A 72,089-nucleotide genomic window follows, 5' to 3' on the forward strand; every position below is an offset into this window, starting at 1 on the left:
AAAAAAAAAAGTAAAAAAACACAGCATCCAAAAAAATAAAAAATCAGCCCACATAGCATCTGAAAAAAAAAAAAAAAAAAAAAAAAAAAAAAAAAAAAAAAAAAAAAACACCACAGGAACCCATTTCAATGGCAATATTTAGTATAATGCAACTCTCACCAACCATCACAAACAATTATCTGAAAAGCACACAACATTATCAAACACTGTATACAGAACCACGAAACTCAAAAAATGGTAAAATGCCAAAAATTTGAAGTAACTAGCATCCCACGGATCTAAGTAATAGCAAGGAAATAATGTTGTTAAACATGTAGAAATCATGTTGTTAAGCATGTGAAAAGTATTTTGTTAAACATGAATCAAATAATTTTGTTAAATAGTCTACCATCCCACAGACTATATTTTAACATTTTTATACAACAAATGAGGGGGTTGTAAACCCCATTCCAGCAATACCCACGAATCTGACCAAACTTCACAGCAGACAACATTCAAATCCCAAAACAAAATTCACAAAAGGTAAAGGAAACCGAGAAGAGGGAATTCTAAACAACCCCCCCCCCCCCCAAAAAAAAAAAAAGCAATACCCACGGATCTGGCCAAACATTCACATCAAAGATCATTCAAAATGGAGAAGAAAATAAACAAAACATTAAGGAAATGGAGAAGAGAAGCTGAAGGGGGAAGGATTGTGGGTACCTTTTGACAGAAACGGGTTGGTCTTGAGGCTCTAGATGAGAAAAGGGTCATGCTTGAGGTCTTGGCGCGGCAGAGCTTGGAGCAGCGGAGCTGGTCAAGTTCAGAGGCCAACGCTGGAGCTTCAAAGGTCAGGAAGACGTCAGAGCTTGGTCAGCCATGAGGATGCGCCATGGGTTTGGGAGAGGAGAAAAGAGTATGTTCTTTGAGAGGTGAGCTGATGAGAGTGATGAGAGAGGGAAGAGGGTTGAGAGTGATGAGAGAGTAAAGGTTTGTGACTGTTGGAGAGCATGTGAGAATGGTTAATCTGATGGGACAAAACTCTGCCGTGGGCCCCACAGGTTTGTGAGTATTTACGAGCTTGCAACTGAAATTCAGTTTTGGTGTTTTGAAAACAACATTTTCACTTAACTCAGGGCCCGTTTGGTACATGTGTTTAAAAACTGAAAATTGTTGTTTAAAAACATTTGTAGAAATACGTGTGGGTGAAAAAGTACGTTGAAATGCGTGAAATATTGTTTAAAAACTGAAAATGGTTGTTTAAAAACATAAACCAAACACCCCCTCAGTTTCTAGATTATGAACTCAAAAAATTAAGAATTGAGTTAAGGAATTGAGTGAAAGAAATTGAGCCAAACATAGTTGTGATGCGTAGGGCACACTAGTTTTGAGATATGAGTTAAGAAAACTGAGATTGAGTGATGGAAAATGGGGTGTCCAATCCAAACACCACCTTACTCCTTTTTTCTTTTTCTTTTTCTTTTTTTTTTTTTTTTTTTTTTTTTTTTTTTTTTTGAGATAAGAGGTAGAACTTTATTGAAAATAACCAAACAATTTACAAGTATACCCTGTTCAGCCACAACCAAAACAAGGGAAAGACTACCAACATCAGAAAACAGAAAAACCCAGTCAAGTAGAATTTATTTATTTATTTAAAAAAACTTGGAATTGGCTGAATTCAGGTGTATTGTTGTGCCTTCAATAGCTTCTAATATTCTTGCAGGTAACCGATAGCCCCATTCAAAATATCTTTTGAATGAGATTGGGCCTTTTTAAAGTAGAACTTATTCCATGCATTTCAAATTGCCCACGATGTCACTGCCCACCTTTCCAAGTCAGTTTTTGATAATTTGTCAAGCAAGGTCCGAAATAGGAGGAATAAATCACAGAGGTTGTTTTGGCATTTTTGGAGTCCACCACGACAGAGTGCCCACACATTTTGTGCCAGTGGACACTCCCATAGTAAATGTCCAACTGAATCGGGTTGTTGGCAACAGATTTCATAGTGAGGATCCACCTGCACTCTTCGCCTATTTAAATTTTCCTTGGTTGGCAGAATGTTTAAGCAAGCACTCCAAAGAAACATCTGGACTTTTGGAGGCACATTCAATTTCTAGAGCTTCCTCCATATAGGCCTCTCAGTGGTTGCTGTGGAATGCTCAATTTGTGTCGGCTTCTTCATCCTAATAGCAACTTGATAGGCTGATTTCACTGAGAATGACTGAGATTGATTTTTCTTCCAGATCAATACATCCCGATCTGCTGTATTTTACAACAAAAGGCTCTAAAACTCTCTCTTTCTCTCTCTAAAACACACATACACACATAGAGAGAATATATATATATACCTACACTTCACTCTCTCAAGGAAGCAACAAGTGTATCCCTACATCCTCCAACTCAAGGAAACCTAATCACCATTCCCAGTATTGATGGAGATGGAAATAGAAGGATTATCCCAAGAACTATCCTTTATTTCCTAGAATCTGAGCTTCGGGTAGAATAAATATAAGTTAATCAATCCAGAATTAATTTTTCATTGTTGTTATTATAAGCTCAATGGAAAGTTCAACACGTTAAATGAAATTAAATATCTCACTAGAACATCAATGAAACACAAGTTATTGTCCCAACATGTTAAATTAAATAGCTCAATGAATGTTTCTCAATTAAAACTAAATATTTCACTGGAACAAAGATTAATTAAAAGAGTGAACCAAAGATCAATTAAATGAGTGCGATCAATTAAATGAGTGCAACTAGAATAACAAATATAAATTCCTATTCTCATCGAAGTTTTACATGCATGCATCCATTCAAAGGTTTTCTGAAACACCATAAAATATTAATGGACTATCACTTCAACCCATACTTCTTACAGATCTAGATTTGATGCTAGTAAATCAATAGATGAGATTGAAAATTAAAAATAACTTTTAATTTTAGTCTTTAGATCAAAATATTTATCTTAACCTTTCAACCTTTTACCTCTCTACTTTTCAAACTTCTACATCAGATCTCACAATTCCATTATAATTGCATTTGAAATTAATTATTGATCGAGATATAAATCCAAATCCTACTAATATAATTATACCATACCACCACCTAAAAAAAAATTATACCAAGTGCGAAATTAAATTGAAAGCTCGAAAATGTGTTAAAAGCACAAGAGCTGTTTAGATCCCAATTAAAAATTACGGCTATATTGCTTTTATTCTAACTTATTTAAGTGCGGAAATAAGAGTAAATGAAGCGCAAACAATCGATACTACTCTAGTGCATAAACATGAACAACAAACAATAAAAGTAAAGCACAAGAGTGAGGGAAGAGAGATGTAAACACAAGATAACATGCTGATGTGTTATCGATGGGGAAACCAAAGAACTCGGCGAAAAACCTCTCCGCTGCCCTCCAAGCGGTAAATTGATCCACTAGACAATAAGTTGGGATACATGAATGGCAAGAGACCCTCCAAGCCTAATCTATCTAATATACCTAAGCCCTCTAAGCTCCTACTCCAACAAGGCTTCTCGGAACAGTGTCTTGTCTAGCTTTCCGGATCCCGCAATACGCCCGATTGCATCCGCCAAGCCTCATCGGCTTCTTTTGGCAATTCCCCAAAACTTCTCAAGCTCCAAAACACTCTTTACACTCTGAATAGGTGTGAGTTGTGTTTGAATACAAATCTCCTCTCAAGGTATGACAATGGAAGAGGGAAGGAGAAAAGGCTACAATGATTTCTCACTAAGGATGAGTAACTCTCTCTCTCTAAAAGATGAGTGTGTGTGTTGTAGAAAACCTATCTAGGGTTTTTTTCTTTAAATGGCCTCCTTTACATTTGTGAATAATAAGGGTATATATAATATAAGTGAAGGGTAAAAAAGTCAGACTTAAAAATCTTCTAGGCAGAAAGTCTCACGGGTATCTCGCAGGAAGGCCTTACACGTGAAATACTCACGAAATTGACAGTCTGACATGACTCTTCATCTTCTAGTCATGTGCTTTTCACATGCCCTTTTCGCGGGAACCCTTCTCACAAACTTTTTGCAAGCTAGTCGCAAAATGCACTGATCTTCATTTAGGCTTGAGTCTTCACTAACTTAATACTAAACCCAATACAATAAAATCCCACAAAATAAAAGGAACAAAATTAAAGTAATTATAACACTTTTTGTCATGGAATAAAGCCAATATAAGACATAGTTATAAATCACAACTTTACAATCTCCCACTTTGGCTATTCCGTGACAAAACACCCTACAACAGACTCTAGACTTAAATAGGAGTTTGGGAATAATGGCAAAACTCACTCACACCTAAATCTAGAAGCTGTGAAGCACTTGGAACATATATACCTATAACCTGAAATACTTGCACAAAACACATTAGACCCTCAAGGTAAATCATGTGATAAAAGGACAAGTAAAATATAACACGTAAATTGTGATCAAGTAAACATTATATGAAACATGTGAGTAACTTGATCATACACCAAAACAGTCATATGGAAATGACTACAATGATCATATAGTAAAGCAAAAGATCATCCGAACATGCAACCAATAAGGCACAATAGCATAAGGATGTATGCATGTCCAACACATAAGCACGATGCGATGAGAGCAACAAATCATAGATACTAAATGAAACTCAAAGCACCAAAAAGCAACGAGAAAACAAGCATAAGGTAAAACAAGACAAAATAAGGTTTTTTCATAAAAAATGTCTTCTCCCCCTTGGTATATGCATCTCCTCTATGGCTTTCTCCCCCTACGAGTATGCATAAGGTAGAGTTTCTCCTCCTAAGAGTGTGCACACGAGTCATATAGAAATGACGATACTCTCCCCCTTTTTGTCATGAATAGACAAATGAATCAAGGGGAATGAGGGAAAGAAAAGAAGATATGAACAAGGATAAAAGATGATGCATGAAGGATGCAAGATGAATGAGAAAATGAAGCTCAAGTGAAAGACAAAAACAGAGAATGCTATAAAGCATAAAGAACATGACATGCTAAGGATGAAAGAACAAGATATAGTCCTAGGCATGAAAAAGATACAAGAACATGTTATATGTGCTAAAAGGTATAAAAAGACTTAACTAGCATGAGTGAATGTAAAAACATGTCAAGTGATCAAGTGTGTGCAGCAAAGATGCATCTAGTGTGCATGTGATATGCATCAGCAAGCACTCAAGGAGAAAAGTGTATAAAACACATAACCAATGATCAAAACATGATAAACATGAATAATTATGGTGATCCCCAAAATTTGGTACTCATCGGAGTAATGTTGGTATTAGAGTTTGGTATATCATATGTATCAAACATATGCACTATATGTAACAAACGTGGTGTTGAAGGTGGAAATTTACCATAGAATTTATTCAGACTTATAGTCCAATAAACGTGGAAATTTACCATAGAATTCAGACTTATACAAATTTTATTAAGTTGGACAAATAGACCTCATGAGCTGCAATACATATAGGCCAGAATTAGCCTTACGAACAACTGACTAGTGAGTAGTGAGGGAAGACAGAGCACAACTTAATGGACCTTGAATAAAACAAATACTCGAATGAAACTTAATCTAATAGAATAGGTTTAATTGTAAATTTTTCACATGATTATTTCCTCTTTGATGGTTCAAGGTGCCCATAAAATCCAGTCAGCCTCCTAATTTTCTTTTGTCCCTTGTTTTTCGTCTACAGCATCTATATAGTGCTTTGAAAAGCTCTTAATTGTGAGGTGCAGCCAAATATTCCATAACCAAGAAAAACATGTTTTAACTCAACAGAAACTACTTCTGCTGCTCGTGCTGCAAGTTACATTATTGGCTATTTGCATGGTTCAGTGGATTATCTAATGGTTTAAACTTGTATGGCTTACCATGATAGCAACCCGAGGTTCATCTGTTGTTAGTATGACCAATATGAGAAAAATCCGTTTTAATTTTCACTAATAGAATTCCTGGTTATACCTATATATATATACACACAAACACACGTGTTTGAACCAATGAAAAATTAATATCTGAAACCAAGAAGAATCATTCATATGAAGTGTATGCATGATAAATGGAGCCTCACCATTTCATGGGCCAAGGTTTTTATGGCTCAGTTATTTATATATATATATATATATATATATATTTATATATATTTATATATATCTCTTTGGAATAACTTCTAACAAAGTATATTATATTCTCAAGCATGTTTGGAACTGACAACCCAAAAGAAGAGGATTTTGATACTTTCTTACCCTTTGAAACATATATTGTGGCCATAATTGCACGCGCAACATAGAAAGTAAGAAGGATTAATGATTGACCGAATAAATTACTAAAATTTTATGTAGTACGGGCTTTAAAATGTTATATATACGAAGGACGCAAGTTCATGAATTGAAATTCAATTTCGTTTTCCCATTCATAAATTAATTGTTGGAGAATGCTGATGAGTCTTCTCTAAATGTGGCATGCTTTTGTTGTTGTGCTATTACTCATACTTTGCTGCCTTGACAAGTAATGTGAATCATAAATATGCTCATACTGATGCTATTGTTTTCTGGTTTGACTTTTTCTCGTGCTATTTTTTCTATACTGTGCGCTGTTGCTCAGTCATTTCTTTAAATTCTGTAACTTTAGAAAAAGTAGTGTTTGGCTTAAGAACCAGTTAAATTGTTCGCAATATGCATATGCACATATTGATGCCTGTCTTTTTGTTTTTTTCTTAAGGTTTTGATGTCATTTTTGTTCCACTTGGTATTGTTTTTTTGTCACTGCAATATAAACAAGCTCTTTCACAGATGTGGTTTTTACTAATTTACACTAGTTTCACCTACCTAGAGTATATGCTATAACCCATGTACAATGGAGAGAAACAACCAGAATTTTACCTTTCGGATAGAGTAACTAAAATGATTAATGTTTAGTTAACTTATTGACTTTGCAGTCAGAAATCCACAAAATAGACCATTTCATCTTATTTTAAAGTGAAATTCGTAAGGCCTGAAAAACGTGATGAACTTCTCTCTCTTTTTTTTTTTTTACTTATATTTCCTCAGTGTAGCATAAGGCCTGAAGTTAATCAAATCATGATTAACTTCTTTTCTAATTGTTTACCATGTACTTGAGGTTACGTGCAACTATGATTCCAGTACCTTTGTTAAATTCTCTATAATTTCTTGTGAATAATTAATTGAGAAATGATATGTCTACAATATTTTTACAACAAATCCTAAGTGGCAGGTTGTTACTGGTTGTTATTGTTAGGGCAAAAATAATCTTAGTATTAGTTTCAAATTTGAACCAATAACAACTAACTACCTGTGATTTGTTATAAAAATGTTATAGACGTAGTATCTCTCTAATTAATTGGCATTCAACATGAAGAATCGCCTTGCAAGATCTCGTTGCCTGATTTGACCATGATTTAGCACTGATTTCTTGAGGGGCCGCCTTTTGCGAAATTAAAATTAACGTGTTTAACCATAATTTGATTTTTTTCTAATGCTTGAATGAGGTGCTTACATATCCTTTCCGTGAATTTAGCCAGCAACTTGAGAATAAAGATTATATACTACGCCAATTGAGAGGGATTAACTATGGGTATAGCAAACTCATCAAAACCATCAGTTAGGCCTAACTCGTCCCACGTTTGTCTGTGTTGTTTCACCTAATCAGTCATACCTACAATTCTTCTGGTCTCACCTACAATTCTAACAGTGTCCATGGCCAACTGATGGGAGACCAATTCTGTGCCAATCTCCAAGTTAGGTAACATTTGAATTTATATGAATTTTTTTTCCATTAATTGTTAACCTAGTTCACAACTAGGCTACCCGGCTATAGTAGTCCAACTTGTACGATCATATCCAAGATGGTACGATTGGGTCAACATTGAAGCGTGTTTATCCATTGACATTTTCTAGGGCGTGATGATCCATGACATGCATGGTGGAAACTTGAAATGAGTCTATAAATACGTCCCAAACTTATGTCAATTTGAAATCAAGATCACAGAACTCTAATTCAAAGGCTCTTAAAGGTTCAAAGTTTCTCCCAAAGGCTCTCAAAAAATCTCTCTTTAAGTATTCCTTGGTTAATTCTCCATGGAAGCAACAAGTTTAGCCATACAGGCCCCTACTTATGGAAACCTAATTACTGTTCTCAGCATTGATGGTGGTGGAATTAGAGGAGTTATTCCAGGAGTTATCCTTAGTTTTTTAGAATCTGAGCTTCAGGTAGAATATAATTTAGCCTCATATGTTTCCATGAGAAATCACAACTGTTAAAAGTGCACTTTGTAGGGCACATTACAGATTTATATTAATGAGAACTATAACAAGCTTGCTCTTCACTTTCATATTAAAAAAATTCACCATTTTCATTCATTTATATCATTGTAATCACTCAGCATATATTGAGTACTTACTCATAAATTGTTTGGATATGATGCAGAAGCTAGATGGTGAAGATGCAAGAATTGCAGATTATTTTGATGTGATTGCAGGAACAAGCACAGGTGGTCTTGTGACTGCCATGCTGGCTAGCCCAAATGAAAAGAACCGACCCTTGTATGCCGCCAAGGATATCAAGGACTTCTACCTAAACAACTGTCCAAAAATCTTTCCACAAAATAGGTAACACTTACTATATATATTGATTTCGATGAGATCAAAAGCTCGTTAATTAATAAGTGTCTATGGATGTAACATTTTAATAAAAGTTTGTGTTTATTTAGTGAAAGTACATTAAAGTATAGTTGTATCTAAAAAAAGTAACGTTTTAAAATTTTGTATATAAACAAATAAGTTAAAAGACAATAACAAACAAATAGTGTACAAGTATCTTATTTTCTTATTAACCAGGTACCATTGTTTTATTTATTAACATGATCTCACATTTTCAAATTACAGTTTCCCGTTGTTTCCTCAAACTACAAAGATAATAAAAGCTCTATCTGGGCCAAAATACAATGGCAAGTATCTACATAGCCTTGTCAAGGAAAAACTTGGAAACACAAGATTGCACCAGACATTGACGAATGTTGTCATCACAACATTTGACATCAAGCGACTCCAACCAACTATCTTCTCCAGCTTTGAGGTTTAACTTCTTCTCTTTTTAAATTTACCTTCCCATCTTTTTTATCCCAAGTGAAATTACAATGTTGATCACTTGTAAATAAGTGATTAGAGATGATGGAGCTGAATTCTAATAATTTTCAATTGCACCAGGTGAAGAAAAACCCAAGCTTAGATGCTTTAGTCTCAGACATATGCATTGCAACCTCAGCTGCACCAACTTATCTTCCAGCTCATTACTTTGAAACCAAAGATGCAGACGGAAAAGTGAGAGAATTTAACCTTATTGATGGAGGAGTTGCTGCAAATAATCCGGTATGTATAAATAAAAATTAATTTGATATCATACCCTAAAAAATTAAACTTAAACATATATTTTTTCTTTAGTAGATTAACTTACAAATTTGTGCATTTCTAGGCTTTAGTTGCAATTGGTGAAGTAACAAAAGAGGTTATCAGAGGAAGTCCTGACTTCCCCATCAAACCAATGGACTATGGAAGGTTTCTGGTTATATCATTAGGAACTGGATATTCCAAAGCTGAAGAGAAATATGATGCACATAAGGCAGCTAAGTGGGGTATTTTGAGTTGGTTAACAAGCGGGGGTTCCACTCCTATAGTTGATGTATTTACGCAAGCAAGTGCTGATATGGTTGATGTACACAATTCTGTAGTTTTCCAAGCCCTTCATTCAGAGAAAAGCTACCTTCGGATTCAGGTATTAATATAATTCATGCCCATTTTTACATTCAAGAATATCATTATAATAAAATAATTCAAGAGCCTTTTGTTCAACTTTTCTTCCTTACCACTAATTTCAGGATGACGCGCTAAGTGGGGATGTTACTTCTGTGGATAAAGCCACAAAGAAAAATTTGGATGATCTTGTGAAGGTTGGTGAAGGACTGTTGAAGAAACAAGTTTCTAGGGTGAATTTGGACACCGGCCTTTTTGAGCCTACGAGTGAAGAGAGTAATGAAGAGGCTCTCAAAAGGTATAAATCAAACAAATATTTAACTTCTAACAATTTGTGTAGTAAGTTCTGCTTCGTTATCATGTTAGTCTAATAAAAACATATATATGTTCTTGCAGGTTCGCAAAACTACTCTCCGAAGAGAAGCGGCTTCGCGAAACTAGGACTCCTCATGGACATGCTGCAAAGTCCAAATGATATTAAAAAAAATAATAATAATAAAAAAAAAGAGTGAATTCTTTCATTGGTGTTGTAGAAACAGTTGTAACTTGTAATATTGAAGTGGAAGCAAAGAAAATCCACCATTTAATTCTTTTAAATGTTTGTTTTATTGTATGAAATCCCCAATGGAATAATCATACTAACAAAGATGTAGGCAATTCCTTGTAATTTTGTGCTGCGGTCAATAAAATAAAAAATTAGCAGCTAGCTTCGTTTTGATGAAATTCAAGAAAACATATAAACAATGCGAATTTGGTTTTCTTTTAAAATATATTTGTTCCATCAAACTACAGGAGGATGCTTTGAAAGACTTGAAAAATTGTTGTGGTCAAATTTCCGACGGTGTCATCTCCAACAAAATAGAATTGTACTTTTCACCAATTCCCTATCTTGATTCCACAGTGACTTTCACATTTTAAAGTGGGAAAAGTGATGTGGGAATTTTGGGAAAGTATAACCAATGGGGTTAGGGTTAGTCACATGAGAATCAACATAATTATTCTTTTCTTTGTTTTTTGTTTTTGGTTTTTTTTTTTTAAGAATCAAGAATTAAATTTTATTACTGAAAGACTAAATTGCATTAGCAGCGAGAATACATTCAAAGTTCTCGTGGGCTGATTCTATGTACACAGTGAAATCACCTACTTCAATTGCTTTTCTGGCTAAAGCGTGAGCGTGAGCGTGAGCAACTGCATTGATGAAAGACATAGTCGCATGGTTGTTTACGCATGTACTTAACATCTTGTATAATACCTCGTCAACTGGATAGGGGGTATTCTTTTCGTGATTTTGGTGAAGCATGACTTAAGAATAGACTTTGTTATTTTTAGAAAGTAATACTTTAGGAGATTTTAACTTTATTTAGGTGAGATTTGATTTTTGTTTCCATGTTATGGTACGATGACTTGGGAATATATATATATATATATAAAGATGTAGACCTTTGACCTAAGTTGATTATTTCATAATTAAAAAAAAAAAAAAAAAAAAGTTGACTATTTCAAAATTTCTCTATTCAACTTGTGGATTCACGCTTCTTTCCTAGTGGATTCTAGCTAAGTTCTCTTTGTTGTAAAAGTGAGTTACTATGTAACGACTTAAAAAAGAGTACTCATCGTATCCATGCTATATGTCAAAAGAATTAATTTAATCACAATTGAGACTCCTTATAATTTTTTTATATACATGGATCAACCCATAATATATCCGATATAAGAATTAGCATACAATCACCAACACATAATCAACCTATTTAATATCAATCTAGGACATTGTTAGGGACATATTTTTTGTAATTGGCTAATCCTTAGACAAAATGCACTTTATTTGTAATTGGATAGATCTAAGATGGGTTTAGTACTACAAGAAACATGTTGTTCAAGTCAGGTGTTAAATACATGAAGATTGATCCAAGAAACAAGTGAAGAAAAGTTATTCATTAAGTCTCAACAGATAGCTCAACAGATACCTGCTATCGAGACTTAATGTGAAGCTCGATAGATAGCTCGATAGTAGCTTGATCTATCGAGAACTACGATTTTCAGTTTTCCATATCTAAATTTCGGCTCAGGCTTTTAAATTTGTTTAGGGTTTCTATTTCACAACCCTAGACATATATACGACTTATTTTAAAAGACGTCATATACCGAAACAAAGACCAAGAAATTTACTTTCTCTGTGAGAAGCTACTGCATTTGTATGCCATAGGGTTTTGTAACAAAGTGCTTCCAGATCTTCATTGTTGATGAAGTGAAGAACTTTACAGCTACCAACATTTGTTCAAGTTGCTGGACTTAGTCACGTACTGTGATCCATGTAAAGTGTTAGTCACAAATTAGAGATTTGTGAATCAAAGGAAAGAAGGCTAATACAAGATCAAGTCTAATTGGGTATTGGAGCGAAGGTTCAATTGTAGGTTGCTATTTTAGGATAAGCTAGGGTAGTTGGTAAGATTCCTTATATTTGTAACTGCTTGTTGTTGATTAGTGTATTCTTGGGAGTGATAACTTTAAAATCACCTGGTGGAGTTTTGCCTTGCAAGGTTTTCCCCATTTGTTAACAAATCACCATGTCAAATTTATTTTCTACTGCAATTAGTTTATTTGATTATTTGTTGGTGTCTTCACAATTTGCATGCAATTGAACCTAATTAATCAACTTGGGTAATTGAATTAATTAACCAAGGTCAAGCTATCTTAAACCAACAAGTGGTATCAAAGCGGGCACATTCTGATTAGGCTTTAATCTTTGTTGTGTGATCCATTCACCCCTACTGTTATGGATTGTGGGCAATCCTTGATTATTCCTCCTTTATTTGATGGGACTAACTATGCATACTGGAAAGTATGCATGGGAGCCTTTTTGCAACCTTTAGATGAGAATATATGGCTTGCAGTTGAAGTAGGTTAGGAGAAACCTGAAAAGCCACCAACAACGTGGGATGATACTAATATCAAAGCTGCAAATTTTAATAGTAGAGCACTGAATGCTCTGTTTAGTGCTATGACCAATGAAGAATTCAAGAAGATCTCTTCAACTGACAATGTAAAGAAAGCATGGACTATTCTTCAAAATACCTACGAGGGCACAAAAGCTGTTAAAAACCAAGCTCCAAAGGCTCACTACCAGTTTTAAGGAAATAAGGATGGGTGAGGACGAGTCATTCGAGCTCAAGGACATAGTGAATTCATCCTTCAATCTTGGAGAACAAATTCCAGAGACCTAGATTTTCAGGAAGATCCTTAGATCTCTTCTGGAAAGATTTCATACCAAGATTACTGCCATAGAAAAATCAAAGGATCTTGACTCTATTCCTTTGACAGAGCTAATCGGGAACTTGCAAACCTATGAACTAGGGTTGGCAAGGGTAGCAAAGGCAAGAACATGGCCTTAAAGATTAAGAATGATGATAACGATGAGTCATTTGAAGATGAGGATATCAAGTTAAAATCTTATATCACCAGACAATTCGAGAAGTTTATCAAAATGTGAATGCCAAAACAGGTGATAAGGGTCGCAAACAGTTTGCATTCTCTCAATTCATGTCCCAAGACAAAGGCAAGAGAGAATTCAAGGATGCTAATCAAGGCTATTGGAAAATCTGGTTTTGTATCTCATACAAAACACAACGGAAGCAACAATCACGGATCTACTTCATTCATAAGAGATAACATGTAACCTTGAATTCTAGAACAAAGAATAGAAAACGTACCTTGATGCAGTGAAATTCAAAACCAAGACTTGAGAATACCTTTAATCTTCATCTCAATTCCACATGGTGCCCAAGAAGTGTGGTCTCTCAATCAGTCCTTTTGTACATTGATTCTCAAAGAAAAATCCTTCTTCTTCTCCTTGCAGAGAAAAACTGTTTTCTTTTCTTTTCATCATACGTACATACTAACTACCATGATAGTTACTTTATTTAATAACACTTATTAAATAAAAACTGATTATCTAATTGGGTTAGCCTTTTGGGCCTACCCAATTGGACTTTAGTTTATGGCTTGAGATGGGACCAAAGGGAACATATAAGACTCTAACTCCAATGGGCCTTGGACTTTTCTGTCAACTCTGATAAATCCAAAGTTAACATTAATTATATTTAATATCACTATATAAATATAATTACACTCTAGCCCTTATTAATAAATTATATCCCAAGACTTATTGTACATGCAACCCATTCATTAAAATATTCGTAGTAATACAAAGTCATAAATATTGACTACCACTTTGAAGATTACTACATCTTAATCCTTGAGTACTCAGTTTAATCCTTTATGTTATTCATCATATATTTATAAAATCCAATTTCATAAATATATACTTTAGTAACTCCTTACTAAAGTGGTTGGGCCTAACACTCTAAATAACCAAACCCATTAAACTTATCTTAAGAGAATATTTTATATCTCTGTAAAGAGATTATGAATTCCATCTTGAGAATATATGTTCCATCAATATTAAATGTGGCTGCCCAACATACTGAAGTTTTGATTGTGACTTTTATATCTCACTCCTAATATATCAAAGCAACCTACACCTCATGATCAAGTCCATTATTCTCTTAAGATTTAGAGTTGATGTAAATAGAAGTCGTGAGATTTATTATTCATTTTACCATCATTAGGAAAATAAAAAATCTCACAACGGTCTAATTCAATATGTCTTAACTCTTAAAACATATCAACATATCAACTAGAAGTCTCCACTTCCATGATCAAGACAAATCATCTTAGTTGATATGTTATAGTCTTTACAGATGAAATACCCAAGTTCATCACCAACTACGAACTAAAATTTTGAGTTTACAAAGAACTTGTGATTTATATCTTCTGTGACTAAATCACATAAATCACATACTATGCATCTCATAGATTAAAATAATGTCCCATTAGTTCATTTATAAATAGGCTCATATAATTAAACAATTTAATTATTTATGACATGCCAATAAATTGGATTTTAGGGCATAAACCCCAACAAAGGCAATAGTGTTCCTTTTGGGCCTAAATGCTATGGATGTCAAAGGTATAGACACATGAAGCAAGAATGTCCTACTTATCTCAAATCCATTGGAAAGAGCAAAGCCCTAGCTACCACCTTGAGTGATACAGAACCAGAAGCTGATTTTGATGAAAGTGACCAAGATGGGATAATGAGTACTTTCACAGCCACTGTTGAGTCCCTTGAGGAAGCAATAGACCAAATTGATAAGGAAGAAGAGCTCCTAGAATCAAAGTTTGAGAAGATGGATGAACAGGATAACATCCACACTACTTACACTAAGTTGTACAAGGTCTTTAAGAAGCATGAGAAGCTCTACAAGTTGGCTACGAGAAAGCTCAGTGAAGTGGAGTTGGAATATGAGGAACTCTCCACCAAGGTTGATGAAGCTAATTAAACAATTGGAGCACTGAGATTTGAGAACAACCTTCTTGTTGAAAAGACCAAGAAACTGGATGCTAAACTCTTTCAGGTAAGAGCACAATTGGAAAGGACTTCAAGTGCCAAGCTGGATGAAATGCTGACCTTCCAAAAATCTACATCCAACAAAACAGGTCTCGAGTATGATCATTCTCTTTCCTCTTGTAGTACCTCTTCTAATGCTTTAAATAAAGTTATTTTTGTTCCCCTTGCTAATAATGATAACTTTGAGGTAACTAATCCTAAAATTGAAAATGTGAGTAAGGATAAAAGTGATAAGGGAAAATCCATTCTAGGAGCACCCCCTAAGGTTGGTAAGAAAGAGATTAAGTAGAATAATCATCGCTCCACCAACAAGAAGTCTCTTCCAAGGAAGCCCCACTTCTATCACTACTGTGGAGCATATGGAGACACTCGTCCAAATTACTATAAGTGGTTAGCCACTTAACAAAAGCAATAGCGTGTCATCTTTGGGGAACCAAAATCAACTCCATCTTTCTTTAGCCCCTCTTCGAGAACTTATTAAGACAGTCATGCTTCTCTCGTACTTTAATGGTTTCAACTCTCCTTCTTATCCATCTGAAGAAAGGTTCATGCAAAAGAAAGTGAAAGTTCAAATAGTGTAAAAACACCCTTGAACGTTTAGACCCCCAATTTACAAATTACCAATTCAAGCTTTATATCAAACAATTAATGTGTGTAAAGGGAAGAGAGATGCAAACACAAGGACAACACACGATGTGTTATCGAAGAGGAAACCGAAGCCCTCGGCGTAAAACCTCTCCGCCGCCTTCCAAGCGGTAAACAATCCACTAGAAAATATAGTTGGGATACATGAACAGCAATAGATCCTCCAAGCCTAATCTACCTAGTGTACCTAAGCCCTTCAAGCTTCTTGCTCCAACGAGGTTACGCCGAACCTATTTCTTTTCTAACTTCCCGGATTCCGCTACTTGACCATAGGATCAACCAATGTAAATTGGTTCCTTCCTAATTGCTTCCTAGAACACCAAACACCCCTCTCATAGTAATGGATATGGTGAGAAAAGGTTTTGGTAAAAGGCCTCTCAAGGGTTTAACAATGGAGAGGAAGAGAGTTGAGGAATTTGAAGAGTCTCTTATGTAAAGATTGTTGATGAATCAATCTTGTTTTTCTCTAGGGTTTCTCTCTCAAAATTCTCTCTGGAAGCTCTCATTCTTTCGTGGTATAAGGGATATTTATACTAGGGTGAGAATGGAATGTGAAACGTTAGGTTTTTGAAAATAGGACTGGCTTGCGGCTTGGCCTCACGACTTGATTGAGTCGCAAGATTCAGTCGCGAGATAACAGAACGACCAGTTGTCCTATTTTGTCCTGTAGTGCTCCAGCTAGCATGACGCTTCAACTTCTGGCATGCTTGGTACGTGTACTGCTTCTAGCGGCTTGCAGCCGCAAGTCACCCACAAGATCCAGCCGTGAGACTCTGTTTTCTTACACACTCTTGAGCATTCAACATTTTATCTCACTCACTACCCTTACAACAAACCCACCTAAATACAGGGTTACTAATTTCTGAAATACGAGCAAATTTGGCACGGAATAAAGCCAACAAGATGGTTGATTAAATTCAACCTTACAGAAAGGATCCCCATCCAGGTCTCCCATCTGGAAGGAAAAATATTCCAAGTGATTCCTTCACTTTTCTGATCTTTTGCATGGTTCGTGTTGTGGTTTGAGTTAGTCTAGTTCTGATGCTTTGTTTGATTGTTTGTTTGTCTTTGTTTTGCTTCAAGCTATTTTTAATATAATAATAAGAAAAAAAAAAGGAAAAATCAAAAAATACAAAAACAGTGTGTGTATGTGTATATTGGTACTTTTGTACCTTGGATGGCCTTTGGAACAAAGTTTCTTAACTTTGTATCACTTGTAACTTAGATGAGCATCTTCATGCACAACTAAGCAATTTGAACTTTGTGGCTCTTTTATGTGATTTGTATGATTTGGTTGATCTCTTGTCTTTCATATCTTAAATCACTCTTTTTGACGGGAAGGACTGGAAAATTCTACGAAAAAGGCATAAATAACTATCTCACCGCTAAAACTTGCAAATCATAAAACATCTGTGTGCAATTCATAAAAGCCGTGTTTGGTAAGGTGTAGCACTTGCACAGTGAAATCAGGATGTTCAACTTACATAATTGGGTAATTTCTTTTCTTTCTCCTATACGGCCATACATGATATGCTTAAAAGAAAAATATGCAAAGAACATGAAAGCAAAAAGAATCAAAATGCTTTCAATATGGTTGCAAGTATGTTTCTAGGAGATGTGGGAATTATATGATGTACCTCAAAGGTGATAGTCCCCTTCAAACAGTTATAATTATGTGTAAATCTATTTGATCCTCCTATATCATTACTTTTCATATAATGATTTACTTATGCTTTCTTGCAAAAGTTTCACACACAACACGCATACTCTTTGCTACTCTTGATACTATTGTATAAGTACAATGTGATTTGGCCATCACAAGGGATACATGTGGTAGTATATGCTCTCTAAACTGTCTAAACATGTTTTTGCAATAAAAATTGGTTAGACTTGTTTAGTGTGCTTTTGATCAAGGAATGCTTTGCATCTAGAGTTGAGGATGTGTTTTTATGCTTAACATGCTTTTTGATTGCTTGTTTTGGTGTCTCTCGTATTTGCTTTCATCTAGTGCTGCTTCTCTTCCTTGAAAACTCTCTTTCAAGCCTCTTAATAGTAGCTTGATACCTTCATGACCTATCGAGCTGCGTTTTCTATATATATATATATATATATGTATGTATATGTATATATATGTATATGTATATGTATATATATATGTATATATGTATATATATATATCTAATACCAAAAGGGGGGTAAGTTACAGACAAAAGGGGAGGCCGATTGAGGCCATCTGGGTGTGGAAATATAAATTACAGGTTACAAGTGTGAAGACCATAACTATGGTGTTACAAGTGTAAACTGGGAATGCCATCTGTTTACAAGACTAAGGGTTGTAAAGAGAAGGGAGGTATTTTAGAACTGAACTAGACCTAAAATGAAAACCTATTGAAGAATGAGCCTGAGGGTTCCTTATATAGCTGGAGGAAGCCTTGGATTCTTCAGGAGGTTGCTGAAAATCCGAAGAGTAGATTGCTTTTTACTAAGGGTGAATTTCTTTTCCACCGAAAGCAAATAGTACTCTAAATGATTCTATCGGGCACTGTTTGATGAACAGTAACTATTACTATTCATGAATAGTGGCTTGTCCGCTTGCTTTTTGGAACAGTGTTCATGCACAGTGACTGGTGCCGTGTATGAATAGTGATCTGTCTGGAATCTTTGCTAGTGCGGTTACTGTAGCTAAATTGTAACCGGACTGCAAAGATTATTCTGGAGCTGTTCTGGAGCTATTCAAAATCTCTTAATCACTGTCCAAGTTGTAACCATCATACGGATCTTGAGAATCCTGGAAGGGGTCAACTGGAACACGATTAACTAAAGCTTCTGAAGAGGCAGGAGAGTTCTTTTCTTCTGACTCTGGCTTTGCTGATTGGATGAGCAATTGCTGAGCAAGATTTTTAAGTTCCTTGCTAGATTTTCCGGCGATCTGGACGGAGTCTAGGCTTGACTGAGATCTTGTGTTGTGAGCAATAGCTTTCTAAACTAGAGGAGGATAATCCTTGTTGAGTTGATTGATGACCAGATCAATCTTAAGGTTGTCCTACTCCCTGATGGTTATTTTAACCAGTATCATAAGCATCAAATGGGTATCATCAAAGGGATCCCACGGGGGATGATAATCACAGTTATGCTCATGATATTTGTCGTATTGATTACAAAAACCATAGTACAGTAAAGGTTCATAATCTGCATTTTTTGTTGTTAGCTTTCTGGGATCAATATAATCAATTCTTTAAAGAGTTGGAATGGCGGTTAAGTATGGCCTGGTAGTGAATACTGAAATCCTACTAGTGTTTCCGGTGAAATGATGCTTTTTCCATAGTTCACTGGTGACATCTAGAATTTCATTGTTGAAGTAGTTCTTCCAACATTCAGTAAGAGCATATGGATCTCTGTAGGACAAGTAGGAGTCTCCTTCATACCAAGGGCCATTATGAGTGTACCCATTGATGAGTACAAGGTGGTAAGTAGGTTGGACAATCATCCAATTGTTACTATCCCACTGTGGAAGAGTACTTCAGCATCTGATGGAGACAAATGGACTTTTGACCTTTGTAACAACCAGTTGTATTATCTAGGGAAACTGGCTGATCTGATCATGGCTTGTTAACTTGATGAGTCTGATAAAGCCATATTCAAACATTCTTGAAAGCCAACTTGGATCTCTATCCTCTTCATCTGTCCCATCTTCATAATTGATTATTAGGCCAGGAAAAGGATGCATCTTTTCATAAACTTTGTGATTGTTCCCAAAGTATTCTTCCCAGGTTGATTGGATGAAGGCATTTTCAATGTCATCTGAATCTTCACCATAAACTGGGAAATGGGTCATGACTAGTATCTTGAAATGTTCAAACCATCGGTCACATGATTCAAACATAGCCTTGCTTCCCAAAATACGAACTTGTATATCGGTAGGCAAGTTGGCAACAACACTTCTTAGCTGGTTCTGAGTCTTAAGACTTAGCCTAGCATAATCTGTGCCTATGATAGTCATTTTATCCATTGAATGGATATCCTCTTTGCCAAAGAGTTGACTAATGAGAGTTTCATTTCCTGCCTCAAGGTTGACTAGTTGTATTTCTAGAGCTCTGAGGGTTCTTCGGAAAAGATTATGGTTATTTTGGGTAAAGGCACTCTGGAGGTTATCAAGGATGAATTTAATGGAGGGAGGTAGATCTGTATATATTCCCTCATTAAATTGTAAAGTCCTGGATAAAACCTCTTGTAAGGTGATGGTCATACTACCACTAGAAAATTTCATTTTTGTCGGGACAAATTCTTGAAGGGATTTTGCTTTTCTGGGTTCTGATCCAGAAGAAGCGCCTTCATGCATGTTATGAGGATAGCCCTGTGCAAGTGCTTTTCCTTTGTTTTTTCTTGAAGAAGCCATTGTCCACTTACTAGTGGTACGAGTATAATGAGTTATTTGTTTTTCTTCCTGCCAAAAATTAATAAAATGATTACTTTCAAAAACATTTTTGTTAAAACTTTGAGATGTAATGGAGCAAAAACTTTTATACTGAGTGAGTGAAATGGAATGTGATGATGATTTTTGAGATGGATTGGGGTCAATAGAATCATCAAATTGATCAAGGTTCTTGGCTTGAATAGGACCATATGTTGGTAGAGAAGTTTTGGCATTGATAAGGTTAAGGGTCTTGGAGACAGAGACTTCCTAGAGACTACTGATATCTCAGGGTTCTGGGCTCCTAAGAAATTTAAACTTAACTGGTTGGCCAAAAGGATGGATAGTGATTCCTTCACTATCAGTGATGAAGGGGTACAACAGACACATGAAAGGGTTTCCTAGGATGACCCTATCAGTCATGTTCTTGACCAAAACAAATGTGGTTTTGAAACACGTATTGTCTTGGCAAACATGTGCTTTTGGGATTTTGAATTCAATCTGCATTTTTCCTCCACTTGCAAAAGTTAACCTTTCTTTGGTTTTCTTGAAGTACTTGGAGGGAATAATTCCTTCTTGAATGCAGTTGAGATCAGCACCTGAATCTATTAAGGCTACGACCTCAAATTCAAAATCTTTGCTGATGACAATCCTGACTTTGGAATGCCATTTTTGAAAGTTAATCCTACTGATGGTTTTTAAGAACTTCTCATTGGAGGGTTCCTGTATCATGTCAGCTATAGGGTTAACATTTTCATCAACTTCTTCATCAGAAGGGTTCTAGAATGAGGTCCCTTCCTCATTACCTTGATGAGAAGTGTTTTCTATCTATTTGACTCGCTGGTCAAGGAGATTGTGATCTACCCTAAGGATGGTTAACTCTTGCTTAAGGGTTCTCACTTCTGACTTGGTATCCTTGATATCTTTCTAGAGATCTTGGATGGTAACTTCCTTCTTGGATTTGGTAAACCTATTGTAGATTTTTTCCAAATCAACTTTGGGTTCTTGAAACCTAGGTTTGGATGTGTTGGCTTCCTTAACTAGGGTTTTATGGAAATCACTAAGCCTTTGAGCTTTGATGACTGGGTCTTCAATCTATTCTATGAGATCTAAGAGGATCTCTTCTTGCTTAGAAAGAACATTGATAGTCTTGTTCCTACAACAACTATCTTTGCATGCTATAAGTTCATCTAGGCCACTAGAGGAGCTAGAGGAGACTCTAGAGGGTTCTGAGGATGACCAATATAACTGGTGGTTCTCTTGCTCACTAGAACTATTGGGAGACTCACTATCTGAGCGGTCAAGTTCTAAGAGTTTGAAGATCTCTTCCTTACTGGCTTGGTTACTAACAAGGGTGTTGATAAGGGATTTGGCCTTAGCTTTACACTCTTTCTAGAAATGACCTCTCTTGCGACACTTAAAGCATTTTCCTGATGCTTTGGGTATGAACTTTCCTGTGGATTTGGATTTTCCTTTTTTATAGAAATCATCAGTCTTGAACTTCTGTTTTCTATAATACTTGGCTGCAGTTCTTTTCTTATGGAACTTCTCAGAGGGTTCTTTTCCTCTGTACTTGGATTTCTTCTTGGGAATGACTGAAGGTAAGCCATACTGTGTACAGAAGTTTCCTACTTCGTACTTGGCTTTGCTCTTCTTGTCTTGGCTTTGGATTTTTAAATCTCTCCACATCTTCATCCCTTCACTCCGGATTGTGCTAGAGATGTCTCCATAGGTTAGGTTATCATAGTCTATGACACCTGAGGGGATACAGAGGGTTTCTTTCACCTTTTCACCAAATAATGTGGGTAAGCCATTGATAAACTGCTCCTTCCAAAATGGAGAGTTACAATCACTCCTATGCATGAATCTGGTGGTGAACACATCTTCATACCACCCGTATTCTCCAAGGGTTTTACGTTTAAGATTAATCAACTGGTTGTAAATCCTAGATGTAATGTTGCTGGGTTTTCCTATGAAGTGTTTCATGATCGTATAAATCAAGGTATTGACTCCATCAGGAACACCTCTTCCTATGCATTCATCAAAGATGGGGTTCTCTTCCTCATCTTTTTGGACAGCATTCTTAATGTCTTCTTTAGACACTTCTGTTAGGCAGTTGTTCCACCACTACAGAAGTTTTCCTATGATCCTAAAGTCATGAGTTCTATGACCTCTGTGTGTTGATGTCCATCATTTAGGTAGTTATAGGCTACCATGGTCATATGCTGGATCTTGTTTAGGATTTCTTGTTTTGATAAACCATCTATATTCCATTCATAGAGTTTACCAATGGATACTGTGAATTGGCTATTCCTTTCCTTAAACTGGAGGTCAGGAGGTGTAGGTCTGGGGTACCAATTCTTGGTTAGGCTAGTTGGGTTTACCCTGGGTTGGTAAAGCCTATTTACCTATAAACCTCGAAATTGGTCTTCTAGATGTTTTATCTCCTTTTCAATTTCTGAGGAGGTTTTGCTAGAACTACTAGAGGTTGTATGGGATTCTAGAGTAATAAGCCTCGGGGTTCTTTACTGGTTGAGGTGGTGTTTGGTGAAGGGGTGACTGGTTCCTTCTTCACGAGTTCCTCAAGCATTTGAGAGACTATTTCTAAGGCTGTTTTATCCTTAGGTCTGAGACTGGCTTGTCTGGTTATGGGAAGCTTGACTAAGGGCTTTTCTAGGGTTTGGATAGGTTTACTAGGGTTTCCTGGTTGGAGGATAACCTTGTTGTCTATCTCGATCTTCTATCCTATCAAGATGTTTTCCTATAACACCTAAATACTGGTTGGTATAGTTGTTTTGCTCTATAACCTTCTTAACAACCTTTTCTTCACTGGTTGGGTGTTTGAAGGGAAAGGCAACTATATCACTACCATGGTGTTGGAAGGTTATGGCTTCCTGGGGTGGGTGGCTAAACCAGACAACTTTCTTATTTCCTTTGTTGTCTTCTATGGTCCAATTGGTTTTGGTGATGACACAAGACTTTTTATGCCATTCAAAATGGTTCTTAAAGTATTCAAAGAAAGGGACATTACTGGATATCTCTTCAGATATATATATATATATATATCTGAGGTCCGACCTGGTTTTGCTTAAACTCAAATATCTCAATCTCTCTCTTTTCTCTCTCAATCCAAACCTTTTCTTTTCACCAAAAACTTTCTCCCACTCAAGACTTTGGCCTAATCCATGCCTTAATCCTTTGGAAGTGCTCTAAAACTTTCCTTTTCTCCTTTCTCATGCATTTTGTGACCTAAGTTTTAGTTTTTGGTAAAATTTGGGGTTTTTGAGTTTTTATGAAATTTTTTGGGTTGGGTTTTGTTAATATGATCTCACATTTCATGCATTGCATTTTATGTTCATTATAACAATGTTTCATACATTCTAGGATTGTGTGACTAATTATACAATGTGAGTGCTGTTAGATTGGATTGAGTTTTTGCCCATGATGCAATTTCTTTAGCACATAACATTTTCATGCATTGCACGTCATCTTTTCTTCTTTCTTGTGCTTTATGTTCTTACTGTGTTCTCTGTTTCTCATGGCACCTAAAAACTCTGTCCCTTCTAAAAACCCGATAAGACGTTGTGGTTCCTCTTCCTCTTCTTCTACTCCCTTCCCTCTTGATTCTGTTCGGTTCTGTGATGAGAAGGCATGAGATGACTTTTTTAAGAACTTTTCTAACCAGGCGATTCATTCGAAACACTAGGTCATTCTGTCTGACTTTCCAAACACTCCTTTACCCGGTGCGTTTAGCTCTCGAGGATAGACTTCTCTATGTGAGAAACCCTCGAGGTGTCCCAACGTGTTCATACAAGAGTTTTACTGCAACATGCATGCCGTCAATACCTCTATACCTAGGTTTACTACGATATTCCAAGGAACACGTCTCATAGTTACCTTGGTGCTCATTTCCAAGGTACTATGTGTCCCTAGGGTGGATCACCCGGATTACCCTAGTCATGAGAGTCTCTCTTTTATCTCTAGAGACGAGTTGGCCTCACTATTTTGTGGGAAAGCCATGTTCTAGGGAGGTACCTTAAATTTCTCTAGAATCAAGTTTACTAAGGGTCCACGGATCCTTAATATGGTGATGACCCTTGTACTCACGGTCACACTATAATACTATCATTGAGCCTCGTGCTTGTTTCCTTCTTTCTCTCATGGAAGATCTCTCTATAGATTTTCCATCACACATGATAGTATCTATGATAGATTTCTATTAAGACACTGCTACACGTGATAAGCTCATCTTTCCTTTAGCTATCACACGCATCCTCACATACTTACATGTCACCATTCCTCCCTCTCCTCTCTTCCATCTCATGGGTACCAATAGCAAGAAGTCTATCTAGAGGAGTGCAGCACAGCTGGCTACAAAGCAGCCTCATATAGAGACAACGGATGCAGCCCCTACCCCTTGACCCTCTTCTTTATCTGCCCCTTCTTCCTCCTCTAAGGTAGATGTCTCCCTCGCTAACATCATGGATCAGCTTCATCATATGCATGCTAATTTTGGTAGTCATCTTGGCCATCTATCTGATGAGATGTGTTAGATGAACACCAGAATCGGTCACATTGCTCGCCGCCAGTCTCTCCTTGGTGGTTTTGCGCCTTTACCTTCACTTGAGCCTACTGAGGGGTCCTTTTCTAATGGAGATGATGATGATGGTGCTAATGGTTCTAGCTCTTCTAGTAATGATAAGTTGACGACCTTTCAGTGATGCACCCTTTGTCATTCGTGACAAAAAAGGGGAGTAGTTTTGTATATAAGAGTAGTCATTGTGTTAGGGGGAAAGCAAGCATAGGATATACTAAATAAGGGGAGACTGCTTTGAGGGATGTAGTGAGGTTTTGGTGTATCTTTTCTCAATTCATGTACCGTGGTCTTGTGACCATTTTTACATACATTGTATTCTTCTTTCTATATTTATGATGATGTGTGTTTTCCACCTTGTCTCACATGTGTTTTTTCTTTTCTCTCTTTATACACATGTTTCTTCTTTTATACAACTTTTCTATGTTTCACACTTGATGCCTTGATGAATCTTGTTTAAGTGTTTCAGTTAAGATAGGTTGCAAGTCTACCATACCATGATCTCTCTTCTTGCAAAGTTTTTCAAGAGTTCGTAGCAGGGTTAGAATTATGTACTTTTGTAAGTTATGAGATAGTTGTGTTAGACTTCTCACATAATTGTTGTTTGTGGTTTTGTCACGGATTTCCAAAAGGGGAGATTGTTAGGGTCATTTTTTTTTGTAATTAGCTAATCCTTTGACAAAATGTACTTTACTTGTAATTTGGTAGATCTAAGATGTGTTTAGTACTTCAAGAAACATGTTGTTCAAGTCAAGTATTAAAGACATGAAGATTGATCCAAGAAACAAGTGAAGAAAAGTTGTTCATTAAGTCTCAATAGATAGCTCAACAAATGCCTACTATCGAGACTTAATGTGAAGCTCAATAGATAGCTCACCAGTAGCTCAATCTATCGAGAACTATGATTTTCAGTTTACCAAATTTGAATTTTGGCCTAGGCTTTTGGATTTGTTTAGGGTTTCTTTTCTCACAACCCTAGACATATATAAGGCTTTTAAAAGCTATCATATATGGATACAAAGACCAAGAGATTTATTTTCTCTGTGAGAAGCTACTGCGTTTGTACGCCATAGGGTTTTGTAACCAAGTGCTTCTAGATCTTCATCGTTGATGAAGTGAAGAACTTTGCAGCTAACAACATCTGTTCAAGTTGCTGGAGTTAGTCATATACTGGGATCCGTGCAAAGGGTTAGTCACAAATTGGAGACTTGTGCATCAAGGGAAAGAAGGTCACTACAAGATCAAGTCCAATTCGGTATTAGAGCTAAGGTTCAACTGTAAGTTGGTATTTTGGGATAGGCCAGGGTAGTTAGTAAGATTCCTTATTCTTGTAACCGCTTAATTGTTGATTAGTGGATTCTTGAAAGTGGTGACCTTAAAATAACCCGGTGGGGTTTTTGCCTCAGAGGTTTTCCTTATTCGTAAACAAATCACTCGTGTCAAATTTATTTTCCATTGCATTTAGTACAATTGGTGATTTGTTTGTACTACCACGCCATTGCATGTAATTTGACTAATTAATTAATTAATTTTCAAGGGGTCAATTCATTTTTCCCTATCAATATATATATATATATATATATATATATATATAAGTTTGAGAAATTATAACATAAATATGTAAATTAAAAAAATAATCATATGCCTAAATTTAATTGGCAATTATAATTCAAAATCAAGGTTTCACAATAACAAAGTAGTCTTTTAATAGGATAGGAGTCTTGGGGGTAGGTAAACAAATAGAAAAGTGCATTTTTTGTGAATTCTTTAGGTTTTCTCCTCTTTAAATTACCATGTTATAACACATTAAACAATATAGAAATTAATAAAGTGTACCTATATATATATATATATGTAATTTTACAAATTTCACAAAACCAACCAAGTTATAGAAACCCATCCAAGTTACCTCTCGATCACCACAAACCTGCTAGGTTTGACTAGATTTGACCGGGTCTTATGTAAAAACGGTCCATGTAAACACCCAGACCAATCTAGGTGCTGGGTCACTGGGTTTCCGATCCAACTGGCTGGGTCAGTCTGGGTTTAATAATTATAACTTTTTTGACTGCAAATCTCTATCTAATAGTGAATCTGCTTACCTTGGATTGATACAGTCAAATCCCCCTGGTTTTTCCTATGAAACAATTTTTTTATTAGGTTTCTTGGATCGTCACTTATTTATATTTCCACACTTGCATGATATTGATGATTATGTGTTTAACCTAAATCTTCAATAACATATCTAATAATCAACTTAGATATAAAATTGGTTCACACGGATGATAAGGTTGCAATCAAAATTTTCATGACTAAATTCCTACTAATGCTGGCAATTTACTTACGATTTATCAGGATTGTTAAGAGAGACATGCCTACATCATACAATTAAATCTAGAATAAAAATCCTATGTATTCCATTTTATAGTATACCAACTACAATATGTTATGTGCAATTTTTCTTTTATACTTTGTTTATTTTAACATGAAGAAAAAAAAAAAAATATATATATATATATATATATATATATATATATATAACAAATATGATTAATGAAGCATAAAATGGAATACATAGATTGAGATAAATTATTTTATTTGCATAATTATCAATGTTAGATCATATGAGAGAGATAGTGATCTTGAAAATTACATATATATATATATATATATATGTGTGTGTGTGTGTGTGTTATTAAAGGAATGGGCATGATGAAAGATACATACATGCCATGATAAATGCATGAGTGGGAGAAAACGGATTTACAACATGATGGAAAATATGGATGTATTAATGAAAACTTCCTCCGAAAACTTTCACAACACTCTCATCATTCACTTCACTTGGAGCCCATTTCAAAACAAAAATGGTGAGAGGTTGTGAAATGTTTTGTACAAATTTTGGTGGTTCTTGACTTTTTGCGAAACAATATAGACGGAACAAGGAGCAAATATGTGGAATTTTATTGTAAGTTCTAGACCCCTGAACAAACAATGTTTAATATGATTTTATGGTCAAGTTATTAATTAAGTCAATTATGCAAGCCTTAGGTTAAACATAAATCAAACATATCATACAGTGAAAAGTCTAAGTAGCACAAGATATAATGATCCATAGAAAACCAATAAAACAAACTAATTTTAAGGTAAAAAACACAGGGGGACCAATCCTAGGAAGAAACAATTCACTATCAAATAGAAGTTTATAAGTCAAGAATATTTAATTCATAGTAAACTTAATTATGATTATCAAACCTAGCTCTAAAATCCTCAGACTTATTTGATATAGATCTACTCCAACATAAACCTACAGTTCATGCTTTGCTCTTCAATACGCTTGATATCTAAAGTTTTGAATCACTTAGACCTCCAGTCTATGACTCCAAGACCACCCTTGAAGGTTTAGATCCAGCACATTTGATGACTGGTATGCACCAACCTCAGATCTACCAGTTCTGACAATATGAAGATTGATTTCTAGTTGTGACTTTGAAAGGAGAAGGTACAAAACCTTTTATATCTCAAAAGAGCAACTCTAAAGTCTCCTCAAAATGTGTCTTAGGGTTTCCTTTAAATATTATGTGAATTAGATCTGAAACCCTAATCATCTGATGGCCCAACGAGTTGATGGACCTTAATTTAAATTCTACAGGTTTGCGATTCGATTGATTGAAGCACAATCTCGATTGGTCAAATTTGTTATATTTCGAATTCCTAAACTTGCATCTTCCTTATTCTTGTATTCTAACTTCCAACGCCTTGAACATTGTCTAATATGACTTATAAACACTATGATCTACACCTAAACAAGTTTATGTTCACGGTTTGCCAATTATTCTAAACATTTAAAACCTAACATTTATGATGATGATGGAAAAATACGAAGGCACTACTTATTGTGGTGACTTACCTTTTAAAAATAAATTGATTCTGAAAAAGCCAAATTCGGGTGGTGGGTTGGCATTACTGTGGAAGGAGGAGATGAACTTAGATGTTATTAATTTTACTGATAACCATATTTTAGCGAAGGTAGTGGAAGACAATGTTTTTGTGTGGCACCTCACAGGGTTCTATGGATGGCCAGAGGCAAATGAAAAGTGGAAGTCATGGGCTCTTTTAACTCATCTACGGTCTTTCATTGAGGGTCCTTGGTGTTGTATAGGTGATTTTAATGCCATTCTTCATGCATCTGAGAAGCAAAGTGTCCATGCACCTTATTATAATCAGATGGAGGATTTTTGGGTTTCTTTGGAGGATTGTGGTGATGTGCATGAAATATATACAATAAAGTACTCACATATCTACATATTTAGCCTTACTTTTATGTTATTTTGTGACTGATTATATGACTGATTATATAATATCTTTGTGTTGTAGGTAACAAGGGCTTTACATGCAAAATGGGGCTAGGCCAATTGAATCAAGCCAACTTACATCCAGCCAGGCATTAATTCAAGAAAAGACCAACCCAATTAAATTTAAGTCCAATTGGAGTAAGGAATCAAAGGAAATTTGCGCCAAATCCAAGTCCAATTCGGATTAGGATTCCAGACTGCACATTAGTTAGTATTTTTGGCATAACTTTCGGCTCAGATGTCCAATCGAGATGATTCAAGTTGGGCTGGAACTATAACTTAAAGGGCTACAACTTTGTAGTTTACTGAAAGTCCAAATTCTGACGTTAAATGGGCCAAAATAGTCGGTTAAGTGAAGCCTAAAAATCTGGAATTTTCTCCAAACGGAAATTCAACTTGTAATAGGATTCCTTAACCTATTTAAAGGCTCTTTAGGGGTATTTTCTTTCAATTACTATGAGTAGCTAAATTTATAATTAGGGTTGAGGATGAAACCTTGTTAAGAATTATCAATAATATTTATGTGATTTGATTTTTCCCACAATAGTTGTTCTTTAATGATTTAAATTGTTCTTGCTTCATATCAATTGACCAAGATGAGATTCTAGATATGAGTTCAATCATGTTTTTCTCATGATTTAGGATTTGTCTTAATTAATTGAATGCTTGGTTTATTAATTCTTGATTATAAAATCGGATATATCTTGTGATTTGTTTGACTATGGATACAATTTATGATTTGATTTTATACTTAAGAAGCGAAGAAGAACATGCTTTTGATTTTTAAAATAAGGGTTTAAATGATGATATTTTCCATGATAACAAGATTGATTTCTAGATTATCATGTAGTGAGTTGGGAAAAATTAATGATCATAAATATATGCTAATATGACTTACAAGGCGGATTCCAAAATCTTAATTCCTTTCTCTTAATTGTTTACATCTTTTTATTACTTTATATCTTTTGCTTAGTTTAACTATTTGCTTAATTTTATTATTTGCTTAGTTTATTTTATTGCAACCAACCAATTTTTATTTAACCTAGATTAGGATTAATTTGGTTAAGATTTAATTAATTTTCCTACGTTCATACAAGTCCCTGTGGGTTCGACCTCGTTCTTGTCCAACTATACTTCGGTACGGTTCGTACACTTGCGAGTATTTTAAAATTTCACAACATGTGGGCTGGCTGATTTGGGGTTTTCCGGGCATAAATTTACATGGACTAATAGGTGGCCAGGTTCAGCCCATACAAAACAAAGGCTGGATAGAGCTACGGCTAATAGGGTGTGGATGGAAAAATTTCCTGCAAGTTTGGTGTCTCATTTGTTCAGCCATGCTTGTGATCATCTACCTATTTTGTTGAAAACTATGAAGGATAGGCAAGCTAGAGGAAGGGGGATTGGTGGCTTCAAGTTTGAAGAGAACTGGTTGTTGTGGGATGATTGTGAGGAAGTCGTGACTGAGGCATGGGCAAAAGGTGGTGGTAATAGCTCAGGTTTGAGGGGTGTTAGGGACTGTATCCAAACTTGTGGGGCTGAATTGTATGCTTGGGGTTCTTCAAAGACCAAACCAGAAATTGAGGAGATTAAGAGGCTACAAAAGAAATTGGAGTTGATGAATGAAAGTGAGTTGACTAAAGAAAGCAGAATTGAGTTCCTACTGGTGAGCAAACAGCTTGATGATTTATTGCTGAAGCAGGAGATATTTTGGCGCCAGAGGTCTCGAGTTTCTTGGTTAAAATATGGAGATAAGAATACTAAAATTTTCCATTCCAAAGCCTCCCAAAGAAGGCGACGAAACTATATTGAGGGAATCAAGAATGCTAATGGGGTCTGGGTGGAAGAAGTTGAGGAAGTGGCAAAGGTGGCATTGAATTATTTAATGAATATTTTTAAAGCAAGCACGTGTGACAGAATGGAGGATTTCCTTACTACAGTTACTAAGAAACTCACAGATGATTGCAGGAGGTGCTTATCGGGCCATATAGCAGTGAAGAAGTTAAAGTAGCATTATTCCAAATGGGACCAACAAAGGCTCCTGGACCTGATGGTATGAATGCACTTTTTTATCAAAAATTTTGGCATATTGTGGGTAATAAGGTGATTGATGCTGTGTTAGATTTTTTACATTCTGGTAATATGGAGCCTGATGTTAATTATACTCATATTGTTCTGATTCCTAAAGTAAAGAAACCGGAAAAAATGGCAGATTTTAGACCGATTAGCCTTTGTAATGTGATATATAAAATTATTTCAAAAGTTTTGGCAAACAGGTTAAAACTGATCTTGCCACAGATAATTTCTCCTACTCAGAGTGCATTTGTACCAGGTCGCCTTATTACTAACACTGTGCTTGTAGCCTATGAGACTTTGCATGCCATGCATATTCGAAGGAAGGGGAAAAAGGGGGCTTTAGCTCTTAAGTTGGATGTAAGTAAGGCCTATGACAGGGTGGAATGGAGCTTTCTTAAGGGTATGATGATAAAACTAGGTTTTCCGGAGGTTTGGGTGGATAGGGTTATGAGGTGTGTTTCTACACCTTCCTTCTCTGTTCGGATTAATGGAAAAGTCTATGGCAATGTCATTCCTTCTAGAGGTCTTCACCAAGGAGATCCGTTGTCTCCTTATCTGTTTTCGATATGTGCTGAAGGTTTTACCTTGCTCCTTGCTAAAGCAGAATTAGATGGGAAGTTGCATGGAGTGGCAGTCTATAGAAATGCTCCTCGTATAACTAATCTGCTTTTTGTTGATGACTCTTTGATTTTTTGTCAAGCTAATAAAGATGAAGTGCAGGTTGTTTCAAATACTCTACAGCTTTATGCTGATGCTTCTGGCCAATGCTTTAACCTAGAGAAGTCTTCTGCTTACTTTAGCAACAATGTATCTGTGGAGCAAAAAGCATGGATTATTAATAAACTGAAGGTGAAGGCTGTGGAAAGGTTTGATTCTTATTTGGGGCTGCCTACTTTGATTGGACGGAGGAAATATGATTTTTTTGCTTTCCTTAAGGACCGAGTTTGGAAAAAGATGCAGGGTTGGAAGGGAAAGTTGCTTTCTAGGGCAGGGAAAGAGATTCTGATAAAAGCAGTGGCTCACTCTATTCCCACCTATACGATGGGGGTGTTTCAATTGCCCGGAAAATTATGTGATGAGTTAGATGCTATGTGTGCCAGATTTTGGTAGGGGCAAGTTGGTGAAGAGAGGAAAATTCACTAGAAAAGCTGGAGCTTTTTAACACAATCAAAGAAAGAGGGTGGGATGGGCTTCCAAGATATTAGATCTTTTAATTTAGCTATGCTAGCAAAGCAAGGATGGCGGTTGTTGCAGGATAAAAACTCTCTTTTGTATAATTGTTTTAAGGCAAAATATTTTCCGCGGTGTGAGTTCCTTGAGGCGAAGGATTGTCAAAATAGCTCTTACGTTTGGAAGAGCTTGCTGGCCGCCCAACCGGTTTTGAGGAGAGGGTGTTATTGGAGAGTGGGTAATGGTGCTTCCATCCATGTTTTGAAGGACTGTTGGTTACCTAATCAGCAAACCAAAGGAGGATATTGGGGAGTGGAGGGTTTCAGACTTAATAGATTGGCAGATCCACCAATGGGATAGAGAACGAATTCAAGCTTTATTCCATCAGTTTGATGCTGAAGCTATTCTTCAGGTTCCTTTGAGCATGCGGGTTGTGCAAGATTCCTTGGTATGGTTGTTTACAAAGAAGGGCAAATATAGTGTAAAGTCCGGGTACCATGTCACTAAGTTATTGAAGATGGCAAAGAGTTCTTCAGGAGAGACTTCAATACAAAGAGAAAGCACTTCCTTTTGGTCACGGGTTTGGAAAGCAAGGGTCCCCAATAAGGTAAAACTCTTTTCTTGGAGAGCATGTCAAAATATATTGCCTACACAGGATAATTTGGTTCGAAGAAGGGTGGTGGAGGATGCGAGTTGTTGCTTCTGTCATAGAGCTACGGAAACGGTATTACATGTGCTTTGGGAGTGTGGGGCTGCACAGGATGTGTGGGCGAGTAGTGCTATCAGATTTCAAAATTTTGGGACTAAGCAAGTGGATTTTAGACAGTTGGTAGCTAGTCTCATGCCGAAGCTGTCATTGGAGGTATAGGACTTATTTTGGGTGATTTGTTGGCAAATTTGGCTACAGAGGAACACGGTGTTGCATGGGGGTGTCTTCCAACACCCATCACAGTCTCACCAACGTGCATCAGATTATTTGAGAGAGTTTGTTGAGGCTCAAGACCAACTAAGTGTACCTGTATCAGTCCATGTCCCTACAAGTCAAGCATGGCAACCACCACAAGGAGAGTTCTTCAAGCTGAATTTTGATGGAGCCAGTTTTGATAATGGTGCGACTTCGAGCTATGGTGCTGTTGTTCGCAATGGGAATAGTGAAGTTATGGCTGCTGTATCTGCCAAGGGTGGTGTTGTGCGGGATGGTGAAGAATTGGAGGTGATGGCTTGTCGCAAAGCTTTGGAATTTGCTATAGATGCTGGTTTTATGGAGGTGATACTAGAAGGTGATAATGCTCTGGTTATGAAGACAGTTTCAAAGGCTCAACCAAACTTCTCTCGGCTTGGATTGATCTATGAAGATATTTGGTACTTGGCTGCAGGTTTTAGATCCATCTCAGCTAGCTGTGTTAGGTGTAGTGCCAATGGTGTTGCTCATGCTTTGGCAAAATTTGCTAGGTTATCTGATAATGATATTGTATGGATGGAGGAGGATCCTCCCCCTACTATGGATGCTCTCTATTTGGATTCTAGTCTCTTGAATTAATGAAAGTCATTTGGTTCCGGTTTCAAAAAAAAAAAGAAAAAGAATATAGAGAAAATAAAGAAGTAATTATTTTAATTTAAGAAAAAAGTACAACTTTTTTTCCCTTCTCAAACTTGTTACGAGTTTAAATTCATTACAGTAATTTATTATTTTTCATAACAATGTGTATAATTAATAAAAATTGAAAATAACTATATTATAAACTTTATAAATTGATGTTGTTTTTAAATTAAACTCTAAATAACATTATTCTCTCTAACAACTTATTATTTATGCTATCTTTTATTGTTTTTCAAACATTAAAATAATTTTTAAAATTCACATGAGTGGTATTTTATTCTAAAATAAATAAATAAATATATATATATATATATATTTAAAGTCAAAACTAAGATAAATTCCAATTAAAATCTAAATTGGATATCAATTGAAGTATAATTTCATGTCATGTATCCTATCTAAACTTTTTAATTGTGTGGCATAACGCATATGGTCAAAGAGCTTGGCACAATGGTAAGAGTCTCAAGCTAGATCATACTTGTAAGCCTAGGATTTGCTTGGTTCTAATCATACACTTTGCAAAAATGTTATGCCACGACGTAGATAGTCCTAACGCCTCAAGGTGCTTGTGGACACAACGGAGGAGTCGCCACCTAGTTTTGCAATGGCCTAGGAACCATGAATATAGCGTCCTTCCGAATAACAACCATTGATCTTACTACTAGAGATATGAGTTCGGAGTTTACGTATGTCCTTGGGAAAGTGTTCACCCAACCCTATGGTTGGCCTCCCATCATTTTGTCTTACGTCTTAAACTCGATAAAATCATGTTCAACACTAACATACATCTAAGTATACAACATGACATCATCATCCCAAAACACATACATATCCATCCATAAAGCATAAGAAACCAAACCACACATATACAACCCTAGCATTCCTCTAACATGTGAAAACCCTATCATGCCATATATAAGGTAGCAACTTAATCATGGCAGCAAGTACATCATCTATAAATTAAACACAAAACACAGCTCAACAACACATGTAATGTTCATCAAACAAAACATAACAACACATATGCATGTGAATGTGAATGTATGACTTACCTTTACTCACCTTGTAGCAACTCAACACCTATGGCATCATGCATGAGCATGTGAATGAATGATCATGGCATTGAAACAAAGAAAATACAAAATAAACCCTAATCCTAACATGTGAGGCAATGCAAGCAATTAAACAAGTGAAACATAGACATTGAAAGCATAAAGGCATGGGAAAAGAAGCTAAACAAAAAAACATGTGAAAGCAGAAATGAAATACACAAAATAGAAATTAGGGTTTCTAGGCAGCGACTCGTGCATGCAAGAACAAGCCTACATGCGCATAATTAAGCCTGTGTTCGCAAGCAAGATTATGCGTACGCAAGTTCTTGCCCAGAAAACCCTAAAAGCACAACCAAGCTTAAAACACTATATTTAACACCCTACATGCATTTTAAACATATAAAAACATAAACCTAAAATAGAAAGAGCATATCAAAACATGTTATAATAGGAAACAAGACAAACAGAAGTATTAAAAGCATGAAAAGAAAAGAAAAGGAAAAGACAAAGTTTGAACTAATAACTCAAAGAAAAGCTCTTCAAGCTCGATTTTGATTGTTCCCCTCAGTCAAATCTATTCACAAAACAATAAGAAAGTGATTAGCAACATTAAACTAAAAGGATTGGGACCATTTGGTCCCAATCAAAAAAAAAAAAAAAAAATTGACTTGAGAGTGTTTTGTGAAAAGCTCCCTTTTAATTCACTATTTTCTAAAGAATCTTGTATTTTTCCCATGGGATTTCTCTATCCTTTGAAAATATACTATGTAAGGCTTTATATAGTGGAAAAAATGGGGTTTGGAATGGCTCCCAGATGAGGTTGGATTCATTCCAAACCTCAGCCATTATTGTAGAAAACTTGCATTTTTTATGTCTCTGAAATCCCAGCTGTGTACGTAGGAGTGTGCCTATGTACGCATGCATTGGCCCACGTACGGAAGCTGCTACTCACATACGTGGATCGAGGGCCACTTTGGTCATTTTATTTACAAAAATAATTTTTTTTTCTCATTTAAAAGGTTATATTTTCCATTTTAACACTCCTCAAGTCAATTTTATATTTAATTGGGCTCTAAACTGGCTTTAAGCCTTAGAGTTTAGGCATGATTGAGGAATGGGGGCCCGAGTCGTAGGGGGTACAAAATGCGATGTCTACAGATGCCCTTTTTTTGATTCATGAGCTTCGCTAACAGAATCAAAAGAAAAAGAGACAAAATATTTTGTTTTGACTGTATGGCTCAAGCCTAACCCACGCACACAACACACATCACGCATACATGGAGCGGGGTGTAACTCCGAAGAGCTGCATGGGATTCGTATGTCCAAAGTCCCACCTTTGTTGCTCAAGAAACAAGCAACGACAAGTTCATTATCCTAGAACCTGTTTTTCCACTTGTAAGAAAATGGCGAGTGACTTACTATCTTAGAGCTAACCCAACAAAAAACAAAAGGATGTAGTCTCTATGGTGTCCATCTGGGGCTCTTACCTCAAACTTCTCTAGGTGACTCACTCCTCTTGTTTTCTTCACTTCTTTCTCTACCTTTTCTAGTGAGGCTCTTGCCTTGAGTTGACCTTGGTCTCTTTCTCTATCTTTATCTCTACCTTTTTCTACCATGCCAGCATGTTTAATGCCCAGAGGATATGCGCACGAGTAGTCTTGATTGTTGGATCCACTTTAGTGGTGAAAACTCACTAAGAAGTAGGTTTGTATGGGGAGGAATCTTCTGCCTCTTTCATGACTTACTTAGGGATGAGAAACTTGCTAAGGAGTAGTAAAAATGGACTCACTGAGGAGTAGTATAACTTTTGTAGATGTGTGATCCACTGGAGATGAATCTTCTGCTTCCTTCATGGTATGCCGAGGACTTTGAGGAAGAATCTTCTACTTCCTCACTAAGATACTTTAGGTGTACTTGATCCATTGGGGAAGAATCTTCTGCTTCCTCACTGGGGATTGTTTAAATATACTTGGGTCCATCGGGAAAGAATAATCTACCTCCTCTATAGGGATGATGTTCTAGATATTCTTGATCCACTTAGGAAGAATCTTCTGCTTTCTTACTGGGGATAGTGTTCTTGAGTTTATGTGATTTACTAGAAATGGTTTTAGAATGTACATGCTTCATTGGGGGAAGAGTTTTCTACTTCCTTTACTGCTTATTGTGGGGTCCTTGGTGACTTTGTGCCTAATTAGGCAATCTTGAGATTTTTTTATTTATTTATTTTTTATATTGTTCATGACTAAACTACATGTAGTTTAGTGGTGAGTTCTAAACTACATATAGTTTAGCCGCCAGGTGTGCTCCCGCCTTTTCATTCTCTTCATCTCCCCCATCTCTTTACATCCTTCATAACTTTTCAACTTCCCTTTTTTTTCTCTACAAAACTTCCCCCTTCTATCTTTTCCTCACATCATCTGATTCTCTCATTCTCTCAAAAATCTCTCATTCTCTTATTTTCTCTCTAGACTCTCTTCATCTCCTTCAATGGCACCCAAGACCAAAAAGACTTCCTACGTCCTTTCCTCTGATGCATTTCTCCTCACCCGCTAGAATGGAGTAGTGAGATTGATAAAGCCTCCGTCATTGACACATCGGCCAGAGATTCACATCCCTATGGCTGAATTTGTAAGTTTTTCAAACTTTTCTTATTTTCAAGTTTCTCTTTAATCTTCCATTTTGATGAGTTTTTGGACATGTAAATGCTTGGGTTTTGTTGTGAGATGGGTTTAGATGAAAACCTAACACATTAGAAGGGGTAGGAACATGTTTAGGAATGATTTTGGATGATATATGCTTGAAAATTAGAAAGGACACTTTCTGTCCATACTTTTGCATGCCTGCATACGTAGCTTGGACTTATGTGTACGCAGCTTTGTTCTTGCGTATGCATGACTATTCTTGGGGCTCTACGTACATGGGTTTTGGCCTACATACACGGGGTCCTGTCTACGTACATGGGCCTTGACCCGCATACGTGAGATGCTTGGTGGAGGCCTTACTCTACCCATTTTCACTTCTTTTTCAATTGGTTCACTTTTATATACAATCCTAACATCTTTTTTTGTCATTTTTGCTCCTGAACATCAATTCATCCTTCTTTTTATCTTTATTCTTGTATCAAAAACAGCATTTTCACTTGAATCAAGAATCTAATGTTATCTTCTTCTTTTGTAGTCCTCTTCCCCTTATGCTGGTAGGGGAAGCACCAACAAGGTGGTGGAGTGGTACAACCTCTTTGTTCATGAAACCAAGGCTTACATCCGGGAAGTGGGCTTTAAGCCTATCCTTAGCCTTCTGCCAGAAAAGTCTGCAAGTGCAACTTTGGTGCAATGCCTCATCAAGGGGTGGTGGGATACTACACATACCTTCCATATTGTTGAGTGGGAGATGACGGTAACTCCCTATGACTTCCACTGCATGACCGGCCTTAGCTTTAAAGGGACTATCATTAATTTTGATGGCTATCGGGCGTCCAGCTGGGTCTTGACATGTTGGGGAGGAAGTGTTAGGACATATGTGTTTCACATGTTAAGAACATATGTCTTGATTTTATGTAATTGGCTTATCCTTTGACAAAACACACTTTACTTGTATTTGGATAGATTTAGGATGTTTTAAATACTTCAAGAAACCTTGTTTCAAGATCACGTATTGAAGCTTTCAAGTCTGTTCAAGAAAACAAGTTCAAAGTGCAAAATCATTAAAGCTTGACAGTTGGTCGACAGCTGCATCTATCGAGCTTAAGGAAGCTGTTCTTCATTTGGTGTGCTCAACACCTGCTCAACAGCTGCTATCTGTTGAGGTTTAAGATTTTCAAAATTTCAATATGATTTTCTTGGGATTCGTGAATGTGTCTTTGGGCCTTCTTTTCTCCTAACCCTAGACATATAAAATGATCAATTTAAGGGTCGTCAAAGGGTTCAAAGTTACACAAGCATTGAGCAAACTTTGTTCAAGCAAATTGTGACCGAAAACGAAGTTCTTGCCCTAGTTCATCTCATTCTCTTGAAGAAGTTGCTGTGTATGTGCACCGTAGGGTTTTGTGACCAAGCATCTTCTTGATCTTCATCATTTGGATGAACTGAAGAACTTTGCAACCAACAACCTTCTTAGTTGGTGATTGAAGTCGCGTATGGGGATCCACGCAATTGGTTAGTCACGTACTAGGAGTCGTGCATCAGAAAGGGGAACTGTCACTACAGAACAAGTCCAATTGGGTATTTGGGTAAGGGTTCAACTGTAGGTTGGTAAGGTACTTGGATTCCTTTACTTGCAACCGCTTGTTGTGATAATAGTAGAGTTTCGGGAGTGGTGACCTGAAAATCACCCGGTGGGGTTTTTGTCGTTAGGTTTTCCTCATTCGTAAACAAATCACCGTGTTATTTATTTTCCGCTGCATTATTAGTTTATTGGTGATTTGTTTGTGCTACCACGCATTTGCATGATAAATTGATTAATTAATAACTTGGCTAATTAATTAATTAATTTCTATCACAAGGCGTCATTCAGTTTGTGGCCTATCAGGAAGTACTCCACCAAGACCTCTGACTTGGTGTCGGATTACATGCTTCTCCCACAAAGGACTACGGAGGAGCAAGTCCGAATGGCTAGGGCTTTTCTTCTACATTTGTTAGGAGCTTATCTCTTCACTAATGGTAGGAAAACGGTGTTCTTAAGGTGGTTGACCCTCTTTCAAGACTTTACAAATGCATGGAGGGCCAACAAGGGGCAGGCATGTATTGCCTATCTTTACTCTATCCTTGACACTCTTAGCTGGGGCACCTTGCAACAACTTGTGGGGCCTTGGAAGCCACTTGATGATAGTTCTCTTTCCATCTCTTGTATTTTCATTTGTAGCTTGTAATCTTGTAAACTGTATCATCTTGCAAACTATACCATTTTGTAAATTATACCATCTTGTATCTAGCCTGTGGCTTGTGCTTCCTTTTACAGCAATGGATTGTTAGGTATGGCCTCATAACTCTGGGCACCAATCCAAATTTGAGGGAATTCCCTCTAGTAAGGACCCATCTTTTTGGGTTAACTGCAGATGAGGTAAGTTTAAGAGTTCCAGTTTTCATGCTTCTTCATGCATTTTCCTTAGGATACTCTTCTTCTAACCACATTATAGGTCAACTAGACTCCATAGGCTAGCTAGGCCCTTCCCACATCGCCAGATTTGGAAGTTGCTACCATCATTGCTTCAAAGATTACCTGGCCCTTTAAAGGAGTGGGCTTGAAGGCACTCTACTTGGCGGAGATTGTGCGACGTCAACTGATGGGTAGAGATGACCTACAGATTGTAATGGATCCTCTGGAGTTCACGCTTGCCCTATGCTCCATGACCGATGCTGAGTACAACTTGTGGAGGAGTGACTTTCCCTACGCCGAGCAGCTCATTGATGGATTGGACTATGAGGAATTTAACATCACCTGCCTTATGCCTTCCCTTACTATTCAGGTATATGCTTGATCTCTTCTCCTTTTTTTCCTTTTCCTTTACCTTGTTTGTCATGGCTTCTAATGGTGGAAAACTTGTAGCAAGAAATGTTTGTTGCTGATTAGGCAATTGATCCTCCACATCTCCCTTGGCCGGTCTATGGTTATGGCCCTAATGGCTTTGCTCGAGAGCGCCCCATGCCCCGTAATCCTAATGTAACGGGCTACCCTTTTCCTATAAACACCCAGGAGATGAGTTCTTCTTTCCCTAGGTTCTTTTTTCTTCTTGTTGTCTTTCCTTTTTTCCGATCACTAACCTTTCTTTCTTCGAACTACAGCCCACCAACCAAGAGCATAAGGAGTTGGTATGGTTGGCAGGGAATCTCAAGGTGTAGGTGACCAACTATTCAAGGAGCTTATATGGCCTTAAAGGGGCAGCCTACCCAGGCAGTGATGGTGGTGATGATGATGATGGTGGTGGTGGTGGTGGTGGTGGTGGTGGTGGTGGTGAGAAGGATTCGGAAGCGACTCTTAGCTACCAACCAAGGAAGCGGTGACACCATTGATTACCTACAGTCAAGACACATAGGAATACAACACACATATTTCTTTCTTTTTGTTGCTTTTACTTTTTCTTTTTTCTTTTAGCAGACATTTGAATTCAATTTGAGGTAAAGGGTTGTACTTAAGAACATGTTTTTACATTTATGCTTTTAATTGGGACTAGTACTTAATTTTAAAGATATATGGTTAATTATGTGTTTCCATACAATATTGCTTCTTTGATGCTTGAAATCTTGCGCTTGAAATATGCCTTGAATGATCCTTTAGGTCGTAGGAACCCTAAAGATGCCCTGGCGTGGATAAACTATGCTTAAAACAGAGGAGAACGAGTTTCTGCCAAGCTCTATGCGTACATGACGATGGGACTGTGTATGCAGCTTTAACTTCGCTTACGCAAGGTTGACCTTGCGTACGTGGGCCATAAATCAGAGGAAACCCTAGCGCCCTAATTAAGTAGAAAAGTAGCCATTTGGGTAACGTATTTTTAATTTAGAGAGCACTTTTCTAAGGTCCCCCAATGGCAAAAAACTCTCCACTCAATGTCTCGACTTGGATTAGAAGGCTTGGTCCAAATTTCAATGATTCCATCACCCCCTATAGTCTTTCTTGTGTCTTTCCATACCATCAAATAAGGGTGGATGAGCCTCTTCTTTGTGTTGCTGCCAACTATTGGGTCCTTACTCGGCATGTTTTCTGCTACAATGGAGTAGAACTATGTCCCACTAGAATTTGGTTCCATCATGGGTGAACCAAAGATTAATGATCTCATCTTCCCTACCATGGGTGGGGATCTCCTCTCTTTGCTGTAAGTTGTGTTGGGTGTCCTTGTTGCTACGGCAAATATGTGGTGCGTCTTTGGCAAACTTAACCTTAGCTTGGTTTTTGCACACTTCTCCGACTTGGCCATTTCCATAGATGAGAGGCCACATTCATACTTTCTTCGTGCCTTTTGCTTATGTACTCATGAAAAGTACTTCTTTGTCTAAAGGTCATATTGTGTGGACCTCTGGATGCGCATGTTGGTTAATGAGCTAAAGAGATAACCCGGTGGGCTTGATCTTAGCGGAAACTCTTAATGGTTTGGATGCCTTTCATAGGAAGGAAGCAAGCTTCTTTGCGGGATGTCCTCTTCTTCTTTAGGTATAATCTATAACTTTTGCCTAGGTTCACAACCTAGTGGGATTCCTCTACTTTTGCATGGATTGCCTTTCAGTTTTCAACCCATTGAGGCACCTTATATCATCTTTCATTATTATTTATATATATTTTCACTCATGCTCTCTCTTCTTCTTTTTTTCTTTTCTCTCTCTTCTTCTTTTTTTTTGTTTTACCCACTTTATTTACTCCATCCTCTCTCTCTCTCTCTCTCTCTTTTTCTTTTTTTCTTTTTTTTCTTTTTTAGATATGGCTATAAGAGAGGCTTCGATTGCTTCAACCTCCCACTGTACCCCCCAGCACATACCTCCCTAGGCATTTTAGGGACTGCCAACTTCATCAAAATGACATGAGTTTTGAGGCGTACAAGGAGCTTATGGGTCACATCAAGGAGACCGAGATTCAATGGGTCATGGAGGGGTGACACATCTCAAGCATGGTTCACCGTTACTGCAAGGACTACAGTGTACCTTTAGTTGGACTTCGTTGCTACTCATACTACTCCACTTGTCATATCTAAAGGCAATTTGGAGAGCGTCAAGGAGTTCCTAGTGGTGAAGGTGCCTTCCACATCGAGGTGTTTACTAACAGGATCTTGGGTAGGCTTCGTGAGGCTTAGCCACGCCGTAGGGTGACTAGAGGCATTGCTCCTCCTCAATACATCTATCCCACTGTGAGGTACAAGCAATAGTTGGAGGATGACATGAAGTGGATTTTGAGGAATGAGAAAGCTTGCATGAAGACTAGCAAGAAAGCAATGAGGGCTAAGTGACCACCTTGATATGCCCCATATTTTAATTTTCCGTACTTTATGATTCTCATGTTTTTGTTTTTGAATTTAATAAAGGATTAGAGTGTTCCAAATCCCCTATGAAAACAATCTTGTTACCTTTTAATTTAAGCAATAAGAGAATCACTTTTTATTATCTTTGCTTATTGTCATCTCATTCCTTTGTTTTGTCTTTTTCTTTTCTTTTTCCTTTGCCATGTAATTTTTTCAATGACGTCCTTTCAGGAATTTTCGCCATGCCCATGGTCTATTCCCCTAACTTTTGCCTAAACTCCCTTTTGGGTTTCATGTTTTTGTTTTTAAATTTAATAAAGGATTGGAGTGTTCCAAATCCCCTATGAAAACAATCTTGTTACCTTTTAATTTGAGCAATAAGAGAATCACTTTTTATTATCTTTGCTTATTGTCATCTCATTCCTTTGTTTTTTCTTTTTGTTTTCTTTTTCCTTTGACAAGTAATTTTTTCCCATGATGTCCCTTCGGGAATTTTTGCCATGCCTATGATCTTTTCCCCTAACTTTTACCTAGATTGCGCTTTTGAGTTTTCATTCTAGCGGGATTCTTTTTTCCTTAATTTTTGCCTAGGCTTCCCTTTCGGGTTTTCAACCTAGCAGGCTTTTTTTTTTTCCCCCCCCTTTAAATGTTGTATTTCTAGACTCTATCCATGTTAATTGGGTGATGCATCTCTAATGTAAGGTTGAATTTAATCAACCATCTTATTGGATTTATTCCGTACCAAATTTGCTTGTAATTTAGCAATTAGTAACCCTGTATTTAGGTAGGAATCAAGACTGTGCAGTGAAGCAGGGACTCGCGACTGGATCTCGTAGGTGGCTCGCGACTTGCAAGCCACCAAAAGATGCACACGAGTGAAGCATGCAGAGAAACTGAACCGTCATGCCAGCTGTAGCACTACAGGACAAAAAGTCTAGACTAGCCATTCAGTTAGCTCACGGCTTGAACTTGCGACTCAGTCAAGTCATAAGGCCAAGTCACCAGTCCACTCTGTTATGGAAAAACTGACTCTTCGCATTCCTATCTCATTCCAGTATAAAATACCCCTTATACCCACAAAATATTGAGAGCTTCCTGAGAGAATTTTAAGAGAGAAACCCTAGAGAAAAACTAGATTGACTCATCCACAATCTTTACATTGTAACTCTTCAAATTCCTTAACTCTCACCCTCTCCATTGTTACATCCTTGAGAGGTTCTTTAACCAAATCCTTTTCTCACCTTACCCATATCTGTGAAAAGGCTTTTTGTTGCTTTGGGAAGTAGTTTAGAAGGAACCAATTCACATTGGTTGATCCTATGGGTTATAGCGGAATCCGGCAAGCTAAAGAAGAAATAGGTTCGGCGTAACCTCGTTGGAGTAGGAGCTTGGAGGGCTTAGGTACACTGGGTAGATTAGGCTTGGAGGGTCTTCTGCTGTTCATGTATCCCAACTATATTTTTTAGTGGATTATTTACCGCTTGGAGGGCAGCAGAGAGGTTTTATGCTGAGGACTTCGGTTTCCTCTTCGATAACACATTGTTGTATTGTCTTTGTGTTTGTATCTCTCTTCCCTTAATCTTTGCCATTTAATTTCTGCTATGGATGTGATTTTATTTGGTTTAGATTGTTTATCAATTCTGTTATATGCTTATGTTCATATTCCGCACATTAATTGTTTGATAATAAGCTTGAATGGATAATTTGGAAATTGGGGGTCTAAATGTTCATAGATGTTTTATACACATTTTGAACATTCATCTTCCCCATCCAAATCTATGATCTTCGTAGCACCTCCCAACATCATCTTCTTAATGATAAACGGCCCAAACCACCAAGGCTTCATCTTTCCTCTTGAATCAAAAGTATCATCACTAAGAACCTTTAGGACCAAGTCCCCTTCTTTAAGGTTTCTCAGTTTCACTTTCTTGTTGAATGCTCTAGCAATCCTTTTTTGGTACCCTTGTGCATGATATTGTGCCTTAACCCTCTTCTCATCTATCAATACCAATTTTTCATATCTCGCCTTAGCCTAATCCTCTTCTAGGACCTTGGTTTCTACCAATACCCTCAAAGATTGTATCTCCACCTCAATAGGAAGCATCGCCTCACTACCATAAACCAAAGAATAAGGTGTTGCCCCAGCTGACACACAAATAGAAGTTCTATAACCCCATAAGGCAAACAGAAGCTTCTTAGCCCAATCTTTGTATGTCACTACCATCTTGGCTAGGATGTTCTTCACATTCTTTTTAGCTGCTTCTATGGCCCCATTAGCTTGTGGTCGATATGGTGAAGACTTGTGATGCTTAATGCTATATACTTCCATGACTCTCTGAACTTCACCTTTAAAGTGGGAACCGTTATCGGAGATGATCTCTCGAGGCACCCCAAACTGACATATGATGTTGTTTTCTAAGAACCGAGCCACATGTTTAGCCTTCAATATGGAGTAGGAGGTTGCTTCCACCCACTTGGTGAAATAGTCAATTGCTCGTAGGTTGTATTCATGCCCATTTGAAGCCTTAGAAGCTATCCTTCTGATCACATCTATACCCCAAACTGAGAATGTCCATGGAGAAGTGATGTTATACAACTCACTAGGTGGTACATGGATCAAGTTGGTGTGCCTTTGACAATCATGGCAACTCTTCACATAATCCACACAATTGGTCTCCATCGTATTCCAATAGTACCCCATCCTTAGGATTTTCTTAGATAACATTCTCCCATTCATATGAGGACCACAAATCCCTTGATGAACTTCTTCCATTACCTTCTCGACTTTTTCCTTCTTCAAGCAATTAAGGAGTATACTATCTTAGGACCTTCTATAGAGTTGTCCTCCACATAGGATGTATTGTATTGCTACCATCTTAATGGAATGACGTTCTCTCTTGTTGGCACCATCCGAATATGCTCCTAGTTCCAAGAACTTCATAATGTCATAGTAGCACGGAACTTCCTCTTCCCCTATGGTCATTATTGAAGCATCCATCTTCCTTTTGTGCACTTCCTCATAACTTTGCTCAATCTCCAAGGGTCATGTCCATACTCCCTCTAGTATTTCAACCATGGAGGCTAAGGTATCTAAGGCATCCGTAAATTGATTTTGAGCTCTAGGGATGATTGTGTATTCAATCTTGTCAAAGGTCTTAGTCAAGTCCACCAAGTATTGTTGATAAGGTTTCAAGTTTTCCTCCTTCACCTTCCACAACTTTTGTGCTTGGGCTATAACCAAAGTTGAATCTCCAAATACTGCGGCCTCCTTTACCCTTAATTCTCGAAAAGCTTCCATTTTGGCAATACAAGCCTCATATTCAGCCATGTCACTTGTTGCTTCAAAGTTCAACTTAATTGCCAAAGGTATGTGAAATCCCTCGGGGGTGATCAAGAGTATTCCTATCCCATTCCCATATTGGTTTACGACTCTATCAAAGTACATATTCCATGTCCCTAACTCAACATCCAAAATTTCCTCATCCGAAAAGTCTTCTTCACCATCTTCCTCCTCTATAGGATTCTCGGCACATAAACCCGACACGACACACCCTTTGATAGTTTTTCTAGCCACATACTTCAAATCAAATTCTACTAATAAGATCAACCATTTTGACAATCTTCCACTCAAAGCAGGCTTCTCAAAGAGATACTTCAATGGGTCCATTCTTGCTACCACCCATATTTGGAAAGGTAAGATGATATGTATCAACTTCTGTACAGCCTTAACAAGTGCAAAGCATGACTTTTCTATGGGAGTGTACTTGGTTTCATAATCATGGAACCTCTTACTCAAGTAGTTTATGGCCTTCTCATTATTGTCATTGTCTTCTTGTGTGAGCATACTTCCAACCGCATCCCCTATGATGGAGAGGTATAGGAGTAAGGGTTTTCCATGTTGTGGAGGCACTAGGATAGGTGGGTGGAGGAGATATTCCTTGATAAGTTCAAAGGCCTTTTGGCACTCATCATTCCATGTATGTGGTTCATTCTTCCTTAGGAGTTTGAAGATGGGCTCACAAGTGGAAGTGAGCTTGGCAATGAATCGACTAATGTATTGTAATCGACCTAAGAAACCCTTTATCTCTTTCTCACTTTTGGGTGGAGGCATCTCCAATATGGCTTTGATCTTGGATGGGTCAACTTCTATCCTTTTAACACTTACTAGGAAGCCTAGCAATTTTCTAGTGGATACTCCAAAGGTACACTTTTATAGGTTCAATCTTAGCCTATATTCTTTAATCCTCTCTAAGAACTTCCTTAAGTTTATGATGTGGCCTTCTCTATCCTTGGATTTCACTATTATATCATCGACATACACCTCCACCTCATTATGCATCATATCATGTAACAAGGCTGTAGCCATCCTTTGGTAGGTTGCCTCGGCATTCTTGAGGCTTAACGGCATCACCATGTAACAGTAGACTCCCCACTTGGTAGGAAAGTGGTTTTGGTCATGTCTTTTGGAGCCATCTTGATTTGGTTATACCCCATGAAACCATCCATGAAAGACATCAAAGCACTTCCCGTCGTGTTATCTAGCAAGACATCAATGTAAAGGAGAGGAAAGTCATCCTTAGGGCATGCCTTGTTCAAGTCCCTAAAATCCACACAGATCCTTACCTTCCCATCCTTCTTAGGTACGGGCACAACATTGGCAATCCATTTGGCTTGGAGTACGGGTTTGATGAACCTTACGTTTAATTGCTTAGTAACTTCCTCCTTGATTTTTAAGAGCCATTTGGTCCTCATTCTTCTCAACTTTTGTTTGACGGGTACCATGTGATCATGAGTATCAATGTGATGTTGAGCTATCTCAGGGTCAATTCTGGCATATTTTCATAGGACCATGCAAACACCTCTTGAAATTCTGTGAGGAGCTCTTGAAGATTTTTTTTTTTCTTTTTCATTTAGAGTTGAACCAACTTTAATTAAGCATGGATTCTCATTTGATAGGCCAAAAACGTATTGACCCCTTATGATGAATTAATTGATTAATTAGTCATGTTTATTAATTAATCAAATTAACTTCAATTGTACGTGGCAGCACAAACAAATCACCCTTCTTGAAAAACTGTTTTTAAGCAATCTCGACACCTCCTCGACACCTCTAGATACCTAGCCTATCTGTCGAGATTTTCAGTTTATTTTTATCGCAATCTTGACACCTCTCGATAGCTAGGTGGATCGATCAAGAAATCTCCTGTCTCTTCGATACCTCCTCGATCCATCGAGCTTACTTTGCTGTGGACACCTAGACACCTCTCGATAGCTGCATCTATCGAAACTTTTAAAGCTCAACACCTGGCTCGATACCTCTCCACACCTCAGTCTGTCGAGATTTACTAAGGTTCTATAAATAGATTCTTGTGAAATTCGGACATCATTTCCTCGATCTCTCTCAATCTGTCCATGGCTGTTCATCTCCCAAACACTCTCCTCTCTCCCTTAAACCTCTTCCTCAAACATTTTTCGAGCTTAATCAAGTTTTTCCTCACTTGGTAAGTCTCTAATCCCTCATTTTCATGCATTTCATTCTTTGAAACCTAAGTTTTTGGGATTTTTGCAAAATTTGGGGTTTTCCAAAATCGAAGAGGTTTTTGTGAAATTTTTGGGATGAGTTTTGAAGATTTGATTTTAAAAACTTCATGCATTGCATTCCATGTGTATTATAACTATATTTTCATGCATTTAGTTGTGTGTTATACATGTTGGACTATTTGTGTGCTGGTAGATTTGGATTGGGCTGAGCCCATATTGCTTTTTACTTTGCACGTCACATGCTCATGAATTTTCATGCATACGTACCTTACATTCAATACATTTATGAATATTTGAACTGTTTGGGACTTTTCTGAGTGTTTCTTTCTTCCTCCCTTCTCTCTCTAGTTTACGTTAGTGCGTCAATGGCACCAAAACATAAATCTGCTCCATCCCAGAACCCTCTTCGTTCCGGGGCATCGTCTTCTTCTGATCCTACCCCCTCTTCTATTCGGTTCTATGATGAGGATGCCTAAAAGGACTTCTCAGAGAACTTTTCTCGACGAGGTGTTCATTCGAAACTCTGAGTCATTTTGGCGGACTTCGTTGACACTGAACTACCTGATGTCATTCACAGTCGAGGTTAGGAGTCACTGTGTGACGTCTCGATCACATGTCCTTCCATGTTGATCTAGGAGTTTTACTCCAACATGCATGGACTTGATTCTTCAGTACCTCTCTTTAATACTTGCGTTTGAGGTAAGCGCATTGTTGTCATACCGGAGTTGGTATCTGATGTGCTCCCCGAGGGTAGAGCATCCTAACTGCCTCGGATGTGAGCGTCTGAAGACTTTGTCCAAAGATGAGATGATTTCTGCTTTCTGCAAGCGCCCTTCTGATTGGGGTGATCGTAAATTTGCACCATGTTCGACCTTTGCTAAAGGTCCTAGATTCATGAACATGATGATGGCTTTTGTTTTACACCCACTTTCTCACTAACTCTATCACAGCGCCTCGTGCTCGATTTTTTCTTTCTTTGTTAGAGCAACACACTATAGATTTTCCTTCACATTTTATTCTTTCTATTATAGATGTGTATAGGGATACGACTATCCGTGATAAGCTCATTTTCCCTTTGGCTATCACGCAGATTTTATGCTATTTTTCTATTACTTTTCCCTCTTCCGACCACTTCCCCGTTATGTGTGCCATTGACTACGCTACCGTTAAACGGAGTGAGGCACAGTTTCGATCAAGGCAGTCCGGTACAACAGCTCCTCCCACTCCTTCAACTCCATCCACATCTGCTCCCTCCTTTTCTACAAGCAGAGTGACACTCGAGGACATCATGGCACAGCTTTAGTGCGTGGATGCTCGCCTCGACACTCTCAGTGATGAGTTGTGTCAGATGAACACCTGTGTTGGCTGCATTGCTCGACACCAGGCTGAGATGGGTGGTTATACCATACCTTCCACTCCTGTGGCCCCTGCAGATGCGAGTAATGCTGATGATGATGATGCTACTGATTCTGATTCTGATGATGAGGATGATGGCGATGCTAGCTCACCCAGTGATGACAAGATGTCTACCTGACACTCTTACCTTTTGTCACTCCTGACAAAAAGGGGGGAGTAGTTTTGGTTATGAGAGTAGTCATACTTAGGGGGAGGGTTGGCATAGGAGATTTTTGTTAAGGGGAGAGTGCACATTGAGGGATTTAGTGAGGATTACTTGTATCTTTTTCTTTTCTTTCTATTTGAGATACATTTATTCTTGTACCTTAGGTCTTGTGACCATTTTGACATACATTTTACTTATATTCTTTATATATTGATGTATGTGGCTTCACCTATCCTTGCATTTGTTGTTTCTTTTCTTTCTTTATACACATGGTTCTTATTACTTGTATGCAATCTATTATTTTTGTTTCACACAAAGATGCCTTGATGAGTTTTGTTTAAAGTGTTTCAGAAATACAGGTTGTCAAAGTCTATTTGCCATAAACTCTCTTCTTGCAAAGTTTTTCAAGAGTTTGTGTTAGGGTAGATTTTATTGTATTTAACAAGTGAGTATGAGTTGAGTGATTTATTACTTCTCTCATATGTTCATTTATTTGTTGTGGTTTTGTCATGGATTGCCAAAGGGGAAGATTGTTAGGACATATGTGATTCACTTGTTAGGAACATATGTCATTATTTTACGTAATTGGCTAATCCTTTGACAAAACTCACTTTACTTGTATTTGGGTAGATCTAGGATGTGTTTAATATTTCAAGAAACTTTGTTTCAAGATCAAGTGTTGAAGAGCTATTTCAGCCCCGTGGCTTGAAAGCAACTCAACAGATAGCAATCTGTCGAGGTTTAAGAAAAACAGATTTTCAGTTCTGTTTTGACTCTAATCCGTGATTATGTGTTTTGGCTTTCTTTTCTCACAACCCTAAACATATAAAAGGATTATTTTAAGGGTCGTCAAAGGGACATAAAGTTGCACAACTGTTGAGCAAAGTTTGTTCAAGCAAATTGTGACCAGAGACACGGTTTTGCCCTAGTTCATCATTCTTATGAAGAAGTTGCTGTGTTTATGCACCGTAGGGTTTCGTGACCAAGCATCTTCTTGATCTACATCATCTGGATGAATTGAAGAACTTTGCAACCAATAACCTTCTTTAGTTGGTGATTGAAGTCACGTACTGGGATCCGCACAATTGGTTAGTCACGTACTAAGAGCGGTGCATTACAAGGAAAGATTGTCACTATAGAACAAGTCCAATTGGGTATTGGAGTAAGAGTTCAACTGTAGGTTGGTATAAGATACTGGGATTCCTTTACTTGTAACCGCTTGTTTTAATAATAGTGGATTCTCAAGAGTGGTGACCTTAAAATCACCCGATGAGATTTTTTGCTGTGTTGGTTTTCCCCATTCGTAAACAAATCACCGTGTCAATTTAATTTCTGCTGCACTTAGTTTAATTGGTGATTTGTTTGTGCTACCACGCATTTGCATATTAATTTGATTAATTAATAAACTTGGCTAATTAATCAATTAATTTATCACAAGGGGTCAATTCGATTTTGGCCTATCAAGGTGGAGCCAAGCTCTTCCCAAAAGAAGGTTGTAATTTGGGATGATATCCATGACATGAAACTCCACAATGGTTTCTATTGGCCCAATCTTGCAAGGAGCCTTGAAAGTACCTATGACCTTTCTTGAAGTGTTGTCATATGCCCTTATGATCAAAGGGGAAGGGATGATAATCCCCATATTTAGGCCAATAGTGAGGGTGGTCCTAAAAGGACAAACATTCAAGGCAAACCCATTGTCAATAAATACCATCAGAACCTTGGCACCCATGCATTCAATGGTGATTTGCAAGGGTTTAGTGTGAGTAGCTCATTTGGGAGGGAGATATTCATCGGAAAAGGCAAGGAAGGGGTGTGAGGAACCCTCGACTCCTATGAGAGGAAAAACTTCTTGTGGTGTAGTTTCTATAGGTACTTCTTTCCCATTCAAGGCATCCAATAAAGCCATACAATGCTTCTAAAAGGCCATGAGTAAGCCACATACGGACACGTGAGCTTGGGTCCTCTTTAATTGCATTAAGACCCTATCTTCTTCTTCTTTTTCTTCTTTTCCTTTAAGTTTTGTAGGCTTGGACCCTTCCCCTAAATCTCTATCAAGATGATCCGTTTTCCAAAAAGGATGGTTTATAGTGCTACTCACTCCTAGTGATATTTGCTACATTGTCCTCCAAGACCCTTTTTTTTTTTTAATTCTGTCACTCCTTTGGGAAGTATTCCCCACACTGCTATCGCTTCCTTTAAGACTTCATCTTTTTCATCCTATGTTCCTTGGACTTCCATGGCATTGATATTGACATTTGTAGTTTTTATCAACTTTGAACAATCCCATTCAATCTCATCTATTTGCACCCAATTTTGATATGTAGGAGGAGCCCTATGGTAATTAGGCAAAGGGTTATTTCTAATGTTGGGTTTGGTGATAATGTTGGGATTTGGGAGGGTTCCATTATCTATGAGGTCTTGTATTTCGTGTTTGAGGCAGAAGCAATTGTCAGTTTTATGGCCGGATTTTTTGTGGTAATGACAATATTCATTGAGGTTCAAAGTGGGAGGTATGGGATTAGGCATGGGTGTAGGGTCTAAAGGTTTGATGAATCCTTTGGAGGATAAGTTTTCATATGCTTGGGTGAGGGTCATTCCTAGATCGGAGAATTCTCGACGAGCTTTCTTTGGGTAGGCTAGTGTTTGTTGGGGTATGATGGCATTCACACTCACAGGATTGAGGGCTTTAGTTGTTATTGAATGTTCAATTAGTGTATAAAACACCTTGAACGTTTAGACCCCCAATTTACAAATTATCAATTCAAGCTTATTATCAAACAATTAATGTGTGGAATATGAACATAAGCATATAACAAAATTGATAAACAATCTTAGACCAAAAAAAATCACATTCACAGCAGAAATTAAATAGCAAAGATTAAGGGAAGAGAAATGCAAACACAAGGACAACATAGCGATGTGTTATCGAAGAGGAAATCAAAGCCCTCGGTGTAAAAATTCTCCGCCGCCCTCCAAGCGGTAAATAATCCACTAAAGAATGTAGTTGGGATCCATGAACAGCAGAAGACCCTCCAAGCCTAATCTACCCAGTGTACCTAAGCCTTCCAAGCTCCTACTCCAACGAGATTACGCAGAACCTATTTCTTCTTTAGCTTACCGGATTCCGCTACTGACCATAACATCAACCAATATGAAATTGGTCCCTTCCTAAATGCTTCCCAAAGCACCAAAAAGCCTTCTCACAGATATAGGTATGGTGAGAAAAGGGTTTGGCTAAGAACCTCTCAAGGATGTAACAATGGAGAAAGTGAAAGTAGAGGAATTTGAAGAGTCACTATGTGAAGATTGGGGATGAGTCAATCTTGTTTTTCTCTAGGGTTTTTCTCTCAAAATTCTCTCTAGAAGCTCTCTACATTTCATGGGTATAAGGGGTATATATACTAGGGTGATAGTGGAATGCAAAGAGTCAATTTTTCAAAACAGAGTTGGCTGGCGGCTTGGCTTTGCGACTTGACTGAGCCGCGAGTTCCAGCCATGAGGTAACTGAATGACCAAACTGGACTTTTTGTCCTGTAGTGCTACAGCTGGCATGATGATTTAGTTTCTCTGCATGCTTAGCACGTGTGCAACTTCTGGTGGCTTGCAAGCCGCAAGCCACCCGTAAGATCCAATTGCGAGTCCCTACTTCTTTGCACAATCTTGAGCATTTCTTCACACTCTCTCACACAATACCCTTACATGATTCCCAACTAAATACAGGGTTACTAATTGCTAAAATACAAGCAAATTTGGTATGGAATAAAACCAACAAGATGGTTGATAAAATTTAACCTTACAATCTCCCCCTTTAGCTATTCCGTGACAAAACCCTAAAACAAACTCTAGACTTAACATGTGAGTTGGGAACAGTTGAACAAAACTCATTCACACCTAACTCTAGAATCTATGTAGCTCTTGAATCATATGAACAAGTATCTCCTGAGACACAACAACACAATATGATCATTGTATGTAGAAAAACTTGTAATGTATATGAGGTAAGCACAATGTGATCAAGCAAAATGGAATTAAGTAATAACCTATGGCTTGACCATACAAGCAATCACTACAAAATAGTGATCACAATGCTCATTCACACTTGGAATGAACATCTGGACATACAAACTAATAAGTTCAATGCAAATCACTTGCATGTCCAACACTCAACCAATGCACAATACAAAAAGTATATGCATCTAGAAACAAGATCCTACTATGGCACAAGAGTGAGAGTACTTAAAGAAAATGCATAACATTTAGCTAGAAGTACTAGGCTATAAAGCATAAAGGCTGCATAAGCATGGTACAAACCATGAAAGCCTACAAAACACATGGAAACAAACCCTAAAAGCTTACAAAAGCAACATGGGTACAAATGTACCATAGAACAAACTGATCATACTGAAAAACATCATCAATATATATATATATGTAAACCAAGGTACCATAAGAGTTTTAAAAGTAAAAAAAATCCATGAGTTTTAAACCAAAACATTAACCAAAGTGTTTTAACATAGCAAACCCATAAACCAAATAACCAAAACATAATACTAACACCAACACATAATTGTAAAGTAAAAATTGCTAAATGTAAGTTTTGTGCAGGCTCCCCCTCAAACTGGCACTCCCCTTCAAGAGCTACCCCAAAAATCTCCCCCTTTTTGACCGGAATGGCCAAAGGGTCACTACTGGGTAGTAAAGCTATCAAATTTTGCTAAAAGTGTAGTCATCTGATCTAGAAGTGCAACTAGTCTGTCATTGTGTTCATTCTGGACCTCTCTGAGCCCATCTATCCTCTCCAGGATGATTTGGAATGCATCTGGAGGTACAGTTGATGAAGATGAAGCTCTGCTCCTCTTGCCTTGACCTCTTGAGCTTGAAGCTTGTCTTGCAGCCTCTATCTCAATGTCCATGGGTTCACCTTCAGCTTGGTCACCTTCTTCCTCTTCATCACTTGGGAGACAAACTTGTATCCTTGTGATGGTAAGTTTGTTGATGGCTGAGGGTGTAGCCATGAGACTGATATCTTGAGGGATGGCAATTCCTTTTAGTCTAAAATCATAAGAAGGCTGGGAAAAATCAGCTTGGCCCTAGAGGTTGTTCTAGTCTCATCCATAATTGTGTCAAAGATGTGAGAACTGATGTCAATGAAGGTGTTTTCCTTGAGCTCCATGAGAAATATAGCTCTGACATTATTGATTGTAGTTAGCTTCCTAACTGGGTATAGGTTGAACATCATGATGGTGGTTAGACACCTCATGTCAGCTGGGAAGGCAGTAGTGTTGAGGCATCTCCCCTCTCTTGCTCCACCAATGTGAGATTGGACAGTTTCTATGGATAGCATCCTGTCCTTGTAGTTGGTGAAGTCATGGTCATCTAGTCCTTCAAGACCTAGCACCTTATCTATATCACCTGCATCTATATTGAATTCCTTTCCTCTAATCCAATAATTTAACTCTTCTTCTCTCAGCACAGCGTTTGCATAAAATTCTCTCATAAGAGGCTCACACACTCTAGGCAAGTCACTCAACAACCTTTCCCTACCTCTGCCCTCAAAACAGCTTGGAATGAAGGTGTCCTTCAAATCCATCAAGTCCACAAATCTTTCCTGATTGATGGTTGCCCTCAAGTAGAAATCTCTATATCTTTCAAAATGTTGAAGAGATCTGAACTTGGTGTTGTCCATTTTTAGCCTTTTATCACTCTTCTTAGCAGTAGTCTTCTTCTTTATAGGAGAAGGAGCTATCTGTAAACACAGTAGAAAATGCCACAAAACAAAGCACAATAGATGGACACTCAGACCATTAGTAACATGTTAGTGTCAAAAAAAATATTGCACCAAAACAATTAGTCTAGACATAGTTTAGAGTCAAGTGTTGAATGAGAAAGCTCAAATTAGAAAGGTATAGACCAACCTATCAACACAACAACTCAGACAAGAACACTCTAGGGCACATTCCCATGCACAAATTTCAACAAGCAATACTTAGTTGTTTTGAAGCAGTGTATACCACATTTATCCAAAAGAAAGTATATGTCTATGAGACATATCTTAATGATTTTGATATGATCAAACCAACACAGAGCAGACAGTATCCTTAAGGCAGAAGCAACATACATGATATCAAGAATCTATAGCAACTAAAAGTCAAAACATTATAACCCAACCAACAGAACTCAACCATATTGAACCAATGATACTCACAAACAGAGTATATCACAAAACAATAGCTTATGACGATGAGACCTATAAACATGGGTAAGAGATTTACCAACCAGCATAGATCAGTTTACAAACTCTAACAGTGAAATTAAACATGATAACAACCATATTTAGCATCCTAGAAACAAGATCAACCAAGCCCAAACACCCAAACTCAACAAACATGAACCTAGCCCATATCTAAAACCAAAAATATCACAAAACTCAAAAACAACTCACAAATCCAAGAAAACAAAGCTCAAAACGTGAAATATGTAGTGTGAGAGAGAAAACCCATACCTTTTTCTTGAATATTTGAAGTTGAAATTAAGCAAAAATGGAGGTTTTTAAGAGTGACACGGTGAGTATGAGAGAGAGTTGAAATGGGGAAGACAATGAACAATCACAAAAGTTTGAGGGAAAAGCTAAAAACGTTTAAAAACTGACCTATTTGCACAAAACATGCGATTTTCGCTACTAGGTTAAACCGCGAGCAAGTCACCAGGGCCAATCACTAGAACACTCAAGACACAAATTTTGAAAAAATTTTCTAAGTGTTTTTTGAGACTGGAAGTTCTACTTGCGAGGGAGTCGCGAGGTAAGCCGCAAAAATCTCTGAGTACCCTCGCGACTGGAACCTCCACTCATGAACAAGTCGCCAGACTGAGCTGCGAGAAACATTACAATCCCAAATTTTTGAAAAATATTCTAAGTATTTTTCGCGACTAGGACATTGACCTGCCAGTGAGCCGTGAAAAATCTCTGAGTGGGCTTGCAACTAGGGCATGCAACTGGACCAACCCACGACTAAGGTGCCAGAATAGGGCAACACTATTTTTGAAATTTCGACAATTTTTGTAAAAACAAAGTACTTTCCTAAAACAACTAAAACACAAAAAAATCTTTTTGTGTTTGATCAACAAGGATAGAGCATGTGAAAACACATTTAATCAAGTACAATCACACAAATGAATATGGCATTCATTGAGCATAGACATGTGTGATGTGTGTGGATATCAATGATCAATTCAACCAAGGCATACACAATTAGCATTAGATAATGTGACCCATCTCAATTATAGAAATATGCATATATGACCTCCCACATAAATTGATTACATAACTTTGAAACTTTTCATTTGGCTCCATAAACATCATATCATTTGATCTTTTTGAATCAATACATCTCATTGTGAGATCGATTCCTAAAATTTTTGATATTTCAATTGATGAGCAAGCCTTTCACTTTTTGGGCATCAAACATTTTATTTTAGGTCACTTTCCCTTTTTCCTAGTCAAATACTAGTTTGTGCGACAGGCTTTTGCAGCTCATTATCTCTTTTCATTTGGAGATTTACATTTGAGAGCTCCTTTAAGCAAAAACAATAAAATAAATGAGTGGGAAGATATATAAGCACAAGTCTATGCATGTCTCAAGATCAACAAAACCATTCACTAATCATTCATGACAAGTTTGAAGATCTATTTACAACAGTCACATAGATGTCAAGAGTTCTCCCACAATGATATAAGTGTATAGGGAACAAGCTATTCTCGTAGATGCACAAGGCCATTATTACAAAGGTATAAGGCAAAACATGCTATAAGACAAAACTTAACAAAGTCAATCAAACTTTTTGATTTTCTACTTTTTATGTGTTTTTGGATTTTTGACACATAAAAAAATAAATAAAATAATGATCAAAACTAGCAATGTAAAAGCATTTAAAGCAAAAGCAAACAAACAACCAATAATCAACTCAACAACCAACAGGCACACAACCAAACAAAGTCACCCAACATAGAAAGTATTAATGTTTGGACATGTTGTGGAGCTTATGCATGAGTACTCTTCATCACCCACACGTCACGTGCATTTGGGGTGATGTCCCTATAGGATTAGGTACGAGAGTTAGGACTTTCAAACCTTCTAATGAAGCTTTCCAAGCAGTTGCTGAATGCTCCAATCATCTTCATCATGTCCATCATTTCGGGATCACCATTTCGACCTCTTGATGGCTCAACTTCCCAAGTCCTCTTGTCATTTCTTGGTCCTCTTGACCTTTGATCACTTGCATTCCTCAATGCTCTCAGCTTATGACAATTGGGTCGGGTGTGCCCTTGAAGTCCGCAATGATGACACACATGGTTCGTTCTAGGACCTTTTTGCAATCGTGGAAGAGATTCTGCTCTGGCTTCAGACCTGACCACAGATTGATTACGGGGCTTGTTCAACACCCGCTGGTCAACCACATTCTTCTTCTTCTCAACATTTGCCTTCTCCACAATAGGGGCAACTACAACTAGTTCTTTGGCCTTCACAAATTTCACTTCTTTGGAGATATTCACAATTGAACTACTTTCTTCGGTGTATCCCAATCCGGTTTTGTCGGAGAAGGATTTTTTAGAGGAAATGACATCATCAAGCTTCTTTGTGGATACTCGCTCTACCTCAAGCTTAAGGAATTTCACATTTGTGTAAGCTTTGGTTAGCTCGCCATTTAGCGTCTCTATCTCACACTTGGCCTCCTTATATCTCACTAGGAGACTTCTATAGTCCTCCTCAGCTTTTTTCATCTTTTTCACAGCTGCCTTGGCCACCCTTACATATTCTCCTGACTTCTCAAGAAGTGAATTGTAGTTCTCTTGAAGACCAGCTATATCTTCATCTTCATCAGCATCTGATTCTTTTACAATTCCCATGGATTCCTCATCACTATGCTCCTCAAGCTCTTCCTTAAGCAAATTCAAGTCCTCCGAAAACTCAACATGAGCAACAGTCATGAATGCTGAGAAATTCCCTTTTTCATCACAACTGTCCTCCGAATCAGAGGTGGAGGAATCTAAGTCACTAAGAGTGGTGGCATACGCCTTGCCCTTCGATCTCAAGTAATTAGGACATTCCTTTTTGAAATGGCCATGTCCATTACACTCAAAACAAGTGACTCCCTGAGTAGATTGGGACTCCTTCCCTTCTCTCCTTTTGAAATCCTTCTTCTCCTTTCCAGAACTCATGAATTTCCCTTTATCACCAAATTTCTCACTGTTCTTGAACTTTAGAAATTTGCGGAAATTCTTTGCAAAGTAGGCAACATCCTTTTCGACTACATCCTCATCCAATGAACCGTGAGCTTCTACCCTTTCATTTATCGTCTTAAGAGCAAGTGATTTGCTCTTTATTTGATTTAGTAATGAAAGCTCATATGTTTGGAGAGAACCAATCAGCTCTTGGATTTTGATTTCATCAAGGTCCTTGCTCTCCTTAATTACAGTCACCTTTGCACGGAAGCTCTCTGGCAATGAACAAAGAATTTTTCGTACAACTTTCGAGTCCTCCATTTTCTCTCCCAAGTTAAACTTGTCGATGACCACTTCATTTAGCTTGATATAGAAAGAGTCAAAAGACTCATCCTCACTCATTCTCAGCTCCTCAAACCGAGAGGTCAGCATCTGCAACTTGGTGTCTTCAACTTTCTTCGTTCCCTCGTATGTGGTCTCTAATATCTGCCATGCCTCCATAGCAATGGTCATGTGAGAAATCCGGTGGAACTCATCTGAAGACACGCCACAAAAAATAGTGTTAAGTGCTTTGCTATTAAAATTTGACACCGCGAGGACTACCTTATCCCATGTGGATTTGGCTGCCTCTGGCTTTGTCTAACCTATTTCAATGGCATCCCAAACAGCCTCATCTATAGAACACAAAAATACTCTCATTTGCACCTTCCAAAAGGCATAGTTGCTACCATCAAAATATGGTAGAACATTTAAAGATTGAGACCGGTCCATCTCAATATGGGGTCAAGGATCACACTAAGGTAATGAAACCAATATAAGTGAACCCGTTCTGATACCAATTGAATGTTCAATTAGTGTATAAAACACCTTGAACGTTTAGACCCCCAATTTACAAATTATTAATTCAAGCTTATTATCAAACAATTAATGTGCGGAATATGAACATAAGCATATAACAGAATTGATAAACAATCTTAGACCAAATAAATTCACATTCATAGCAAAAATTAATGGCAAAGATTAAGGGAAGAGAGATGCAAACACAAGGACAACACAGTAATGTGTTATCGAAGAGGAAACCGAAGCCCTTAGCGTAAAACCTCTTCGTCGCCCTCTAAGCGGTAAATAATCCACTAAAGAATGTAGTTGGGATACATGAATAGCAGAAGACCCTCCAAGCCTAATCTACCCAGTGTACCTAAGCCCTCCAAGCTCCTACTCCAACGAGGTTACGCCCACCTATTTCTTCTTTAGCTTACTAGATTCCGCTACTAACCATAGCATCAACCAATATAAAATTGGTCCCTTCCTAACTGCTTCCCAAAGTACCAAAAAGTCTTCTCACAGATATGGGTATGATGAGAAAAGGGTTTGGCTAAGAACCTCTCAAGGATGTAATAATGGAGAGGGTGAGAGTAGAGAAATTTGAAGAGTCACTATGTGAAGATTGGGGATGAGTCAATCTTGTTTTTCTCTAGGGTTTTTCTCTCAAAATTCTCTCTGGAAGCTCTCTACATTTCGTGGGTATATATACTAGGGTGAGAGTGGAATGCGAAGAGCCAGTTTTTCAAAACAGAGTTGGCTGGCAGCTTGGCTTCACGACTTGACTGAGCCGCGAGGTAACTAAATGGCCAGACTAGACTTTTTGTCCTGTAGTGCTATAGCTGGCATGACGGTTCAGCTTCTCTGCATGCTTGGCACATGTGCAACTTCTGGTGGCTCGCAAGCCGCAAGCCACCCGCGAGATCCAGTCGCGAGTCCCTGCTTCTTTGCACAATCTTGAGCATTTCTTCACACTCTCTCACACACTACCCTTCCATGATTCCCACCTAAATATAGGGTTACTAATTGCTAAAATACAAGCAAATTTGGCACGAAATAAAGCCAACAAGATGGTTGATAAGATTCAACCTTACAGTAGTTGCTCCCTCTCCATATTTTTTCTTGGTTGGAGGCTTACTTTCACCTTTCTCCAATTATTTGTTGATAGCATCTTCAATTCTTGTCCCATAATCACACAGTTCTCCAAATGAGCAAATAGGCGATGACAAAAGCCTACTATTATAAGCCAGAAGCAAGTTCTTGATGATCATGTTGATTTGGTCCTTCTCATTTGGCCTATTGACCATTCTAGACACCTTGGTCTTCAATCTAGTCATGTATTCAGAAAATGTCTCCCCTAGTCATGAATTGGTTCACAAACAACTCCACTAGGTCATTTCACACCTTATTTTTGCTTGGATCAAGGCTATAGTACCACCTTGATGCACCTCCTGTGAGTGATAGGGGAAAATGCATGCAATGTTTGCTTCTCACCTAGCCCCTTCATTTCAGCAATGCCTAGGTATCTTCTTAGGTGTTGCTTCGGATCTCCGGTCCAATCAAACTTTTTTGTATCGTAAATCTTGAACTTGGGAGGCAATGTAATAGGAGCCTTTGAACTCACTCCCCCCTATGTTATAGAGGTAATCATCCATCCCTTGTGCCTTATGGAATGCGAGTTGCATTTTCTCCATTTTTTTTCCTCAGAGCTATGGTTTCCATGGTAAGCTTCTCAAATTTCTTGTTCCTTTCATATTCCGCTTTTTCCTTTTCATCTTATTCTTCCACTTGCTTCTCATCATCATGGATTTCCACATGTGAAGGCTTATTGAGCTTAGATTCCTCCAACCTAGTGAGATGCCCTCCCATTTTCTTAAGGGCCTCTCCATGTTCATCCAAAGCCTTAAGGATCTTTTTTGTCATTAAGTCTTCCATGGAGATTGTCATTGTTTCTTGGGGGGGTCTCTTACTCTTCTTGGTGTGTGTCCTCAATCTTGATCAAGCGCTTTCCTTTCTCTTGAATCCAAATGGGAGTGGAGTCGTGTTTTCTTAACTTTGACGATGCAATGATGCCTAAAAAGAAGGTCTGTTTTCATTAAGTTCATGTCCTAATTAAAGGTTTTTTTTTTTTTTTTAACATTTTAGGTGTACTTAGAAAATTTTTAGTTCATTTTAATGAAGGCCCAATTACAATATCACTCCTTTCCCTCTCATGGATTTTTTCCCCTTGCTTTGGTCCATTTACAATAAAGCTCTCATCTTACTCTCATGAGCTTTCATTAGAATTCACTTAGAAATTTTCAACCCTTTGTCTCAAACATGGGCTTACAATGTATTCATCACCTTTAGGCTTTTCATTTTTATTAATCATTTCATTTTTTTTGGAAATAGCCCTTTAACTAGAATACATTGTAGCCTTCCTCTGAAAGTCCATGAAGTTCTCATCATTTTGAGCCTAGGCATACAACAAGGAGGCCCAAGATTAAGGAAGTTCATATTGGCTTTGTATGATTTTGGATGCTATGTCCATAGCATATTTGTTGCCTTAGGCCCAGAGTCCTCTTTTTTAAAAGAGCTTTTTTCTAATTAGGCCTATGATAGCAATTAGGCTATGGTCTTATGAACTTTTCAAGTTAAGATATACCTTTGGATTTAGGGACAAGCCTCTTATATGTGAGAACTTCTTTTCTTTTATCCCAAAACATCTTAGGGTATACCATAACTTTAGGGCCATCCCTTCCATTTTTACATCTTTTATGTGTTCTTTAGAATTAGGTGAACACATGATATATGGTTGAACAAACAAGAGATATAAAGGGTATCCTTTGTGTTAGGGTCTAGGATCTCTCTAGTATGGGTAGGCTCCCTATGGCAAAAGGGATAGATAAGTAGGTCACTCATAACTTGGTGGGCTATGATTCTAACCGATGGCCTAAGTAGACCCCATAATGGATTGGTAGCAAACCTTTAACGTACTCAAAGCCCATTATAGGTGATGGCACCGATTGTGAGTTGGTGGGCTGAACTCTGGAAGATTTAGGCCCGAATAGAGCCTTCCATCTTCCCACTCATCACCAACAAAGGTTAAAGGACAAAAGGAACCATATGATGTGTGTGCAAACAAGTATTGAAATAGTTTTTATTGAGATTAAGATATAAAAACATAAGAATTAAACTCATCATCCCCAGTGGAGTCACCACTATGGACACAATAGAGGAGTCGCCACCTAGTTTTTACAATGGCCTAGGAACCATGAATATAACGTCGTTTCGAGGAAGGACCATTGATCTTACTACTAGAGATATGGGTTTGGAGTTTAGGTACGTTTTTAGGAAAGTGTTAGGCACCCAAGACCGCTTAACCCTAAGGTTGGCCTCCCATCATTGTGTCTTACGTCTTAAACTCGATAAAATCATGTTCAACACTTATGTCCTAAACTCACACATACACTAGCATACATCTAAGCATACAACATTGTATCATCATCCCAAAACACGTACATATCCATCCATAAAGCATAAGAAACCAAACCACACATATACAACCCTAGCATTCATCTAACATGTGAAAACCCGATCATGCCATATATAAGGCAACAACTTAATCATGGCAACAAGTACATCATTTATCAATTAAACACAAAATGCAACACAACAACACATGTACATGTTCATCAAACAAAACATAACAACACAAATGCATGTGAATGTGAATGTATGACTTATCTTTACTCACCTTGCAGCAACTCAGCACCTATGGCATCATCTGTAAGGTTGAACTTATTCAACCATCTAATTGGCTTTATTCCGTACCAAATTTTCTTGTATTTCAGCATTTAATAACCCTGTATTTAGGTGGGTTTGATGTAAGGGTAGTGAGTGAGATAGAGTGAAGATTGCTCAAGAGTGTGCAAGAAAACAGAGACTCGCGGCTGCAAGCCGCCAGACGCAGCACACGTGCCAAGCATGCTGGAAGGTGAACAGTCATGCAAGCTGGAGCACTACAGGACAAAACAGGACAACTGGCCATACGGTTATCTCGCGACTGCATCTCGCGACTTAGTCAAGCCGCGAGGTCAAGCCGCGAGCCACCCCTGTTTTGTAAAACCTGACGTTTCATATTCCTCTCCCACTCTAGTATAAATACCCCTTTTACCCACGATTGTAAGAGAGCTTCCAGAGAGAATTTTGAGAGAGAAACCCTAAAGAAAAACAAGATTGATTCACCCACAATCTATACATTAGAGTCTCTTCAAATTCCTCAACTCTCTTCCTCTCCATTGTCAAATCCTTGAGAGGTATTATACCAAACCTGAATCTCACCATTATCATTACTGTGAGAGAGCTGTTTGGACTTTTGGGAAGCAGTTAGGAAGGAACCAATCTTCATTGGTTGATGCTACGGTCTAGTAGCGGAATCCGGGAAGCTAGAAAAGAAAAAGGTTCGACGCAACCTCGTTGGAGTAAGAAACTTAGAGGGCTTAGGTGCACTGGGTAGATTAGGCTTGGAGGGTCTATTGCTGTCCATGTATCCCAACTGTATTTTCTAGTGGATTGTTTACCGCTTGGAGGGCGGCGGAGAGGTTTTACGCCGAGGGCTTCAGTTTCCTCTTCGATAACACATCGCGTGTTGTCTTTGAGTTTGCATCTTCCTTCCTCTCTATCTTTGCCTTTTTATTATCTGCTGTGGATTGTGTTTTATTTTGGCTTAGATAGTTTTTACCAATTCCATATTATAGCTTATGTTAAGTTTCCGCACACTAGTTGTTTGACATATTGCTTGAATTGGTTAAGTTGTAATTTGGGGGTCTAAACGTTCAAAGGTGTTTATACACGTTTTTGAACTTTCATTTGGTATCAGAGCGGGTACAATTGTTGTGGTTTTATTACCTAAGTGTGATCCTAAACCCCTGTGTTGTGGTAGTTGTTATGGAAAATACCATGCTGAATTGTAGCTTAAGTATTTGTGAAAATGACTCTATGCATATGTCTGGGTGTTTTACTAATGATCTCGAAGAGTTGTTAAAAACTAAGAAACATGCTAGAGTATTTGTTCACATGCTGGAATATCTTGAAAATCAGAATCATGTATTACACAGTAGCATATCTGAATCTAAATCATTGATTAAGAAATATAAAAGAAAGAATAGAATGTTGTGTAAGATGATTGAGAGTCTGAAAATGAAAAGTCAATCTGAAAGAAGCATGAAAACTGATGATGAGTTTGTGTTTGAAGGTCACGAATGTTTGTCACATGTGAACCTATTTGTGCATACCTCATTGAAGGTGTTTAATGCATGTTTGTGGTATCTTGACAGTGGGTGTTCTCGCCATATGACAGGGGATAAGTCACTGTTTAAGACACTCAAAGAAAAGGTTGGTGACTATGTGACCTTTGGTGATGGAAGTCATGCTCAAGTCCTAGGCAAAGGAACCTTTGAGATACCTGGTTTACCGCTGTTGAAAGATGTGCTGTATATAAAAGGGCTGAAGGCAAATCTACTGAGCATCACTCAAATTTGTGATGATGATTTCCTGGTACAATTCTCTAAGAAGGGATGCTTGATCATCAATGAAGATGGGATTCAGGTTTTGGAGGGAAATCAGATTACAGATAACTGTTATGGAATAGTTCCCACGGCACCCATATCATGTAGAAGTGCTCGTGTGGATATGTTGGAGCTGTGGCATCACAGATTTGGGCATGCCAACTTCAAACAAGTAGCAAAAGTGTCCAAACTTGAAGCAGTTGAGGGACTTCCTAAGTTTGGAAAGGTGAAGAAGATCGTTTGTGGTGCATGTCAAATGGGGAAGCAAACAAAGGCAAGTCATCACAAGGTGAATGTGATTGCCACTTCTCGGTGTTTGGAGTTACTTCATGTTGATCTAATGGGGCCTACCAGAACTGAAAGCCTAGGGGGGAAGAGATACATTATGGTCATTGTGGATGACTACTCAAGATACACTTGGGTTGAATTCCTTAGAGAAAAATCAGAAGCATATGAGAGGTTGGAGATTCTGTGCAAGAAACTACAAAACGAAAAAGGGGTCCCTATTGCCAAAATTAGAAGTGATCATGGGAGGGAATTTGAGAATGCAAGATTCGAGTCCTTCTATGAGAAGAATGGAATCAAAAGAGAGTTTTCAGCCCCCAAAACTCCACAACAAAATGGAGTGGTAGAAAGAAAAAATCGTGTGATTCAGGAGATGGCAAGAGTCATGTTGCTTAACAAGCAAATACCTCAAAAATTTTGGGGAGAAGCTGTCAACACCTCGTGTCACATTGGCAATAGAATTTTTTTCCGAGTTGGTACAAAGAAGACCGCCTATGAGATTTGGAATGGGAAGAAGCTTAGAGTGAAGTATTTCCGAGTGTTTGGAAGTAAATGCTATATCCTAAATGATCGGGAGAATCTTGGGAAGTTTGATGCGAGAAGTGATGAGGGTATTTTTCTTGGGTACTCTACTACGAGTCGAGCGTATAGAGTGTTTAACAAGAGAACAAAGACTGTGATGGAGTCCATAAATGTCAAGATTGATAATGCCTTATCTAAGGTGGAGATGATTGATGATGTAGAAGGGCCGAGCACCAAAGAGCCCGATGTTGAGGTAGAAGCTTTGGATATAGAAGGTGAAGAACCTATACTAGAAGTAGAATCGACTCCCATCAACCCAAGAATGGAAACGAGATCGATGTCTAGAACATCAAGTCCTCTTACTCCTCCGGAAGTTCATCCTCCTATCTCTCGAAGTGATGAAGTTTCCACTTCAAAAAGGCCATCTTCAAGAGTTATCAAGAATCATCCGGAAAGTAACATCATAGGATCTCTTGATGACGGTCTTCGCCTCAGGAAAGGAAACATTCTGCTAGCCAATCATGTAACATATCACTGCTATCTTGCACAGTTTGAACCAAAAAGGGTTGAAGAGGCTCTTCAAGATGAGAATTGGGTTGAGTCAATGCATGAAGAGCTGAATCAGTTTGTGAGGAATGATGTGTGGGAACTTGCTCCAAGGCCTGAGAACGTTCATGTTATAGGCACAAAATGGATTTTTAAAAACAAAACTGATGAAGATGGAGAGAAAATTCGAAACAAATCTCGGTTAGTAGCTCAAGGATACACTCAAGTAGAAGGAGTAGATTTTGATGAATCTTTCGCTCCTGTGGCAAGACTCGAATCCATTCGAATCCTCATGTCCATTGCATGCACTTTGAATTTCAAACTCTATCAAATGGATGTAAAGTGCGCATTTCTGAATGGATATCTAAATGAAGAAGTGTCTGTTGAGCAACCAAAAGGATTTGAGGATCCTCACTTTCCAAATCATGTATTAAGATTAAAGAAAGCCCTTTATGGCTTAAAACAAGCGCCTAGAGCCTGGTACGATCGTCTTACACATTACCTTCTAGATAGAGGTTTCAAAAGAGGGTATGCCGACCGAACTCCGTTTGTCAAAAATGATGAAGATTATCTCCTTGTGGCACAAGTCTATGTTGATGACATAGTGTTTGGGGCAACCATCGAAGATCATGCTACTGAATTTTCTGAGGAGATGAAGAAGGAATTTGAGATGAGTATGGTGGGGGAACTCACATTTTTCTTGGGTCTTCAAGTCAAACAACAGAAGGAGGGTATATTTGTATCTCAAGAGAAGTATGCCAGAAACATTGTCAAGAAGTTTGGACTAGACTCCAAAAAACATGCCTCCACTCCCATGAGCTCATCCACTAAACTGAATGTTGATTCTTTTGGAGTAGAAGTAAGTCCTACATTATATAGGAGCATCATAGGGAGTTTGCTCTATCTTACAGCCAGTAGATCGGACATTGCATTTAGTGTTGGCGTTTGTGCCAGATACCAAGCTAATCCAAAGGAATCTCACCTGACTACTGCTAAGCGAATCATTCGATATGTGAATGGTACTTCAAACTATGGTCTGTGGTATTCAAAAGACTCAAATGCTTGTCTTGTTGGGTATTCAGATGCTGAATGGGCTGGCAGTGTAGACGATCGGAAAAGTACTTCAGGCGGCTGTTTCTATCTTGGTAACAATCTTGTCTCGTGGATGAGCAAAAAACAGAATTCTGTGTCTCTATCTACTGCTGAAGCAGAATACATCGCTGCTGGAAGTTACTGCACTCAGCTTCTTTGGATGAAGAAATTACTTCATGACTATGGAATTCCTCAAGAAACGATGTGTGTCTTCTGTGACAACACCAGTGCCATCAATCTTTCCAAGAATCCTGTCCAGCATTCAAAATCTAAACACATAGAGATACGTTACCATTTCATTCGGGATCTGGTAGAGGAAAGAGTTGTGTGTCTTGAGTTCATACACACCGACAATCAAAAGGCGGACATCTTCACCAAGCCTCTCGATGGTCCACGGTTTGAATCACTCCGTAAGACCATTGGTGTTGGTACAATTCCTTGACTCTCTTGTGTGTTGTGTGTTTCACATATTTATAATATGATAAGCTTGTTTGTGTTGGGGCACACACTACTTTGTTAGCTCTTTGTGCAGCATGTTTATTGTTTGTTTGTCCATTTGTGAATACTATTGCTTCTTCCTATGTTTGTTCAATCTTTTTCTTCTTTTATGTCAAAAATCCAAAAATCACATAAAAATTAGAAAATCAAAAAGGTTGATTGACATTGTTGAGTTTTTGTCTCAAAACTTGTTTTGCCTTGTACCTTTGTGCTAATGGCTTTGTGCATTTTCGAGCATTGCTTGTTTCTTTGCACTCATATCTCTGTGGGAGAAATCTTGAAATCTATGTGATTGTTGTAAATAGATCCTCAAACTTGTCATGAATGATTAGTGAATGGTTTTGTTGATCTTGAGACATGCATAGACTTGTGTCTATATATCTTCCCACTTTTTATTTTTGTTTTGTTAAAAAGAGTTCACCAAATGTAAATCTCCAAATGAAAAGAGATATTGAGCTGCAAAAGCCTGTTGCACATTCTAGTATTCGACTAGGAAAAAGGGTAAGCGACCTTATATTAAAGTGAATGTTTATTTAAAAAGTCAAAGGCTTGTTCTTTAAAGTGAAATGTCATATATCACTCTCACAATGAAAGATGATTGTTTCAAAAGATCAAAATGATCAAATGTTATGTTTGAAAGTGGAGTCAAATGTAAAGCTCCAAGATATGATATCAAGTTGTGTGGGAGGTCATATATACATATTTCTATAATTGAGATGGGTCACATGATCTTGTGCTAATTGTGTATGCCTTGGTTGAATTAATCATTGAAACTTCACATTAGACTAAAGACTATCTGATTGTTGATATCCACACACAACACATAAGTTTATGTTCAATAAATGCCATATTCATTTGTGTGATTGTACTTGATGAAATGTGTTTTCACATGCTCAATCTTTGTTAATTCAAGCACAAAAAGATTTTTGAGTGTTTTAGGTGTTTTTGGAAAGTATTTTGTTTGAAAAATCTGAAAATTTCAAAAATCCAGTTTTGCCCTGTTTTGGCGGCTCAGTCGCGGGTATGTCAAGTCGCGTGTATCAGTCGCGTCTTCGCGGGTCATTTTTGGCGACTTGTTCGCGAGTGGAAGGTCCAGTCGCGAGGATTACTCAGAGATTTTCGCGGCTCAGCTTGCGACTCACTCGTGGGTAGACCTTCCAGTCGCAAAAAACACTTAGAAAAATTTTCAAACTTTTGTCCTTGAGTGTTTTGGCGGCTTGATCTGGCGACTTTTTGGCGACTCATTTCAGTCGCGAAAAACGCGTGTTTTGGAAATATAGGGGCAGTTTTTAAACTTTTTTGTTTTCCCTCGATCTTTTTGTGACTGTTCATTGTCTCTCTCATTTGCTCTTACACATTCACACTATGCCTCCATTCTCGATCTCCATTTTTGCCTCTTTTCAGCTCAAAATCCTCGAGTAACAGGTATGGTTTTTCTGTCTTGAACTCTATTCTACTTGTTGTTATGGTTTTCCCTCTGGATTATTCGCATTTGATTGTGATTTTGAGATGGGTTTTTAGCTCAGCTATTACTCTTTGTCCATGCTTAGCTTATGGAAGCTTTTGTTTCTATTTTGAGCTATTTTAAATTGTTGGTTTTGTTCTTCATCATGTGCTTAGCTAGGGTTTGCTATTTGTTGGTTTCTCATCTTGTCTGATCCGCTGTTGATGTGTTGATTCAAAATGATCCTGTGTTGAATGTGTGTTCTTTTTCAGCTGATTGTGTGGTTTTATTTTGACCCTCTCTACTTTGTAGTTCAATTTGGGCCATTTGTGTCCCTCATTACTATTTTCTGGTCATTTTCATCTAGCTATTAGGGTTTCTTCATTATCCCTAAATTACCACTAACCCACTGCTAATAAAGTCTGTTGGATTGTGTTCTGTCATTTCCTTTGTTCATAATACAAACTAGACATGTCACCATTCAAGAAAGCCGCTGTGAAAGGAGGTAGTTCCAAAGGGAAGGAACCCGTAATTGATGTTGATGATTACCCACCTCAAACAAAAGAGACTCGCTCTTCATCAAAGAGATTCGATCCCAACAAGTTCAGATCCTATGCAGCATATCAGTCTCATGAGAATTATTTTCAAAATGCTACACCATTACTAGAAAGAACTGTGGATCAGTCCTCACTTCATGACACTGACATTCCGAAATGGTTTGCTCACAAGGACTGGAATTACCTTCTCTCTGATCTGGATGACGCGTATGAAGATTTGGTAAAAGAATTTTATACCAACGCAATTGTGGAAGAAGATGAACTTAAGTGCTGTGTTCGGAAAAAGAGCTTTTCTGTCTCTCCTGCATATCTAGCAGAAATCCTTCACATCAACAGACCAATATTCCGACATTCACCGGTTTATGATGATCTCTGTCCTGATGAGGAGCTTCTCAAAGAAAGTCTTGGTCAAGACTTGGAGTTCTCACCCAATGGAAAATCCATCAGTGTTTCCTCTCTGTCTCCAAAATTAAGAGTGCTTACAATTGTGATGTTTCACAATTTGTACCCTTTATCAAGCACTGGGTATATGAACCTCGGACGTGCTTTGTTTCTTCATGATCTAATCTCTGATGTGGAAATAGACATCTGTGCTCATATCTTTCATGTTCTGCGCAAAACGGTTCTTCGAACTGAGTCTCGGACATGCATTCCTTTCTGCTGTCTCATTTCACGGATCTTGAAGCTCAAGGGAATTTATCCAACGGCAGATGAATCTCCTATCTCAAAACCAAGTCCAATCAACATGCGTACATTCAATGCAAGCATTGGACATAGTCGGAAAAGAGCCAAACCAGAAATTTCTGCATCTCACAGTGGCTCTCATTTCGGCACTCTCTCCCTTGATGAGAAACTTGATCGCATTGTATCCTCTGTCCACGAGTTGAATACAAAGATGTCTAGACTCACAGCTACTCTACACCATCACAGCACTCGATGGGATATGAAGTTTACCTCTCTTCAAACTCAATTGGATCAAATTCAGAGAAAGCTGGAAGAGGATGAATAGCCTATTCCATGACAAAAAGGGGGAGTGATAGGCCTGATCAGAGGGGGAGGATATTACCTAAGGGGGAGTGTCTTTACATTCTTCTTCAGTTTAAGTTTTCAATTTAAGTTGATATATTGTGTTTTGTAAACTGTTATATTTTGTGTTTGTACCCATGTGCTTTTGTAAGCTTTTAGGGTTAATGTTTTATGCATAGTTTGTAGGCTTTATGGTATGTACCTTGCTTAATGTAGCCTTTATGCTATGTTGAAATCAGTACTTTGATCTAAATGTCTTGCATTTTGATTTATGTACTGTCACTCTTGTGCCCTTGTAGGATTGTTCCTAGATGCATATATCTTGTGTATTATG

At 37.8% G+C, this 72,089-nt stretch overlaps 2 protein-coding genes across 3 annotated transcripts; both read left to right on the forward strand.

The window, feature by feature from the left end:
* Window positions 1–7,689: 7,689 nt before the first annotated feature.
* Window positions 7,690–10,368, forward strand: LOC115965500 (patatin-like protein 2). Of its 2 annotated transcripts, none has more exons than XM_031084743.1 (7): window positions 7,690–7,765; window positions 8,450–8,631; window positions 8,908–9,097; window positions 9,229–9,390; window positions 9,494–9,793; window positions 9,897–10,069; window positions 10,168–10,368. In XM_031084743.1, the coding sequence occupies exons 2-7, from the start codon at window positions 8,531–8,533 to the stop codon at window positions 10,244–10,246; spliced, it is 1,005 nt and encodes a 334-aa protein (XP_030940603.1). In that variant the 5' UTR covers window positions 7,690–7,765; window positions 8,450–8,530; the 3' UTR covers window positions 10,247–10,368. The 2 variants fall into 2 exon arrangements, with proteins under 2 accessions (XP_030940603.1, XP_030940602.1); XM_031084742.1 differs by lacking the exon at window positions 7,690–7,765 and adding an exon at window positions 7,963–8,232.
* A 21,020-nt stretch (window positions 10,369–31,388) lies between these two features.
* LOC115964670 lies at window positions 31,389–41,261 on the forward strand. Its single transcript, XM_031083934.1, has 7 exons — window positions 31,389–32,428; window positions 32,760–33,354; window positions 33,400–33,963; window positions 38,322–38,540; window positions 40,101–40,202; window positions 40,390–40,608; window positions 41,238–41,261. The coding sequence occupies exons 1-7, from the start codon at window positions 31,389–31,391 to the stop codon at window positions 41,259–41,261; spliced, it is 2,763 nt and encodes a 920-aa protein (XP_030939794.1).
* Window positions 41,262–72,089: the final 30,828 nt, after the last annotated feature.

This window comes from Quercus lobata, chromosome 10 (genome assembly GCF_001633185.2).
Source record: "Quercus lobata isolate SW786 chromosome 10, ValleyOak3.0 Primary Assembly, whole genome shotgun sequence".
In the NCBI taxonomy this organism is placed as follows: Eukaryota; Viridiplantae; Streptophyta; class Magnoliopsida; order Fagales; family Fagaceae; genus Quercus; species Quercus lobata.

Coding starts and splice junctions, on each gene's coding strand:
- LOC115965500 (XM_031084742.1), top strand. CDS start 8,101: ATGGAAGCAACAAGTTTAGCCATACAGGCCCCTACTTATGGAAACCTA. Junction 9,098..9,228: donor CTATCTTCTCCAGCTTTGAG/GTTTAACTTCTT, acceptor CAATTGCACCAG/GTGAAGAAAAACCCAAGCTT. Junction 10,070..10,167: donor AATGAAGAGGCTCTCAAAAG/GTATAAATCAAA, acceptor ATGTTCTTGCAG/GTTCGCAAAACTACTCTCCG.
- LOC115964670 (XM_031083934.1), top strand. CDS start 31,389: ATGGAGCCTGATGTTAATTATACTCATATTGTTCTGATTCCTAAAGTA. Junction 33,355..33,399: donor TGCCGAAGCTGTCATTGGAG/GTATAGGACTTA, acceptor ATTTGGCTACAG/AGGAACACGGTGTTGCATGG. Junction 33,964..38,321: donor GGTTATCTGATAATGATATT/GTATGGATGGAG, acceptor CTTCTTTTGTAG/TCCTCTTCCCCTTATGCTGG.